General features: G+C 34.6%; 1 protein-coding gene across 3 annotated transcripts; it reads right to left on the bottom strand.

Moving 5' to 3' along the window:
* Window positions 1-17037: 17037 nt before the first annotated feature.
* Window positions 17038-71768, bottom strand: LOC143237566 (uncharacterized). Of its 3 annotated transcripts, none has more exons than XM_076476967.1 (21): window positions 70950-71768; window positions 65497-65698; window positions 63007-63807; window positions 61877-62285; window positions 58081-59735; window positions 55468-56540; window positions 53061-53383; window positions 39501-39753; window positions 37496-37836; window positions 35452-35564; window positions 33301-33391; window positions 32453-32578; window positions 31232-31340; window positions 29023-29312; window positions 25195-25412; window positions 24804-24842; window positions 20197-20330; window positions 19516-19700; window positions 18560-18774; window positions 17995-18067; window positions 17038-17174 (listed from the first exon to the last, which is right to left on the bottom strand). In XM_076476967.1, the coding sequence occupies exons 1-21, from the start codon at window positions 71219-71221 to the stop codon at window positions 17065-17067; spliced, it is 7032 nt and encodes a 2343-aa protein (XP_076333082.1). In that variant the 5' UTR covers window positions 71222-71768; the 3' UTR covers window positions 17038-17064. The 3 variants fall into 3 exon arrangements, 2 of the variants coding, with proteins under 2 accessions (XP_076333082.1, XP_076333083.1); XM_076476968.1 differs by having other exon boundaries at window positions 17046-17178; XR_013020138.1 differs by lacking the exons at window positions 17038-17174; window positions 17995-18067; window positions 18560-18774; window positions 25195-25412 and having other exon boundaries at window positions 19562-19700.
* Between the last annotated feature and the right edge of the window lie 321 nt (window positions 71769-72089).

Raw genomic sequence — 72089 nt, 5'->3', positions numbered from 1 at the left:
TAATAATAATAATAGTGAAACTGCTTTTACAGAGCAATTAGCAAAGAATTGAGCAAAGTAGAAAAATTATATGTTGGAGTTGGGAAGAAAGTCGTGTAATCTTGTCCTACGTTTACATGCAAATTAATGTGATGTTTTAGAAAGGCTGATATAGATGGTGTAAGACAATGTTAACCCATGGTTATATTACCGAAACACACTGTGAACAGTCTTGCAGATGCTACGTATGATAATTGATCTCGGACGAGTCTCCGAATGATCATGTTACATATTGCAATTTAAAATAGTCTGAAATTAATTTAAATGAATCCCCGTCGCGTCAAACATGCTCGCCCTTTCAGTCGTGGGGGCGTTATAATGTGATGGTCAATACCACTATTCGTTGGCAAAAGAGTAGCCCAAGAGTTGACGGTGGGTGGTGATGACTAGCTGCCTTCCCTCTAGTCTTATACTGCTAAATTAGGGACGGCTAGCACAGATAGCCCTCGAGTAGCTTTGTGCGAAATTCAAAAACAAACAAACGAGTTAAATGGTAATTTAAGTTTAGAAGTTAATTAAATGTTGATATGTATCCGATTTATGATACTGGCCAATAAGATTGGTACACGTAGTTTACTTTCTTAATGCAAATATATTTTAATATACAAACAAACAACAATACAATTTATTTAAAAAAAAACGGTTATTACTAATTTATACAAAAAAAAGTTTTACAAACAGTATTAAGTCTTTTATCTGATCCGGAACTTCCTTGATATCCTGACAAGAGTACACGATGAGTGAATTAATTTTAAGTTGATATCGGTAGAATTCACTCAACGGGGAGCTAGCTAGCTCTTCGCTGATCATATATGAGTTTTTCACAGCTAAAGTCATATAATGTCTTCGTAAAAATACTAATCTCTAATGTTAATTTGCTGAAGTTAATGTTCGAATTCTATAAACGTTCCAAATATCTGAAGTTTCTGGACTGATAAGCGTTTATCTACATTGATTCTTTATACCAACTGTAGCAAGCAAACCATATATACCGTCTCTTCGCGTGTTGCGATGACATACTTTACAGGCCGTTATAAACTAAATAAATACGAAATTAGTTTGGTTTGTCTGTTTTGAATTTCGCGCAAAGTTACATGAGGGCTATCTGCGCTAGCCATCCCTAATTTAGTAGTGTAAGACTAGAGGGAAGGCAGCTAGTCATCACCACTCACAGCAAACTCTTGGGCTACTCTTTTACAAACGAATAGTGGGATTGACTGACACATTATAACGGCTAAAAGGGCGAGCATGTTTGGTGCGACCAGGATTCGAACCCGCCGATTATGAGTCGAACGCCTTAACCCACCTGGCTATGCTGGGTCTGTTTGTTAGTTTATATCCTTTACGTTTTGTTGAATCATTCTACTGTATTTGAGCTTCTTCAGGGAAGACGACACCAGATACTTAAAACGGTTATGCGGCAACAACTGTTAACTTCGTATTTTGACACGTTCAAGGCCAAATAATGAACTTGGAATCATGATGTGAAATAATAATATACATGAAAGTAACATCACCACCATAGTTTTCTTATTAATTTTATATATATCATGGTTGTATTTGTTGAAAAAATAATAATCATCTCGCACATGGCTAGTTGCAAAAGAAAAAAAAAAAACAAATTATGTCGAACTATAATTTTTAAATTACAAAAAATACAGCAGTTTCCGAGACTTATACTTGATTGGAGTTGAGTGGCTAAGTTATAAATGGTTATTTTTTCTTTCACTTTGAATAGCGCCCTATAGTGACTAAAATGTAATGTGTATTATTTCCAGACAACCAATAAAATAATGTAACATGCTTCATAACAGCAACAGATCCTAATTTTACGTTGTGTTTCGATTGAAGTAAAATATATTTTACTTATTTCCAGTATGAAATGTTTCTGATCATCCTACCAACAACATATTGGTTAGTTTCTGACGAATCTATCTTATATTCAGCTGTATCATTATTTAGTAGTAGTGTAAATCATTTAACCTGAAGAAAAAAGATGGTATTTTAGGCTTAACAACAAATCCTATTACTTACACTATTACATAGATTTTGAAGCAAAGGCACTGTACATCACTATATTAGACTTCTGGCCCTGTGTTTAGTTAAGAACAATTGGGTGTTAATAAAACACGTCTTTCTTTCTAGCGTTGTAAATGTGAAGAGTTGTCGTTGTGTCATTGGGGCGCTTTCTGAGTATAGATAGCTTTTTTAACTAGCCTTCGACTTCAGAAATACTATGGATAAATTGGTACATCTAGGAGAGTTCTGGTATTTCTTTGTGACATAGAAAGATAGATCTAAAATGTTATTTTTAAAGAACTTTAACACAAAATCCATAATGCAATCCACTGACTTTTAAAGTGTGTTTGTAAATTTCGCGCAAAGCTACAGGAAGGCTATCTGTGCTAGCCGTCCCTAATTTAGGAGTGTAAGACTAGAGGGAAGGAAATGAGTTACTCTTTTACAAACGAATAATAAGATTGACCGTTACATAATAACGTTTCCACGGCTGAAAGGATGTGTTTGGTGTGACGTGGGATTCGAACCTGCGACTCTCAGAGTAGGGAGCGAGCGCCCTAGCTACTGGAGATGTCAGGCTAGGATTTTCAATACGTTTTATTAAATATATATATATAAATATTCTGATGGATTTAGTATAACATATTTATTTTAATATCGACGTTTGTTTCAATTAAATATATATTTGGAAATGCGTGTAACTTACACTGTTAAATATTTGCAAAATTCCTGTATATTCACTAAAATTGTAGGGTATTTAGAAAATAAGAATAAAAAATAATGTGTGTACGACAGCACTAAAGTATCGTCAGTATTGTTGTGTAGATTAAAATCTCTAGTAACTTTCCTCACGCCTATAAAATATAACCAATGCGAGGCGCCAAAAGACATTTTATATTTGCTACAGTTCGTATACTATAAACCTCGGAAACTATAACTGTAATTAACGTTCATTAATCGAGAACTTCACAAATTGACTAGGAACGTTTATAGACTTCCAACATTAAAAATCGTTAAACTTTAGCAAATTGACATCAAACATTGGTATTTTTACGAAGACATTATATAACTTCTACTGTGAAAAACTCACCTATAGTCAGCGACGAGCTAGCTAGCTCCCTGTTAAGTGAATTGTACCGATATCAACTCAGAATTAATTCACTCCTCGTGAATCCCACATAGGATATCAACGAAATTGCAGTTCGAATAGAAGACTCAATAATGTTTGTAAGTTTGTGAAACTTTTGTATATAAATTATTATTTGTAATAAACCGTTATTATAAAGTGTGTGTGTGTGTTTTCTTATAGCAAAGCCACATCGGGCTATCTGCTCAGCCCCCCGAGGGGAATCGACCCGCTGGTTTTAGCGTTGTAAATCGGAGACATACCGCTGTACTAGCGGGGGGCGTTATAAATTGTATTATTGTTTATATATTAAAACTTGTTTGCATTGAGGAAGAAAATTGTGTATCAATCTTGTTAGCAAATATCATAAGGTTGATACATATTAACATTTAATTAACTTTTAAATTTAAATCATCATTTACCCAGATTCAGACTATTTCAAACTGTAATACGTAACAATATATATGTATATATATACATACACACACATATATATATAGAGTCCATTTTAAAATAAACAAATCAGTAAGCTATTATTTCCTAGTACTTTTTATACTTCTTTCTTAATATAGACTATTCTATATTATGGTCTAATACGCCAGTTAATGACTTTAGAAGTTGAACCATTAAAAATTATATGAACTTTCCATGTCTTTGTTTTCAACTGTGAAAGTTGTACTCTGATTAATGTTATAAGGAAACACTAACGTCTTTGAATATCTCTGCTTCTTTGCACTTGCGAGTATAATTTCTATTGAGTTAAAATTTTCTATTCGTGCTCTGAAACTAATTTTTGTGGAAGTTAAAAAACGTTTAACACGTCCTCTGTTAACACTTCTTTTATTTAACAACAATGATAAACGTTGAAACATTCAGAGCCAACATTTTAGACGCCATCGATTGGCCGAATTATAAAATGTTTTTAAGTTTGTATGTATTTTAACGTCGTGTGTGTATTTATTATATTATTATTCAACTCTATTTTTATTTGGTCATCCAGTTAGAAGAGGATTCGTTGGACGTCAGTTGTGTTCTAGAGCAACATTTATCCAACACCGAATGGTCACCCCCAACCTACCGATCCCTGGGATTTCATGAAATCAAACCCACAAAAACTGATAGAATATTCACGTGTTAATCATAATGGAGTTTCGTTGTACTTGCGTGTTGTCTGCGAAGGCTTGGAGAGGCAGTGAGCCAGTCCCTGACGTAGAAAAGGTTTAAAAGCGTATTTTAGAGGAAAAACAACAACAAAAAAAACACACAACAATAACAGCTGATTAGATACTGCTCGTTAACTTGTTTAAGATGTTGTATCAGAGCAGAACAACAGAAGAAACATTTAATGTCAGGTACGGATAATTTATGATAAGACATAGGAGTTTATAAGTTTATTAAAGCTTTCCAAGATTTAAGTCTTTTTCGTTTTCTGACAACACGATTGTTGAGTATATTAGAAATGTGGGCACGTGTTTTACTAAAAGATGAGATATTGTTTAATGAAAAGGTTGGTAGAGTTTAAACAATATACAATGAATATAATGTGCAACAAAATGAGGACATAATTTGAAGGAGAAGAGGTTATTAAGGGACTGACTCATATATAACTGGATTACCTGTGTAATAGTTTATAAACAGTTTCTTTAATTTAAGTTGAGCACAAAGCTACACAATGGGTTATCTGTGCTCGGTTACTGAAATCCGATTTCTAGCATTGTTAGTCCACAGTAATACCGCTGTGCCACCGGGAAGCTTTATAAATAGTTATTAGAGAATAACAGTTAAGTTACTTTTAACGATCAAGAAAATAACTCGAATAACAAGATTCCAGGTTCCTTGAAATCCTCAAATTAAATTAAACTACCGGAAAAAGGTAGGGCGTTTTATTAAATAAACAGAAAGACAGGAATGTTATAAAAATGGTGGCGAATATTCGTAAATTTAAGCAATGTCCAATTCTTATCTGTTTACCTAACACGTACCAGTGAGATTCAACAATATTTTATATAGGCGTAACACTTTAACTGCTAATAAAATACGTGCGACATTGCGAATTTGATGCCATAAAAGATACAAATCGAAGAACACGGCTTCAAATTACAAGGAATATGGGATATAATTTCGCTAGAATTGTTAAATTTGAAAATGAGCAATTGCTGGGATCGAACGTCGTAAGTGTAATTCGCAGAATCTGACGTTATATTATTTAATCATATCTTTCATATATCAATTAAGTTGTTGTTTTTTACTTTTCGATTCTTTGTTATTCAGGTAACTTTATTTTAAGCGTCACGTTTTAATCGAATTTACTTGTTTTAAGTCATTTTAATTAACATATAAAAGATGGACCTTTTACTTGGTTTTATTTACAGTGAGTACCTTACAATTTCTGAATTGGTGCGCCGTAGTTAATGAAGGTTTCGTGAATGTTTTAATCAGATGCTATACTGTATTATAAAAACTAAAACACTTCCACTGTGAATGCCAGTCGATAAACCTTTATAGAAAACAAGAATAATAAATTACAAGTTGCATAAAAAAGATATCAGCATCAAAGGTACCAATAATTGTACTGGAATGTTGGAAACCTTAAAATGATCCTTAACTAAAAATATTCATAACCTCAGACTGTTTGGCACGGTATTAATACAAACACAATTCGGTCTGGTTTTAAACATTTACAATAGAACTTTTAGCAGTTTAGAGGTATAAAATGAAGAGAGCCAAGATTCCAAATGAAAAGAATCAATAAAAATAACTATAATCGGAAAAGCAAACATATTTCGACAGATGTTTCAATCCAGTAGTTTCTGCCAAATATACATCCTAGTTTTGATAAAGCACCAGTAGGTTTAGAGAACTCCAACTATTTCAATCTTCATGTGTATTTTATATTTACCAAATAATACATCCAACAGCAAACAAAGACACTTACAATCATATAACGAAGAAAGAGCTTTTCTCAAACGCCTATAAAAACGGTAGTTACAACATGAGAAAAACTTTAATCGTAGTCGACTACCTGGTTATCTGGGTTGTTGTTAACACTAAATTTTCGCATATTTTGCATTTAGCACTACAGTCCACGCCTATTTCTAAATTCAATCTGTTCAACTTTAACCCTAACACGAAGCAATCCAGCACAATAGAAATGAAGAAAAAAATATTTTTTTGAAATTCCACTCAACCTGGTAGTAGACTATTGATCAATAATTTTTCTCCTTATCACAAGTTACATCGAAAGACATTCAGATATGAATCTCGAAGGGCACATTGGATGTCTAATATATAATTTCTGCAGAGAAATGACCTCCCAAAACGTGATCGTGGCAAATGAAAAAAAAATCTTAGTATTATACATCATAGTTAGGATGGTAATCAGATTGTAATAATCAACGTTTTTGGTTGTTTTTTTAGAACTTTTTTCAAAACTCTCATAATCACGTGATAGTATTGATGCTTATCGAAATACACACGAAAAACCTGTTAAATAAATTGTTATATTTAACCATTTTTTTTCCCTTATCACTGTTTATATAATACGATTGTACACCAACTGTTAAAAATTTTATTTCTTTTTATAACAATAACTTATTTTTAACAGACTTTCTGACAAGACACAGCAGATAATTGTATGGCTTTATTTACATTTCATTTAAAAACAAACTTTTCTTCCATCAAAACAAGTACTGTGTAAAAAAAAGAGAATAATAAATTGTAAAGTTAAGAGTTTTGGTTTAACTTCATGTAGTTGTTTTGTTTTTCCTCAGGAAGAAAATTAATACTGTTATACCACATAGCATCAATATTTATCTTTCCCTTTTAAATATACGTGGGATTTTAAAATTATACCTTCGAATAAGCATTGCACTGTGTGATAAACTAGTTACCTTGAACAATGTTAAATGAACCTCGTGGGATAAATATCTAGCTTGGATGACATAAGTAAACCGCTTCAACTGACAGTTGAGCTTAAATTAATATAAATCATTTTAGTCTTAGCAGTATAAATAAATATATTTATATATATACAAATTTGCAGTACAGTGAATGTCACAAGTGCGTTTAAAGGTAGCTTAAAATGAATGTTAATAAACGTAATGGCGGTTTGAAAGCTCTATCCTAACTCTTTTATCTGATGTCATACATTAAAAATAGTTAGAGTATTTAGTTATAATCCGTATAATAAACAAGAAATGTTGTGGAAACACAATCATCACCACCGCATAAAAACTTATTAATAATGTATTGAAAAGTGAATCACGTGACAGCAGCAGATTGTACGTTACGTGTTAATCACACATACATTCATGTATATATATATGAACAGTAAACATATACTAAATGTTACTACGGGTCACACTGAGAAAATTAAACAGAACTCCGAAATTAACCTGGGATGAAACAGATAGTGACCTTAAGGCTCGACTATAATCTGTTCCAACCATGATGCCTTCAAGATATTTTCTTAGTTCTTACTGGTGGCACGTTTCCTATGGCAACAGACTAATTTTACACATTTAATATCAAGTGGAATGCTGAGAGCGAGTTAATTACCGTTGTTTACACGGAGAAAGTTAAACAGTATTGTTAACACGAAGCTAATTAAACAGTGTCGTATAAATGGAACACGTTAAACAGCGTTGTTTACATAGTACGAGTTGCACAGCCTTGTTTAGACGGAACAGGTTAAACAACGTTGTTCACATAGAGCTAGTTAAACAACACTGTTTACGTAGAGCAAGTTAAACAGCGTTTTTCACAAGAAGCTAACTAAACAGAGCTGTTTATACGAGACAGGTTCAACAACATTGTTTACACGGAGCAAATTAAACAATGATCTTCACATTAAGCTAATTAAACAGTGTTGCTTAGACGGAGCAGGATAAACAGCGTTGTTTACAGGGCGTAAATTAAATTGCGTTGTTTATGTGGTGCAAGTTAAACAGTTGTTTGCATGGAGTTAGTTTAACAGCATTGTTTATATGGTGCAAGTTAAACAGCGTTATTCACGAGAAGCGAGTTAAACAGAGCTGTTTACATGGAGCGTGTTAAACAGCTTTGTTCACATGGAGCACAAAATCTCGACTTAGTTTAAAGAATGTACTAATGTGTGAACCAAATCTTTACAAGCCGAATACTTAGATCTCAGATTGTATAAAAACTAAGTCCTTTACTAAGATATCTAATATTCATTAAAAATGAACAGTTATTTGATAGATGGGTATAATATTTAATTTACTTTATGTTAAAGCTGTTGCCGTAAGCATAATAACAGCAAAGTCATTAATATTGTAATACTCAGTATCTTAAAGTTGAAAGATCTTTATGGATTAAGATTTCTTGTACTTGTGTAGGAAAGAGATGTATCTCGAGTGATATAAAATTGGTGACACTTTTTTGTACTTGTGGATATATATATATATATATATATATATATTAATATTTTCAACTATTAACTATTTGATAGAAATATTTATTATATGAAAAATAATTTCTTAACCAAGACATCATTGCATGTATATATATATATATATATATATATTTTCCAACAAATAAAAAACAAACTTAAGCCTTTCCACTTCAACAGAAAATATTAAAGCAATATTTCAAACACAAAGTGGATAATAATTTATTTTAGATTATTTAAGAAATTATTATTACTGGTTAGCATTATTTCGTATAGGAAAACACACAATAAGCTACAAATATAGGCCTGATGTATGAATTCAGGTTTATAATCTACAAGAATTTCTAAATATCAGTACATCACTTGTAGATTAGAGTTATTTCAGTTTATAAACATAAAGACGATAGGGCGGGACAACAGTGGCTGTTTAACCGTGCATTTTATGTGTTGGAAATGTGGCAGTTATGGAACTTTTTTTTTTTGTAGACCGACGACGAGCGAGTGACATGACCTCCTCTATATAATATAAATTATTGTTTTTATATAATTTCAGAGGAACCACATAAACTGGCGTTTCTCTGAAAAATGAAACAATTTTTAAACATAAAGAGCAAAATATAAACTGGACACTTCAAAAATTATTAAGAGCAGTTCTTTTTGATTCCTACTTCACCGGACACGATGACGTGAAACAGTTAAGTCTTTGGTTGAAAGTACGGATATAAAACGAAGAGTTGAAACGGTTGGGAGTTTCGTTAAAGTAAGGATATAAGAAAAAGAGTTCAAATGATTAAGTCTTTGGTTGAAAGTATGGATATAAAACGAAGAGTTGAAACGATTAAGTCTTGAACTGAAAGTAGGGCTATGAAACAAAAATGTAAACGTTTGTTTTTTAGTTGAAACTACAGCTAGAAAACAAAGAGTCGAAACAGTCACATTGCGTTTCTCTCTCTCTCTCTTTTCTGCTTGTTCCCTTTGGAAAGGCACGATATCATACCCCTGACGATAACGTCACAAATATTCATATGAAAACAATAATATTAATGAAGTTTATTTTAAAGACTTGTATTTCTTCGGCAGGTCAGTTCTAGCACCATAGCAAATACAAAGTACTTGTCACACAATATTCATCAAAATAGATTTTAATATTTCCTTTTAAGTTTTATTTTTATTTTCTAACGGCCTGGATATTATACGGTAAGAACCTTGATATAAAAAATTCTAGGATTTACCAGTTAACACAGTAGTTAACACCCAGAAGATAGCATGTTTTATATTCTCGTGACTTTTGTCTGAATTGAATTCAAATTCAAAAAAAAATTCCACCGAGCAAACTTTCCATCTCTGCAACTTACAAATATTTCAACGATGCTAATAACAATAAAAATGTTAGTCAAATCAGACAATGTAATTGTTAGTAAAGATAGCTTTAGATTATTTCAACTTAAGATTAAAGTTTATAAATTTAGAATAAAATACTTTTTTTCATTCGCGTCAAATGTTTGTTAAAGTATTAGCCTGTTTAAACATTAGAATTACTTTGAAATTTAATTAGGGAGACAATTAATTGATTAACAATAAAAATGGCAAGTTTGTTTTTTATAACTGAAGTATATAATTTTACTGATACAGGTATATAAAAGAAAGAGTGTGTTATATGTCGGTTATGATACAACAGTTACATTGTTAACACCACAAAAAAAGCAGATACTTTAAGTACGCACACTCCAGTTATTTATGCAGTTCATTTTTGTTAATTTAAAAACTGCATCTAGTTGTTTAAGAAACAGTGACTATATCATAAGAATCCTTTTCTAAGTTCATTCGAGTTTATATATATATATATACACTCGAATTCTTCAAAATACAACTTTGTTGGCCTAATCTGCCAACTTTTTTCATTTGGCGGTCTCTTTAGGTCTTACCCACAATTTTGTTAATTTACATATAATCATGTTTTATCACTGGAAATAGGAATCTGTTAGAAGTAGCTTCATTGTTTTCTTTTTAAGCTTTGATACACATCCAAACGACATATCTTGGACTTCAGTTTTATCAAAATGCTAAATAAGTAAAACGACGTAATTACTGGTTGGTTCTGTAAATTTAATAAAAATTTCTCTCGGATTAACAAAGGAAGGGGGCGCTTTAGGCTGTAAATGTAACGTAATAAGTTTAAAGAAAGTTTATTTACCCAAAATACTCACTTAATGTGCAGGTACGTTAGGAAACAGAGTCGAAGAGAGAGATGGATACATAAGTTGTGTCCAAGTTTCACAGATATTTACAAACACTCGCAAAAAAGAAAGAAAAAAGAAAGCATGAGAAAATCTGTTTTACTAAAGCCAAGTGCTTCTATGAATCAAACAAGATATTTTTCATTCATCAATCGTGGAATAATAAATTAACAACTATTTCCACTATTTGTGTTGACATTGGCTTGATACAAATATCTGCTGCCTTTTAAGGGCGAGTTAAATACATTAAAACATATTAGGTAGGATACTCTCGAGAAATATGATTAGTTGGGATTCAAGTGTCAATGTTTAGGGTTCCAAAGTGATATTTAAAGATATTAGTATTGATATAAGATTGGAATATTAGTTGATTTCATGAACTTAGAGTTAAGAAAATTATTTTTTTAAAATAATTATCTCAATCTTTTCGGATTAATCACAAACCAAACAAACGAATAACCTTAAAAAACAATAAGAATACTCTTAAATAATCAGAATAAGATAGTGAAAAATTAGAAATAATCATATGATTGTTGTAATTAAAGAAAATCATATAGAGCGTTTCATGAACTTCTATAAACAACTGTTGCAATCGAGAAAAATCATACAGTGTTTCATCTACTTCTGTAAACGATTGTTGAGATCAAAACCAATCATATAGAGCGTTTCACCAGCTTCTATAAATCAATTTCTTACCACAATGATCATTTATATAGTACGCTAATTGAGCTTGCCTTCTGAGGATATTATACTGTAGTTTTCGTTTTAAATTTTAATAGCGTGGGACACTTGTTTTGAAAAAACTATAATATAATAGTTAAACGTTATCACGGTACCTCGTGTAATAAAAAATACACACACAAACACATGTATATAAATATATGTATACATATTTATCTAAGAACCATTTTAATCGATGCTTTCCTTCTGAAAACTAAACAACCAGTTGTTAATTTTTCTCACATAATCCTTCCATAAGGAAAAGTTTTAACAAGCTGTGTGACGTTATAACTTCTATATCTTATCTTTTCAATTAAGGGTTGGACGCTCTTACGTTGCCCGAAAACTGTTTTAAAAAATACGTTCTGATGTGTCTGATTCTAACATGCTCTAAATAACAGTTACACATAAATTCCTGTACAGACCTTGAAGATAAGAGAACAAAGTGTCGTCTGAGAGGAAGTACAGTTAAACTGTGTCTTTAGGTAGCGGAGAGGATTATGTTTACATTTCTTTCATCGGTTCTGATAGAGGGAGTGATTACAGCAGTTTTTAAAAGTTGTGTTTGTAGTTAAGCACAAAGCTACACAATGAGCTATCTGTGCTCTGCTCACCACGGGTATCGAAACCTGCTTTTCCGCGTTGCACGTCCGCAGACATACCGCTGGAGGGCTGCGTAAAAGTAAAACTGTTTAACTAAAGTCTAATTTAGCAGCACACAAACCACGTCAACTGACGTATTTCCAGAAAGCAAAAAATCTAGTCGCGAAAATGCCCTATTAAATGAAACAAGTTTTTGAATCAAATTTTAATATTTTGAAGGAGATAGGACATAATCATACAATAACACAGTACAAACTAGAAGAAATACATAAAAGTAAAGTTAATATGAATGCATATTGCCTTGAAACAGCCCAGAAAAATACTTCCTAAAAACACCAGCAAAATCAACGGCTATATGAAACCAACAGAAAACTAACAAGAGAACGGTTAGATGAAATGAAATCATATTGTTCGAACGACAAAAACAGTGTTCATATGAAACCATTCTACCCACGAAACAAAACAACGTTTATTTTAATTATATTGTCCAAAACAACAACAAAAACAATCAAATTAGAAGGTGAAATGAAACCATATTGACAAAAAAAAAACTTTATACGAAAAGATATTATTTAAAAACAAAACAATGTTTTATATGAAACTATACTGTAAGATGAAATGAACCCATACTGACCAAAAAACAAAACAATGTTATAAAATCCTAATTTATAATATGCATATATACTTCCTTAGACGCCATGTTTCTTCTTAACATTGCTCAATGAACGTCAGATATGGTTGTGTATTTTCATTTTAATTACATTCAATATGCTGTGTTTTCAACCATTACACGGAAAACCTGGTGTATTGCATCTGGCTTAATGAAAGGCCGTTTTCTTTAACGAAAATGTACATTTGCGTCTATACTTTAGAAATTAAACGAATACAAACAACATCCACATTCATGGTGTGATTTTGAAATAATTAATATTACAACTATTTCTGCGGTATAAAACTTCCATCATTTACGTTTTGTGTATACATACAGAGTTATGCGTTACATAAAAATAATATTAATGGCATCCTTTCCTGTCAGTGCATCGTGATATGTCACCAGCAATAGCCTCGTTCTTGTTCCCGAGGAAAAAAGTAAATCAATATATATATCTAAGACACCTTCTTACGTTTTCAGAAATCTTAGAGAAGAAAATCAGGCATGTCACAGTTCTCTCTCTGAAATTACATCGGTATTTACCCGATTCTCGTGTCTAGAAATGGAACGATAGCAGTTGTTCTGTTTAAAATAGCTATTTTCTAACTATATTACAAGCTTCCTGCATCGATCTGTTCAAACATGCTGTGTAGAAGAGACTGGTGGAGTGAAGTCTGTAAAGTTTGATAACATTCTTTAATTATATTTAACAAAATAAAAATTAAAGTTAATACACTTGCATTAATAATTCTGAAGATAAAGAAGTCTCGTGAAGTATACTAATAAGTATACTAATTAACAGTAATAACAGTAATTAACTGCTATCAACAATAATTAAAACATTTTCATAGTCTTTCTAGTACCTATTAGAAAATTAAGATGCAATTTGACTCGTAATGCAATTATTATTTGCCACGATTTGATATTCAGTTATTATGTGCCATCATTAACGTAGAATTACGCGAAACGAATATAACTTACTTTCTAAAATATATATATATATACATGTTTTCTCCAAAAGAACATTATGTCATATATAATATGGCTGATGACCTATAAAACTACATACTTCTTACTATTACTGTCTTACACAAAGTTATTTAAACATATAATCTTTATAAATGTTCGGTACTTATTCATAAATAATTGGAAAATTCATGACAATCTGTAACTTAAGGCGGCGCACGTTAAAGAAAAGTATTACACGGTTGTCATCTTCCCGAGACAGTACTGAACGTAGTTTTGTGACTTCTTACGTATGTTATAGTTAAGTATTCCCTGCAATATTTTAATTAAACTTTATATATTTTTCGTACTAGTTTTATTTAAAAAGTAAAGTGTACAAAGGCGATTGAAAAGCCGATTCTTAACCCGTGTAATGAACTTGTGCCAGTAACGTCAATTCTTTTACAACTGAATATTCAGTACGAGTATTTCAAAGATTACAAGGGGGACAAAGTGAACACTTAGAATTTTGTTTTTACGACATATTTTTTCCCCTTAGAGCTCTATAATTACACAAACGTCATCGGAATCCTAAAATCAGTTATTGAACAAACGTAGCATGGCGTTTATAAATATTTCGCTATGTAGGCTTAGGATGAAAGAAATAGTCGCAACGACATCTATTCACTTGCTGTTGTACAGAAATGACGTTTCCGGTTGCTAGGTTCGCTTCTCATCACCATGACTAGTTTGTTTACTATGTGTGTAGTATAATCCTGCCGTAACGATGAAGATGTAGGACAGTTAAAGACTTACCACAGCTGGTAGTGTGTACAAGTTATATTCCAAAATTACTATAGCTGCTTGTGTCTACCAATTATGTGCCAAACTTGCAATAGCTGGTAGCGTATACAAATTATGTACAAGGTTTACTTAGCTGGTTTTTAGGTCATGGAAGATTTTAAAACGTTATACTTTTCTGTAGGTGCTGAAAGATTTTAAAAGCATTACAGTTCTCTCTAGGTGGTGTGAGCATATTTAAGGAGAGTTACGCTATTCTTTAAGTGCTTATAAATTTTACAAACGTTAGTTTTTTTCTCTACATTCTGGCTGATTTTAGGAGTGTTATACTCTAGGGGCTGGCAGATTTTAGAACCTTTATGGTGTTCTTTAAGTGCTGGCACATTTCAGATGCATTGCATTAACTTCCAGGTGTTGGAAGAGGTTACAAGGATTTTGCTGTTCTTGAGGTGGTAGAAGATATTAGAAGCATTATAATCTTTTATACGTTTAACTACTTTTAACTCCACCAATGAGTTTTGAAGTCATTGGAGTCACAATTTTGATGAGAAGCTAGAATTCATGACACAATAAAGTATTTGAAAATTTTCTATATATTAATTACTGTTAAAAAACAAGTATCACAAAAAATTACTTTTGGGTCAGCTTTGGATTTCTCTGAAATATTATCAGCATTTTATAAAATAATTAAACTTTGGTTTTATACTGTCAGAAAACAAAAGGACTAAATTATATTTAATAAATAAATATACTTTCGAACAAGCCAGCTGCCTTCGGAAATTAAGCATAATTTGTTACAGAATTCTATTATAAATAGTGTAAAGATTAACACGAAACATTGCACTGAAATACATTATAGCTACTTCGATATAAAGGCAGGCAGTTCTGTATAAAGCATTCAGTCACACATCAACTGATAACTGATATGTTTGTGTGCGTACATCACAATTCAGAAAAAGAAAAGCGCACCATATCTATGTGTGTACATTAATTTTTAGTGATATATCAGTTTCTGGAGAACTGCATGACATTCTCCAGTTACTTAAGGAAGAACAAACAAACAAGAAATTAAAGTATTTTTCTCCAATAGTGTAATAATGTGGATGTAGCAGTAAGTTACCAAAGCAGTTCATGGTGGAAACAGTTGCAAAATCCCCACCTGTGCAGGTACTCTATTTACCACTAGATGTAGCAGACCAAGGAAACTGACTGTCTTAAACAACCCATGTCCTCTGAAATTGCATAACCCTGATAAGTCAGTGGTACTTAAATGTTAACATCATTTAAGTCACAAAGTCACACAATATCCGCTGTATTTGTTTCTGGCTTAGCAGCAGGAGGCACAGGTTTTGGGTGAACATTTTGATGCAAATAGTAATATTACATTTCTGGAGACTCCTCAATGCCTCTGGATGTATGATCTACAAAAATACACAGGAGAGTTTCTCCTAAGTAGATGATGTTACACACTGTCTGTAGAACTTGAAAGAGAGGAGTGTTCTTTAGAAATCAAAAACAATACAACAGGGTGGTTGACAACTCAGTCTCACAAAGAATTCAGCACCATTGGTCATTTTCTCTGTAAAAATAAGATTAATTGGCTTTTTCGTTGAATCTTGTTTGTAAATGAAACTCAGACACATTTAAAACCTAGAGAAAAATTCATATCTCAAAACACTTGAAAGTATATCATGCATTATACATATATCTGGTAAATGTTCAAAATATGAAGTGTATCAAAACATTAATTTTTACATTTTTCAGTATGTTGTTTGGACACTTGTCATGTTAGAAAGGAAAAAAATAAACTTTAATTTTCTCTTAAAATGTTTATGTTAGTACCTAATTAAGTTATTAGGTACTGAGTATTGTTTAAGTATAGGATGTATTTTTTGGAATTTTTTACTGTTTATTAGGTACTGAATATTGTTAAATTATAGGATGTATTTTTTGGAAGTTTTCATTGTTTATTAGGTTTTGAATATTGTTAAATTATAGGATGTATTTTTGGGAAGTGTTCACTGTTCATTACCTACTGAATATTTTTAGAGTAAAGGATGAATTTTTCAATGTTTATAATAGCATGACTACTGACAAATGTTTTGTTCATATTTAGTGTTGTTGAAGAAAACATATAAAAGTGACATTACTTACTAATTAACGATTTAGGTATGCAGTATAACACAGTTTTTAAACATCCTTTACTATGTAAGGATTTTCCTGAATAAAACTCAGGCTTCAAAGCCTGTTTATCAAGTAATTTTTAAGGTATAATCATTTCAAATAAAGTGAGAGTTAATGCGTATATGTTGTAGTTAACCATATGCAGAAAAAAAGAATGATTTCATAGTTGTTTTTTGAATATAATACAAATAACCCAAACGGTGTTAATCCTGAAAAGTGTTTTCAATTGTTTCTAGGTATGGCCCTTTACCACTAACTGAAGAATGTAAAACATTCAATAAAAAATTGGAACTCACTTGTTTGAGGAAGGGCGCATCCATACCAAGGGTCAGAAAATACTACATACAGCACCGTGGCAGCCTTGTGGAATCAGTGGATGGGCAGAGAGATTGCTAGTAGGGAACAGCGGGACCCGATTGTGACGTTGCTGGTTGCTCCCTGCCTGGGCAAGAGCACAGAAATGAAAATAACTTTAGGCAACTTTACATTCACATCTAAGCAGTAAAGTAACTGGGCAGAAGGCAACGTTAGTTAATTAGTAAAGAAAGTTGATTACAGCATAGTAAATGTAGTTGTCAGACATATCTGATTGCAGCTGACTGTCTTTTTTTGTCCAAGAATATTTCTATTCAAAAATTTAGAATGTAGCAAGAAAAACGAGCTTCCTACGTTAAGGAAAACTATTGGCAATGTACTGGAATCGACCGTTTAATATCAAAATAAAGAAATATTTAGTGAGTTTTTCAAGTCTTAAAAAATATCTCCACTGACACACAATAAATGGTTAAACAAGTAAAGTGTTTCTCGCAGAAGACAGTTAAGGAGATAGCGAAGAATGATACCACCATAGAGAAGACGGGCAAGGCGCAGAATACACAAACTGCAACCGCGAAAAGTTGAGAAACAGAAATCACCCGATATAAAAATGTTTCTTGTGACTTCGTGTGCCATTTATCATAACTTTTACAACGAAATGGAATGGAAGGTTCCTACGTGAATTTAAGGCGGGATTCCATTACATTGCTAAACTATACTTGTTTTTAAAGATTTAGTCTCTTTGCACGTGTTAGCTTTGTGAGTATTGCAGTTTCTTTATATACACTTACAACAATTACAACTTTCAAAACAACAACAATAAAAAGCAAACAAACAACAAAAAAACACACATTTCAAACACGGGCAATAAAAACGTCTATAGACGTCTTCCATTTTAGAATATTCTAAGAATTGACTTCGAGACTATGAATCATGATCATACCCTTAGCAGGATCTGTTGAACCGATCGATTTCCTTCGAAAAGGTTTGATGAGTTTCTTCTCGTGACCAAGGTGCTGTCAAATATTAAAACAAAACAAAACACGTTAACTGGTTCTTCTTCTGACCGTGGTTCTGTTAAATATTAAAAAACGTAATTTAACTAGTTCCTCTACCAAGGTTCTATTAATAGAACAAAATATATTACCTGCTCCTTGTCCTCACCAAGGTGCTGTCAAATGTACACGTTAACTTAACTGGTTGCTCTATTGACCAAAGTACTGTGAATTATAACAAGACACGTTAACTGGTCATTATACTGACCAAGTTTAGTTAATTATAGCTAAGTTTTACGATACTATACTAGTATATAGATTTATAATGTTATTCTACAACGTAACGTTAGACCTTTTTAAAAACTTTGATAAGGTTTTTAATGTGTTGTTGGACAAGATATCTGTTAAAGTTTATCTTCCTTCGCCTTTTGTTCACATTTGTTGATATGCGTACAGATGCGCATTTTTAGGATGGACAAGTACTGAGTATCATTATAACAGATTTCCACATACTCGTTTGATTTCATCAGCGCTGCTGGAGAAGGGAAACTTGAAACCCAGGTTGTTAAGTCGCGCCATCTTTCGGCCACTATCTCCTGACGTTACACTACCAAGACTACCATGGCTGAATGACGCTCGTGGGCCTCCTACTGGATCACGTGGGTAGCGACTCTCGTCGTGTTCCTGAAGTTTATACCATCGGGGTTGCTCGTCCAATACAGTTTCATCTAGAATATTTCTTAATATTTAAAACTTTTAAGTAATGAAATCAATTAATAACAATATAACTGATAAATTTATCAAATGACTCATCTCAAAGCACCATACACGAAACGTTATACAAAGCAGTGGATGTTAATTGTAATGGACTAAAAAACAATAATGGTAAATAATTGCTATAGAAACTAATCCACTGTTGTCGTTTTTAACGGAAGGAATATTAAATACGTGTATAACACGATGCGATCCGAATTCCTCGATTAAGCCTGTTCAAGATAAATTTACATGAATGTAAGTACATATTCATATGGTTTAAACGCCAAAAACCAGCGACATATTCAAAAACCAATAGGCCTAAAATGCTTTTATAAAAACAAATGCATTGCAGAACTTTTCCTGAACTTTTAAATGGCGATTAGAAAACTGAGACATATAAACATAGCACTCCATGTTATCTTTTGTCCCTCCTCTTCTCAAAAATAAAAAAAAGCACTTGGCAATTTATTTATATGGCAGACTATAGAAACCAAATAAATCATCTTATTTTAATGCTAGCCATTTTTCTTGGCATTTATTCATTAAACTAGTGTTTCGATTTCAGTAAATAATATAAGGAAAATACGCTGATTTTATCCTTTTACTCTGTATATAAAATAACAACACATTCTAACAAGCAGAAGTAAGAAAAACAACAAAACATAACTAAAATACAAGCTATAAAACATATAAGAAAGCTCCCTAGGACTAACCCGATAAGTCCAAGATGATTTCTCCAAGAAACTCGTTTGGCCGGTAGATGTCGTAATTCCAAACGCTGATTTCCAAAAACTTGTTAGGCAGATCTTCTGGCGGAATATTAGGGTATACCAATGTCTGTTTCCATTCTGGACTGCTGCATCTAGAGAAGTAACGAGTTCGCCTCTGGTTTTCCATGCTACAAAGGTCAACAACTTGATCGTTATTATGGTAAACACAACATGATTTTATCGAATAACGAAGTTTTGTTTACGGATTTTTTTTATAAAACCATTTCTTTCCGTTTTGAAAATACTTATTGTTCCTGTTTTTTGATTCATGCACATTCATTTGCCTAAATAAGTTATGAAAATTTTCATTGTTCACACGCATACATTCATAACGAACTAATATATTGAAGAAATCAATCAGTTACTTAATCAAAACGAGGCTTAGTTAAATATAGAAGAAAATTAACTATACTTCATAAAAACTTAAATTTCTAGACATTGTGAAAACAAAAACACTCATTAGCGACAAGCATATTGTCCTATTTTATCAGGATTTCATTTTCCAAATTTCACTAGCTAATCTAATACGATCATAGTATCAAATAAAGTTGAAAAAACAACAACAACACTAACTCTAATAATCTTAGTGTAATTCTTATTTCAGGCTACGTTATAACAACTTACCACCTGACGGGGAGGAGATAACACTTAACGAAAGGGTCGGGTAGGCCGCTGTTGTCTCTAGCTGTCACCAGGTTGCGTGCTCGGACTATTGTTATGTATAGAATGCCTGCTTTGGAGTCGTAGCATATTTGAAGCTGAAAATAACACATGGAGTATGTATTCCTACGTTTCCTAAGGTAAAACAAACATGGTGATTATGTGTGAAAGACTTGCTGATCTAAGTAATGGTTCCACGTAATCGTACTATTCCTAAGATGAAAGAAACATGGTGATCATGTGTGAAAGACTTGCTGATCTGAGTAATGGTTTAATGTAATTACGTTTCCTAAGATAAAACATATATATATCAGGTCATCCCATAAGTAATGCCCGAAAATTTAATACACAAAGTGCATCATCATTTCTGTCTTTGTAGAAGGCTTTAATGACTAAAATATGTAGTAGGACGTGTATAAAAATGGTAAGACAAATAAAAGAAACTAACTCAACTCCATTTTCTCAAATCATTAGTCAAATAAACCCTTACGAAGATGAATGTGTCTGAGAAACATATTAGGCAAATAATGCTTTATGAGTTTACAAAAGGCAATAGTGCAGCAGGAACTACACGAAACATTCAAGGTGTTTATGGTGTGGAGTCTCTCAATGAAAGAAAATGTCAAAGTTGGTTTCAGAAGTTCAGGTCAGGTGACTACAACTTAAGTGATGCACCATGTTCAGGTCGTCCTGTTGAGTTTAATGATGGCTTGCTGCTGGCTGCACTTGATGAAGATTGTGCAGTAATAGTTGAAAAACTAGCACAGAAACTTAACTGAACCAATTCAACAGTTCACCATCATCTGCAACAGCTTGAAAAGGTGTCAAAACTTGGAAAATGGATCCTCCATGATTTGACAAAAGTCAACCTTAGAGCAAGAGTGGACATTTGCACTTCTCTGCATCTCGTGAACGTAACTCACCTTTCTTGGACAGGTTAGTAACTGGAGATGAAAAATGGATATCTTTTAAAAATGTTAAGCGCAGCAGACAATGGCTCAGTGCAGATAAATTGGCTAAAGCACAGCCCAAAATGGACATCCGTCCTGGGAAAGTCTTGTTAAGCGTTTGGTGGAATATTGTTGGTGTGATCAACTTTGAGTTGCTGACATTCAACGTAACGATTATATCAGAGTTATATTGTCAACAGTTAGAGCTCTTAAATGTTGCACTGAAAGAAAAGAGGCTTGTTTTGATCAGTTATAAAGGTGTTGTGTTACACCAGGATGATGCATGGCCCCATATAGCAAGGATCATATCTGTAAAGACTGAAAAGCTAGACTGTGAAAAACTTCCACATCCTCCTTATTCTCCAGACCTTGCCACATCTGATTATCATCTATTCCGAAGTGTGAAGAACTATCTTGATGGAAAAGAGCTTGGAACACATAAATTCAGAAGTTTCTGAATCGTTGGGAGAAAGTAATTAATAATAATGAACATATATTATTGATTAAAAACATTAAGAGCGTTTGAAATCCTTTCTCTTTTTCTAAACCTAAAATCTGTTTGTTTGTTTTTGTTTTTGAATTTCGCGCAAAACCACACGAGAGCTATCTGCGCTAGCCGTCCCTAATATAACAGTGTAAGACTAGAGGGAAGGCAGCTAGTCATCACCACCCACCGCCAACTCATGGGCTATTCTTTTACCAACGAATAGTGGGACTGACCGTCACATATAACGCCCCCGCAGCTGAAAAGGCGAGAATGTTTGGTGGGATGGGGATTCGAACCCGCGACCCTCAGATTACGAGTCGAATGCCCTAACCACCTGGCCATGCCGGGCCCTGAAATCGGACATTACTGATAGCTTGGTGATATGAGTAATAAATAGTTTGAGTCCAACCTTTCTAGAGTTTTCTATAGTACAGGTTTTTGTACACCACCACACTTGTAGAAAACACGCCTTTTAGTGTTGTCTGTAAAGACTGAATGAGAGAAGAGAAAACTAAACGTTTCCAACTAACAAGTGACAACAATCAGGTTCTTAATATAGCAGTCCTTGACCCTCTTTGTTTGAATTCAGCCTTTTCTTCTTTCCCAATCCAACTCAATTTTATTTATATTATATATAATACAATAGGTTAAAAATATGTTAATTTTTTTAACTACGATCAATCTGGTATATAAAAATGTGACAGGAAGCGCATCCCCTGTAGTAGGAAGAAGTATTAATAATTTAAAAATGAAGGTAAAGGCATTCATAAATAAACAAAAGCTTACAACAACTGACATAACTCTTTATTAATAACTAACTGACATAAATATCGTATCATTTTTATTGTTTAATTAACTATAAAATAGCTAAGTACATCATATAATTAATAAATAGTTTTGGAACGAACATTAGACGTTTTTAAAAGAGTTCTTTCATCTTATATTATTTGGTCCTGTGTTCCAAAGATTCACCTCCTAGACACATTACTGAACATTAACATATTGATTGTTTTAGAAAGTGGTATGTGTAAATTAGCATCAATTCTAATATTTGGTCAATGGATGTCATGGTTATTTTTCTTTAAAAAAGGGTTTGCAAACTTTGTAATATAAATAATTTAAATTTTATCACAAGCATAAACCTACGCACTACACAATTATTTGTATAAATATTTAAAAATTGAGTGTTTATGAAATATTCTTAATCTAATGACCAACAAATTAACAATAACGTACAACAGTTAGGTCGTAGGCCCTGTATCAGTTTCAAGTTTCTCATGACGACTGTTTTGATCAAAAATCAACTATGTCAAAACTTGAAGTAACGCCAGAGGCTAAATTGTAATTAAATTAATGTCCTTAGTTCTTGTTCTTATAGTACAACTTAAATCATCATATCAATTTTTATTATGTTTTCTAATACAATTCCACATTTTTGTGATTTAAAATCTAGTAAGGTCACAGTATTATATAGAAATGCTTCATAATTGATGGTTTTAGAAGTTCGTATTTAATGGTGTGACTTTCTTTGAGAATGATAAAGCCATTAACTTTTTTGGTATGTGTACAGAAAGATGAAAATTAATATGTGAATCAGAATCTTTTCCTCAACTAGAGACGTCTTTCAGATAAGGATTATGCGTAAAAAATCCAGAATTTATCAGATATTAGTGAGACTTATAACGAAAGTAGCATGCAATGAGTTGTGCCGATTATATTTTACAGTTTCCATATCAGACAAGAATTAACCGAGTTATGACTTGCCACATCACAAACAGACACCCATAGTTAATAACAGTATTTCTTGTTGCCAAATATGTCTCCATCAGATAACTTCAAGTCCAGCTGCAACTTTGCTACTCTTCGGCATGTGTAAGGTTCCGAAATATTGGACTTGCGATCTGTGTAGCTGCTGTGGACGTTATGATAGTCTTTTTGACTGTTAAAGATGCTGTGGCTGCACTCAAAAATAGGCTTAATGGTAACAAGAACAGTAATGATAGTAATAGTAGTCTTTCGCTAGATCAAGAACAGATGCTCGAACCCCAAAAGGACCGAAGAAAGGTCATATAATTTGATTTACAAATTACAGAAAGGAGATAATCAAATAGTGTGTGTGACCATTTCTTGTAATTGATGCGACCATTTCAAACTCTATGTCTCTTAATTTCTCGTGCCTGCAGACTGAAACAAGTTACCATAATATGGATTGTATGTTTAAATATGTTATATTATGATCGTTCCAATGATGTATGCATCATTCCCAAGAAGCAATTACCGATATTTCTTGTTCTTTGGCCTTCTATCCCTCTATCCCTGGTTGAGGAAGAGATCCTGTGTAGCCTCCAGTGCCTCAGTGGTTACTCTGGAAGCTTATAACGTTAAAAACCGATTTCAATACTCGTGGTTAGTCCATAACAGATAACCCACTGTGTAGAGTTGCACTTAACAAACAAACTAAAAACTCCGTGTTTGTAACAAAGAACTTACCTAGAGATGAAACTTACAGTTTGCTATTTTCTAAGGGACACTTTGACATGCACCTTCTAAGGGACAATTGGATGTGTGAACTTTTAAGGGATACTTAGATCTATAAATTTTCAAAGCATATGTTTTGGTCTGTGACTGATCTACTAAGGAATGCTCTGTCCTGTGACTCTACACAATATACTTTGACTTTTGACCTGCTAAGGAATACTTTGATCTTCAACCTGGGAGAAATATTTTAATATTTGAACTTCTATGCGATAAAAGTCGATAAATTAAATGGACAAAAAACGTTTGGTTACAATAAACATAAAACAAAATTTCATTTCAGTAACATTTAGATTTCTGCCTCCCTCTGGCACAGCGACAAGTCTACGGATTTACTACGCTAAAATCAAGGGTTCGATTCCCTCCGGTGGGCTCAGCAGATAGCTCAATGTGGTTTTGCTATAAGACAAACACCTTACACCTATAGATTGCTCCTAATCCGTTTAAATTCCTTTAACTAAATGACTGAGAACATAGATTTGTGAATGTGGCTAAAACACATTAAATATGTTTGCACAAAATTATTATACGTATAACTGATACCAACAAACAAAATTCAAAAAGAGGTATTTTAGTATTAACAATGAGTGCTCACTTACCTGGATTTCTCCGGTGATGTGATCTGTTCGAAACTTGTACTATAATGAAAAAGTTATGTGTGTCAGTAATTATATTCCCGGCAATTTTGTCGTATTTGATAAATTCGCCAAGTAATTCGCACATTTTAACTGGAGGTATAAAACATAAATAAACCAACAGAAACACTAACAAAACAGACCAACAAGGTAAGAATCTCTTTTATGGTTAATAACAGACTGAATAAATAGCTTTTTTTTAAGACTGTGACACTGGTACCGTGGGCAGAAGGTACAACGTAATGGCACAGTTGTATAAGATATCTAATTTAAGCAAAATAGTTTGTATCCTTTGTATATTGCCATTATTCCAACATTTGATTCTGCCCACAGTAATTACCAAAGTCTTTCTTACCTTGTTGCTCTCACTAAGGCTGGTGGACTTAGGATTGGGATATTGGGAACTGGTCCAGATGGGAGAGGGATGATGATTACAAGCAGAGTTGGTTGAATTTCCAAGTCGTGGATTAGAGGGTGGCGTTCTTTCTGGGGCACACTGTAGTTGGGAAGTTAACAGGCATGGTTCATAGCTCTCTGATCCGGGACGGATGCTACAGTTGGAGCTAGCGACGTCTACAGGGGAGGAGGGGAACGACCATAAGATCAATTTGTATACCTCGATGTGTAATGAGAGGAAACATCTATTTTGAGTTGTCTCTTTCTTTCTAATATTTATTTTACGCAAAATAATTAAGTTAGCCTTGCAGGCCATAATAAATTAGCTTTCTCGTGTAATAGTTAAGTTTCACAGGTGGCGAAATTAATAGCATTTATTTGGAGGTGGCGAAATTAGAAAAGAATAAAAAAACATTTAACCATTTTATTTTCAGTTATCAGTTTATGATTAAGTCGTTTTATACTGAACATTTAAAAAAATTCCAGGTACTGTCACGAGTTCTTTCATTTCAATATATACAGCTAGTCCTCTTATGAAAGAATACTGTATAAATATTCAATTATTCGCTGCGGTTTTGTAAAACAATAAACTTGGTTCAGCACAGAACACCAAATTAATGACACATTTTAGTCTCTGATTCAGTTAAGAACACTAATATTCAATTGTACTCCTTCAGCACTCCAAACCCACAAGACACTTTCACCAGCCTCATTAATGAACTCTGAACGGAAGTATCGCGGTGAAAAGAGTTAATATTCCTACTAACAAGATACTGAACAACAAATATGTAGCCAACACGATTTAAGTACGTGTTTCTTGGTTATTTTAAGTAATGTATTTCTAATATGTGAAGGAAAAGTCCCATTATTAATTTTTAATCAGTTATGACAGTTTGTTAATGAAAGAGTTAATCACGCTACTAGTACTGTGAAGTAAAACAGGTTTCAAACACTTGTTTGAACTAATAATCACAACACAGACTTTTCATTCATTAAATCCTACATTCAAAACAGAATAATTTTATGTTGTATGTTTACGTTTTTTGACTGTGACAGAGTATTAAATTATTACACAAGATACTTTTTCACACCAGCTATACCACAATATTGTATGCCATAAGACTACTACAAAGTTATATTCAGAATATTGTATACCATAAGACATGTTATCACACCAGCTAAGTTCAGAATTTTGTATACCATAAGACACATTACCACACCACCAGCTATATCAGAGTACTGTATGCCACAGGACACGTTGCCACACCAGCTATATCAGAGCACTGTATGCCACAGGACACGTTGCCACACCAGCTATATCAGAGCACTGTATGCCACAGGACACGTTGCCACACCAGCTATATCAGAGCACTGTATGCCACAGGACACGTTGCCACACCAACTATATCAGAGCACTGTATGCCACAGGACACGTTGCCACACCAGCTATATCAGAGCACTGTATGCCACAGAACACGTTGCCACACCAGCTATATCAGAGTATTGTATGCCACAGGACACGTTGCCACACCAGCTACATCAGAGCACTGTATGCCACAGGACACGTTGCCACACCAGCTATATCAGAGTACTGTATTCCACAGGACACGTTGCCACACAAGCTATATCAGAGTACTGTATGCCACAGGACACTTTGCCACACCAGCTACATCAGAGTGCTGTATGCCACAGGACACTTTGCCACACCAGCTACATCAGAGTGCTGTATGCCACAGAACACGTTGCCACACCAGCTATATCAGAGTACTGTATGCCACAGGACACGTTGCCACACCAGCTACATCAGAGCACTGTATGCCACAGGACACGTTGCCCCACCAGCTATATCAGAGTACTGTATGCCACAGGACACGTTGCCACACCAGCTATATCAGAGTACTGTATGCCACAGGACACGTTGCCACACAAGCTATATCAGAGTACTGTATGCCACAGGACACTTTGCCACACCAGCTACATCAGAGTGCTGTATGCCACAAGACAAGTTGCCACACTAGCTATAACACACTTTTCCTTCCGCATAGCATTGTCTCAAAAGAATAGAAATGTCGCCATCCGAGAAAACATATAACACTTTGTACAACGGACAAACATCGTGGTTCTCTCCATCGTCCCAGCATTTTAACTCAATATAAGCTCAAGAAAGATATCTTTATGTTCAAAAGGTTACATTAGAGAAAGAAGAGTCTATTAAATAATGTTAAAAATCCGTAAGAATTAACCCGAAGGGACATGGATTCCACTGTTATTTATTGCGTTTACTTTACTGACAGCAAAACATTAAAAAAAGAAAAAAAGAAAAATGAAAAGCACTAGATGGTTACATGTGACTTAGCCACTTCAAACACTAAAGAAATTTAGTGCAGCCTTCCACTATAAAAATACCCCAGTGATGCTTAAAGTGTACTACTACACGTATTCGCTACACAAGTAATAACAAATCTTACGGAAAGCTTCATCTTCACTACACCAGTAAAAACACACCTTACAGAAAGTTTCATGTTCACTACAACAGTCATGACACATCTTATAGAAAGCTTGATCTTCACTACACCAATAACACAGCTTACAGAAAGCTTCTTCACTACACCAGTAATAACACAGCTTACAGAAAGCTTCATATTCACTACACTAATAATAACACACCTTACCGAAAGCTTCTTCACTTCACCAGTAATAACACACCTTACAGAAAGCTTCACATTCACTACACCAGTAATAACACACCTTACAGAAAGATTCATATTCACTGCACCAGTAATAAAACACCTTACAGAAAGATTCGTCTTCACTACACCAGTCGTAACATATCTTACAGAAAGCTTGATCTTCACTGCACCAGTAATAATACACCTTACACAAAGCTTCATATTCACTATACCAGTAATAATACACCTTACACTAAGCTTCATCGCGTCATAATAGCTACAGCCATGATTAACTGCTATGTAGTTTGATGTAAAACAGTTTGGAAATCGAATCCAATTTCAACAAATGTGGGTTTCAGAAGACTGATTAATAAACACTTTGATTAATTTTGATTTAGGTTGCTAAGCTGTTAACCTGAAGATGACCTAAGAAGGTCGAAACGTTTTTTTCTACTTTATTTTAATAAAAGTTTTAACATCCGTACCAGACGTCTTGAGATACATTTCTACTTCAAATGGGTTTCTTGCCATTACGAATTTAAGTGAGTACTTCTTGTTCCCTATGTCTACTCACATAATTCCCTTGTAATTTCAGAAGAGACCATTAAATAGTTATTTAAAAAAATACTTCCTAGATGACTCATTGTGAGCAGGTTCTTAAAATCTATAAATGATGTGGCTGCCAACACTCCAAGAAGCGGACAACCGTTAGCTGGATTATAAATATATCCATTGAAAAATATACATGTAAAAACGGCTGGTATGAGTTGAGAAAATTCTATTTAGAGGAGCGAACAACGTTTTGACCTTCTTCGGTCATCGTCAGGTTCACAAAGAAAGAAAGACGTAACTGACCGATAGCTGACCAGCCGTTTTTACATATATATATTTTTCTCTTCAAATGGGTTTTCTTGTCATCACAGATAAATACATCCATTGACTGAAAAACAAGCATTGTGGTAAATAACAGTCAGTTGTTCTGTCTTAATAGTTTATTATTTTTATATGAAAAACAATAAATACTATAAATGACCAAGATTAACGTATCAGTAATTTTCTAACATTAATTCTGTTATTAATAAAAGTTTGTTACGATCACGTTATCGCTTTCGTATTACCTTTATTTCCCTGTTCAGAAGATTTAAGGCCATCCACATTGTCGTAGGAAGAACTGTTACTGATGATGGGATCTTTGGATTCCTCAATGTTCGAAGATTCTCTGGGTGCACAACCATTCTCGTTGTTACCTCCAGGGTTGTGACCAGTGCCAGAGTTAGAGTCGCCCTCGTCTCCGTGGTTATTACCTGTTTTACCACTTTCCGGACCATTTCTAAGATCCTGTGGTCCCATCCTTGGGTAACGACGTTGATGAGTCCGACCAAGGTGAGAATCGTGAACGTTAACATCGCTAAAAATGGGAAATCATCAAAGTTGTTACCGTTCCTGATGGCACCATCACAAAACGTCATCTGCACACTCCTTTCCTCCTGACAGTATAAGTTCTACGGGCTTAGCCTTGACGGGAGGACAGATTTACAGTCCAAGACATTCTAATAAAGTTATTTTTACCATGGCAGTAGCCGTCACGCCAAACATTCTCGCCCTTTTAGCCATGCAGTCGTTATTATGTATCGCTCAGACTCACTATTCGTTGGTAAAAAAGTAGCCATGAGTTGGCGATGAGTGGTGATGACTAGTTGCCTTCCCTCTAGTCTTACACTGTAAATTAGGGTCGGCTAGCGCAGATAGCCCTCGTGCAGCTTTGCGCGAAAATTCTAAAAACAATGAAATTAACAATAGTAGTCTTGAAAAGAATATTCTATACAAACCTGCTTCTGTTAACATCATTTTATAACTTAGTTTTTAAAAATAACTGGTTATACAGTCTCGGTTCTCCTGTATGTATTACATCAGCCGTACTGCCAATGTCTGTTTACAACCTCATTTCCACAAATAGTACTATTTTTATAACATCATTTGTACTTTTAATATCTTTTTTACTACTTCATTCTATTGATAGTAATGTTTTTATAACATCGGTCGTGCTGTCAATATCTTTTTTACTACTTCATTCTATTGATAGTAATGTTTTTATAACATCGGTCGTGCTGTCAATGTCTTTTTTACTACTTCATTCTATTGATAGTAATGTTTTTATAACATCAGTCGTACTTTCAATATCTTTTTTACTACTTCATTTTATTGACAGTAATGTTTTTATAACATCGGTCGTGCTGTCAATATCTTTTTTACTACTTCATTCTATTGATAGTAATGTTTTTATAACATCAGTCGTACTGTCAATATCTTTTTTACTACTTTATTCTATTGATAGTAATGTTTTTATAACATCGGTGGTGCTGTCAATATCTTTTTTACTACTTCATTCTATTGATAGTAATGTTTTTATAACATCGGTCGTGCTGTCAATATCTCTTTTACTACTTCATTGTATTGATAGTAATGTTTTTATAACATCGGTCGTGCTGTCAATATCATTTTCATTGTCTCATTTCCACTCATAACATTTTTTATAACATCAGTCATGCTATAAATTTCTTTTGTTTTTACAACAATGGTTTTATTATCTTAGTCCAAGTGTTTCTACATTAGTCTTTTTACTAACATCTTGTTCAGCCATTTCTACAAACATTTCTATTTCCATGTTCACCTACTGCATTTTACAGTATTATGCATCCATGAAACGAGTAATTAGACTTAAACGTTTGGTTGCTGAGATATGAAAACTATAGATATCTTCATATTGACCACAGACATATGACTAAATAAGAAGGCGTAACGCTAAAACTTACGAGTGGATTGTTTGCTTGTATTTTGAATTTCGCGCAAAACTATACAAGGGGTATTTGCGCTTGCCGTCCCCAAGTTAGCAGTATAAGACTAGAGGGAAGGCAGGTAGTCATCATCACCCATCGCCAATTCTTGAATTTTTCTTGTACCAACGATTTAAATTGCAAAGCCCGTTTTGGAGATAATGGAACTCGAACAATAAACCCTAGGAAACTCTTAATTCGGGCACGTTAACAATTCGGCCACACAGGGCCTGTATATATTTTTTCCCAAGCAAGCTTCCGTTCATTTTCTGAACATCAGATGTTACAAGGTAAAATTCTGCTACGACGAAAAGCAATATAAAATGCACGCGAGGCTCAACACGCAACTTTTTAGTTTTGCCAGAAATAAAACAACAAAAAACAACCAAGATGCATTACGATTTCTAGGATGTTTCAAATACAAATGGCTCTTACTTTAGTTCTTACAAAAATTGACAAAATATGCGCAGAATAGAAAGATGGTTATGCTTACCTTCGAATAACAATTTCCACTTCATCGCCAGAGGACGCTACAACACGTTGAACATCCTCATAGGTTTTGCCTGTGAGAGGAATGCCGTTCCACTCTAGAACCAGATCACCTGTAAGACCAACCCATCTAGGTTCATCCCACGTTCATGCCTAACTTCATTAAAAGAATAACTTACATACGTGAATTGTTCTCCAAATATAGTAGCAAATGAAGCTTCAAAGGTGAGTTTATTTTCACGAATCGTCATAACTATTTTGTCAGATATTCTTCTATCAATTTAAGCTAACTGTGAAGCATTAGTATGACTATATATAAACGTAAACGTCAAAAGTAGATACATGTGCACAATGTATAACGTTTATAATACTAATCTTCTTGGAACGCCCAACATCTAAGATTGAAAAGAAAACTATAATTAAGCTATGTGTGTACATCGTTAAAATGATTATAGAATGAATAATTTATCAAAAACGGGTATCAGCGCCTTAAATGACCAAAAATGCCTCGGTATTCTTACAGCGCCATCTTCAGGAGTAATAATGTTAGTTTGATCAAGACTTATAACTAACCAATTATTTTTCATTCCTTTAGCGCCATATAGATTGTAAAACACCCACAGTTTATAAAACAGATGTTTTTTACATTTGTTTCTTTAGAACTCTGGATGTTTAAGTCTGGATGATGCCAAACGAATGCAAGCGATTGTGTGGTTGTACATCTTGATCAAACTTTCCCATCTACTCCTGAAGAAAATGGCATAAGAACACAGAAACATAGATTCGTTTTAGGGATGATACCCGTTTTAAATAAATTATTTATTGAGCAATTATTTTAAAATTTTATTCCTTTTATTTTACTATTTTACTATTCATCATTAGGCCAGAGAATACCGAAGCCTCTCAGTTACTTCAAACAAACAAACGTTTGTTATAAGCCTTAATTATTCAAATACAAGCGACGCTTGTTAAGTTATTCGCAATATAAATCTATCTTACAAGATATACTTTCTCTACAAAAGTGATAAACGTTGCTCCTCGTGACTGAATTTCTTTCGAGAAGTGTTCGTGAAAGGAAATGAAAGAACTTGTTGCTGTTCATCAGAAATTTCAATAATTGTGTAAATCCACTGTATTTAATGTTTGAATATGCTAGTTGATACATATTACTTTTAAATTACATGCTTTTAATACACAGTACATTCAAAGTTATTCATTTTTTCACCTTCTTGAACTTCTCCTAGAGTTTCTACAACGCCTCCTGGGTAGATTTTGGCTACGTATGCTCCAATCATGCCGTTGTTTCCAGGGATTTCTTTCCCTCCCACAACTTTCATTCCCAGACCATTTCCTGCACATTAATAATAAGGGGTGATTACACCTGGTTGTGGCTACTTTAATATCTGTAAGATTAGAGTCAGGAGTTGAACAATACACGAAACAAGTTAAAAAATGAATACGACAACAGCATATCTTCTTACTATATATGAAACTACCAAAACATTGCACAGGGATTATAAAAAGATAATCCAATACATTTTTATTGTTTACATCATCATTTACGTTGATTTCGAAATTTGCCAAACGACTAGTTTTTTTTATTTGGTTTCAGTACAATTTAACAGACATATTAATTGACTAAATATCGTTAATACATTTATTTTGGCGTAATTAGGGTTCTATTGAGAAATTAGTTAACTTACCGACGTTATAAATATTTTTTACTCATCATCAGAAGTTCTCTAAAAATCATGAGTAACGGCGTTCAAACTTGTGCTATACCACAGGATGTTTATTATGCTTGAAATAATACAGACGTTACCTAGCCAGACAGAAAGTTAAGACTGCGTAAGATGCAGTGGCGGATTTAAGGTTATGCAGGCCCAGGGGCTAATAATTTTTGTGGGCCCTACATCCCATGTAATTTTACATAGAATAGAATTATCAATGGGCCCTGAAGCTGAGCTCCCTCTAGCCTCTACCTAAATATGCCATTGGTAAGATAATAAAATAACACAATTCAAATATAAAACAATATTGTTATTGAAAATAAATAGCTTTTATCGTTCTTACCGCTAACTGAACGGTCTTTTGGATCTCTTGTTAACAGAATCCGCTTCACTGGAAAATCATACTTCTGTGAAGTTTTGGGTGCGATGGAGCTCTACATGTACACGTTGAAGTATGTAGCAGTTCTCAAAATGTGGTGGATTGTCTTAAAAACACATCTAGGAATAGCTTACCAAAAAAAAACTAAAACCTGGGTATTCTCGATAGCTTACCAGAAACAGTAAAACCTGGGTATTCTAGATAGTTTACAAGAAATACTAAAACCTAGGCATTCTAGATGACTTACAAGAAATACTAAAACCTAGGCATTATAGACAACTTACCAGAAATACTAAAACCTAGGTATTCTAGATAGCTTACCAAAAACAATAAAATCTAGGTATTCTAGATAGTTTACCAGAAACACTAAAACCTAGGTATCCTGGAGAGTTTAGCAAAAACACTAAAACATGGGTATTCTAGATAGTTTACCAGAAACACTAAAACCTAGGTATCCTGGAGAGTTTAGCAAAAACACTAAAACATGGGTATTCTAGATAGCTTACCAGAAACACTAAAACTTAAATATTCTGATTATCTTACCAGAAACACAAAACCTGAGTATCCTGAAGAGTTTAGCAAAAACACTAAAACATGGGTATTCTAGATAGCGTACCATAAATGCTAAAACTTGAATATTCTGATTAGCTTACCATAAATACTAAAACCTAAGTATTCTAGGTAGTTTACTAGAAATACTAAAACCTAGATATTCTTGATAGCTTACTAGAAATACTAAAACCTGGGTATTCTAGTTAGCTCACCAGGAATACTAAAATCTAGGTATTCTAGACAGCTTACCAGAAACACTAAAACACACTAAATAAGATCTATGTATCCTAGATAGCATTATAAAAACAAGAAATAAAACCTAGGTATCCTAGATTGTTTAGAAGACCTCCCCCAAAAAACAAACAAACACTAAATAAACCTAGGTCTCCCAGACAGTTTACCATAAAACATTAGAAACTGGGTATCGTAGATAGTTTATCAAAAAACCCCAATACTTTAGTATCCTAGATGACCTATCAAAAACAGTACTAGAATCTATATATCCTAGAATGACCTGTAAAAAAACACACACTGAAATTTAAGTATTTCAGATAATCTGTCAAAAGCTTAGCCTTCTAGAAAACCTGTCAAAAACAATCAAATAAGCAATAACATCTATGCATCCTAGGTGACCTATAAAAATCACTAAAATATGAGGAGGTCTCTGGTGGTCACTATGAAAATTCTCGCATCAGCAATTTTGCAATGTTGAAAACAATATACATGTGTATATACATATACCAACCAGAGAATCTTCTGTCAGCGTATGTCCAATAGTAATTTTATGGTTAAATTAAAGATTCTAGCACGTGAACGAAACACATTAAATGAAAGTAAACATAAATCCAATTTCTGAAGTCTATAACTGTTTTAGTTTTAAGAAAAAGCTTCCCCGCAAAGACTTAGCAGGGGGGGGGGCATAATGTCTGAAGACTCATAATGATATAAACTGGATCTGGATACTTGTGATAGGAACAACGCTAGTAGCCCGTTGAGTATCTTTGCGCTTAACAACAAGCAGACAAAAAAGTAAAAACAACATCAACATAACTTTTGTTGAATGGGTATCACTAGAAACCATTCTTTTCCCCCGTTTAATATAATCTTAGTGATTGAAATATATATACATGCATTTCCTAGGTATTGAATTTTGAATTTTAACAACGTGTTAGATAGGAGTTACTCAATAAACCAGTTGAGAGAAAAATTAGTTTCCAAACAGACATAATCGAAGTAGCAGTATTATTTTCTTGTTTCTCCTGTAATTGTCTTAGTTTGATTGATGTTCATTTTCAGACCACGTACTTCATACAAATTAAAATGAAATAAATTTATAGTTGGTTACTCATATTTAGGGATAACTAATTATAATTTTGCCCTATACATGCACGTATACACTCTAGTCCATTTTAAACAATGACCGTTTATAAAGTTCATTTATTTGGTTTTAAATTTCTTCACTGTGTTTAACATACATTTCAGTCTTAATTTTTAACCAGTACGTGATTATTTAAGGCAGTGTTAATAAAGTTAATAAATAATTTTAAGTTCGTACGTTCTTACTTGCGCTTTCCTCACTCGACGGGCGTTGCCAGTTTCCCCAGTAGGATCTGATATAGTTTCATCGGTGTATCCCGGACACTCGCTGTCAAGCCTATCGTGATAAACACCTTGTGCTGTAATAAACAGATTTTTTCTCTTTTATTCAATCTTCGAGCTTGCAAAGCCTATTGGTGTAAAATACTACAACCTATAACTAGGGTTCCGAAAGTGTTTCATGGTTACGCTTGGTATAACACTTCATAAACTAACAGAGTAGGGTTACTCTCCTCTCATGCTATGCGGCTGGTGAGGAAGTGCACATAGTTATGTGTTGCTTTTAAGATTTACCGTTAAATCTAATTGTTATAATATCATAGCGTTAATAAAAATACTTCATTCTGAATTACCGCTATAATCAGGACTAGTGCTGCTAATTTTAACACTAAAATTAATTAATAAAAATGATATCTCTCCCTTACCTCCACATACTCCAAATTAGTGCGATAACTAAAACTACAGGTAGAACATGAGTACAAAACTCACGTCTCCTGTTATTTTCGCTCCCCCCTTCAATGGTAAACTTGAAGGCATATAAAGCTAAAACCCGGGTTTCGATATGCATGGTGGACACAGTACAGACAGCCAATTGTGTAATTTTGTACTTAACAACAAACCATTGTATCCCCCCAACTGTTGTCTGGTTTCTTTTCCTTGAAATCGACATTTGTAATTTCTATTTAAGGATATATATAAATATTCTCTCCAAAATGACTGATTTCTGTAGATTCTACGATTCCCCTGAAACTATATAACGAAATTCTATGCCTCTCAGTTTAAGACCTCATGGAGTAAATCGCTTGTTGATTTTAGAGGCAAAATGTTTTTTTATTTTTGTCCCATGATGGGTCAGCGGTATGACTGGAGACTCACAGCGCTAAAAGACGTTCTTCTCAGTGGACAGATCATGGTGTAGCTTCTGGTTAAAATCCAACAAATAAACTTATTTAAAAAAATCAAACAGAGACTAGTTCAACTCCTTGTCGATCACCGAATGATTTGGCAAATAGAACTTTTTTAAAGGAAACAATACAACTGTTTGACACAGTTAGAATCTTTATATAAACGCCAAAAATGTTTTGTTTGCTAGGGAGTTTATATATACGAGTATATATATATTACGACGCCTACGAGTTTCCTTAATGTTTAGATCAGACATGATGATTCGAATATTTGGGAGATTTTGGGAAAAATACTGTACAAGAACATTCTAGCGAGTGTAACACCAGCTTTTAAGAATTACACAAGCCATAAACATCAGTCCCCAGTTCAACGTAAGTTTGAGGGCTGATAACGCTAAAATGTGATTCAATCCCTCCAGTAGGCATAACACAAGTAGTTCATTATGCATCTACGCGCTTAACAACAAACTTAAATGAAAAAAAAAAAACCTCTAATATATATAGCCTAAAATTAAGTTATACGTTCACTTGGAGTGTCGGACTTTCAAAATAGTCGAGTATAATTCCTAGAAGCAAAAACAACGAAGAGAAATGCATGTTAGGCAGCACCCTGATAGGTAAGAGATTATCTTTCATTTTTTTGTTCTCAGGCAGAAAGCTACAAAAGGGAATATCTGTACTGTACCCACCAGGAGTACCGAAACCCGGTTTTTAATGTTATAAGCTTATCGTAGAGCCACTGGGAGGAGTTAGCTGTAACTCTCAAACATTATCCCCACCACGTGGATAAAGAGCAGATAGCACATTTTGTATCAAAGTTTAAACTAAATATTTTTCCTGATTTGTACTTTTAAGATATTTTCACTTATAAAATATTTTATTCTATTAATTTGTTACTTTACGATATTTTTATTTAGTAAATATCGTAAAAGCAACATAAATTACACATATTCAATTTTTTAAACTATTTATCACGTGACTGAAAAAAAAACTAACAAGCATAATTATTTAACTACTAAGAAACTAGTAAGTGTTTAATTTCAATTTAGACTGTTAATTTCATTCTGTATTTTTCAAAAATGGATTATGAATTAGCACTGTCTTACCAAGTTGGTTAACAATGGGTGAGCTTCCCAAGTCTTCTAGAAGTTTCCGAGAACGTGTAGGCATGTCAGGTAGTAGAGGCATAGCGGGGGTGGGTTCGGTGTCAGTTGGAGTTTCAGTGTCCGTAGCCATGGGCGAAAAGTCCTGTACTGGATCAAAGCGAGGTCGTGGTTGAGGTCGCATTCTAACCTTACCACGCGCCGGATGTTCAGCAGGAAATGTAGCAGCTATTTTTGCGATGCTTTCGTCCTCGGCAGTGTTTTCTGGAAATCTTGCTGATGGACTAGGTGGTTCGTTGGCATGCCTCTTAGGACCAGCACCAGTATATGTGAGATAGTCATATCTGTAAAATTTGTCAAAGTTTGTTATTTTTCTCTCTCTTTTTTAACTAAAAATTATATCACGCGAAACTCGTTAGTTTAGATATTACTTCTGTAAAGTAAAAAAAAAAATAAAAAAATTACAATGTGCGAAATAAGTTAAGAATCAACAAGTGAATTACGCCACTACCCTTTCCTGATGTACCACACTCTCTCGTTTGGAATATTTGCACCAACATCTTGCCTTGATAATTTACAGAATTTGAGTTGCTGGAGTGTACCGTCTGCATGTAATAACAAGTGTAGAACTCCACGATATCTTGTACAGATATAAAGTCAATATAAAGTTGAAGTGGAACGACATGTACCAGAACTACATTTTGATACTGTTTGGCAATATGTAGGTAGTGTGATGCCACCGAATATTTTTTATTTATTACGGAAGGATATAATGCACTCCTTTTTGACCCAAGGTAATCGTACATTCAGGTCTTATAGATCTGCTGAAGCCGGAATTTAGAACTTTCAAAATGAGGATATTCCTTGTACTTAATAGCAGTGGAATATAAATCAAATATGGATTATCAGGGGTTGCAGTAACATATAGAAGGAGACTTGTAACAGGTCGTATCTGAATTGTGATGAATAAAGTGTGGCATTTTGTAACAGGTGAAAATCCACTAACTCGAATGTTAACGGCAAAAGCCGGCGCCATGTCCAGAAAAACAGGACCCAACATAATTAAGATGACTCTTCGTCTGAAAAAGCAACACAAGTCATGTGTATACAGTTGATTCCATATGACATATCCACTCAACCGTCACATTTCTCAAGCAGATAGATAATGATATGGGTATTTATCCTATTCTATAGGAAGAAGTACAGAACAGGTCACTGGCCGCAACATCAATGGATTTTTATAATTTTGGCCTCTTATTTCCTTATCTACTGGACGTATCATTGATAACATTTAAGGAGTAGTGGTAAAGACGTGTAGTCGTCGTTTAGAAGATGATCATATGTGAGAGGCTCCAAAATCGACTTAATGTAATGTACTCAAGGCCAGACGGTAGTTGCTAGGATTTTCCCCATGAAAACCTTTCGTAATGATGTACTTGTCAATACACTCCTCGTAGGAGATGACTGGCCAACATCACCAAACATTTACCTCGACACCGTGCATGAAAGTGTGTTTTATTATTTTATCTTGACAAGATAATAAAGTGTGCTTTCATTAATAGTTTGCAAAACATATTATAAATTATTGCAACTCGAAATTTCCAGTAATTTGTTTTTAATTAGATGATTCAAAAGATATAGTAAAGACTCGTGGTTGTTCGTTTTTTTTTCTACAGAGTGTGTGTGGGTTTTTCTTATAGCAAAACCACATCGAACTATCTGCTGAGCCCACCGTGGGGAATCGAATCCCTGATTTTAGCATTGTAAATCCCTAGACTTACCGCTGTACTAGCAGGGGGCTTTTTCATAGAATAACGCATTTCTTATAGATGAAAAAAACTTCAAGAAAATCTCAATATCCAGTCTATAAGAAATACTGACATTTTAATAATTTCATTAACAATGATATATATTTTTTTCTTATAGCAATACTGAACGTTCGGAAACAGTAGACGTTTTTTGTTTTACATTTTAGCTATTTTATATACGTATAAAAATTCTAACTTACACAGATGCAGAAGATGTTGAAAAAGTAGATGGCGCTGTTGTGTAATGGGCCCTAGAATGTTTACTACTTTCGGTTGACCAGCTGGGAATACTGCTGTAGGCATCCTTCTTCAGTATTTCATCTATAGCCTGAAGAACAGTACTAGTACTTGTGGGATCTGACGTAACAACATGGTCAGACTGGTTAAGTCTGTACGTATCACTTACACTACTTGTACTGTAAACATGGCCGATTGACTGGTTCGGTTGGTAAGCTGGATAGGAAAGAGAGAGAATAAAATACACCGTATGATGGAAATCTTTAATACTTCTAGTTTTATTATTTTCTTTTCTTCACACATTAATATGCATTAACTTCTATAAAATAATTATAACAATCAGCAATTATGGAAACCGCTAGGTTCAGTAGCTTTTACTAGCTCCATTTCAACAAAATATGGATATTAGTATACGGTCCGCTAATCCCTTTAGACTTGCGAAATTTAATAACGATTTACACACATATTTAAAAAAAAAACAATAACAAACAAGCATAATTCCCGTTAAAGCAGGATTTTATTTCTTAAAAGTAACATTAATGGCGTAGTGGTAAAATATTTTTACCGGAACACCAAGTAAATTATAATAAACATCTGGCTTACAAGCTATGTTTATATTGTCAACGTGCATATCTGAGTCATGAAAATAGAATCGATGAATTATCTGTAGCTTCTACAGTGTTTACATTTTGCAGGTATAGGTACTTATTTTAATCACACACATATATATACGAGCAGCGTTCTCTCCCGCCCTTGTATTACTACACCATTGAGTAATACAAAAAAAAACAACAACAAACAACTGATATAATTTAAAGATAGTTTTGTAAAGTAAAACTTGAAACTGCATTGAAAGATCAAAATGTAAAAATATAAACGCTTCTAAAGAATTGCGTGTTACTTAGACTGCCAGTCAACGTATTTACACAAATCAATAAGAATTGTTTGTTTGTTTGTTTTTGAATTTCGCACAAAGCTACTCGAGAGTTATCTGTGCTAGCCGTCCCTAATTTAGCAGTGTAAGACTAAAGGGAAGGCAGCTAGTCATCACCAAACACAGCCAACTCTTGGGCTACTATGTTACCAACGAATAGTGGGATTGACCGTAACATTATAACGCCCCCACGGCTGAAAGGGCGAGCATGTTTGGCGCGACGGGGATGCAAACCCGCGACCCTCGGATTACGAGCCGCACGCCTCAACGCGCTTGGCCATGCCGGGTCCATCAATAAGAAATAGATCAGAGCGAATACATCTATAACAAAATAGATTTGTCAAAACCTTTAAAGTTTATATCCAATTAAATTATTGACAGATGTTTGGACAGTAAATATTTCAGAGGAATGCTGTCGGGCCTGCGGCCTTTTCTAGAATTGTCTGAAAGGTCAACAACGTGCTGATGCTTGATATTCAATAATTACACTGTGTAACACAAATTTTATTCCTGAATAATATGCGTTATTTCTTAATTTCTTGTGTTGTAAAAGTACAGAAAATGGCCATTATTCCCTTCAAACTTTGCTTTTGTGCCCTGGATAATGAAATTTAGAAATTAACCTATTTTCTTTGTAAAAAGGGTAAATTTGCACATTTTCATTTACATAAGGTCTGAATAAAACAACATATGAATCAAGATTTACAGGTATTTATACTAAAGTTATACAAAAATGTTTAGAAGTGAGTAATTTTTCGAGATTTGCGACTGTAATGTAAATCACTTTCACGTATCAGCCCCCTTTCAAGTATTGTCTCCTATCATGTTTTCGTTATACGCACCCGGTCACAAAAGCAAAGTTTGGAGGAAAAAATGGTCTTTGCATTTACTTTAGGCATAAGCAATTAAGAAATAACACTTTCCGCCCAGGAACAAGAAAAAGTAAAATTTTTTTAATATAGTGTAATGTTCACCATCCATGAGTTAAAAATTATTTAACTGAAATTTCAATTTTAAAATGAGCTATCGTCACAGTATTACATTCCCGGGTAGATTTTATTGAAATATTTCTATGTAGACACAGTTATCAAAGAAAGTGTTTTGCCTGTCTGTTGCCACATTCATGAGATTTACATTAAAGAAAAACAAACAATTTGTTTAAGTTTGTTTTTTCTAAATGTTTTATAATTGTGACTTGCTCCTTTTCGTTCCTAATTTTTATTGGTTTAAGCGAAAATACATAATTTTTGTAGAAATTTCAAATGTTTCATTTAATGTTCACTTATAAAAATACTGTCTGGTAAAATATTATTACTTAGTTATGACTGATAATGATCGGTGCGGTAGTTTCCGATATCCGAAATTTGGACGTATACACTAGTGGCCAAAATCTTAAGGCTAATGAACATAAAGAAAAAAATATGCATTTTGCGTTGTTAGACTCAACCATTTATTTGAGTGGAGCTTCGAAAGATGAAAATAAAAAAAAGGGAAAATAAAAAAATAGTATTTAATAGGGAAAATGTGAAAACTAAGAAATTAGCCTAAATACTATCTGGTAAAAAAGTTTAAGACCTTACCAAAAAGAAGTCCTAAACAGGGTAGGAAGTGCCCAACAAGAGGTCTCAGTAGTGAGTTGCACGGCCGCCATTGCGAATAACTGCAAACATTCGCTTTGGCATGATCGATATCACCGTTCGTAGAAGGCTGGCTGGAATGTTATTCCAAGTGGTGAAGATGGCTTCACGAAGATCATGCACTGTTTGGAACTGACGTCAATTTCTACAGATCTCCCTTACCATCTACCCCCAAACATTTTCAATGGGGTTCAGTTCGGGCGAACACGCTAGATGGTCCAAAAGAATCACGTTATTCGCCATGAAAAAGTCCTTTGTCCTGCGGGCATTGTGAATGTAGCATTGTCTTGCTGAATGATCCAGTCATATCCACACAAGCGAGGGCCTTTAGTCAATAAGGATGCTCTCCACAACATGCCAATGTAGCCAGCTGCTGTTTGACGCCCCTGTATAACCTGACGCTCCATTGTTCCATGAAAGGAGAAAGCACACCAGATCATGATGGAACCTCCTCCACTGTGTCGTGTATAAAATGTCTCCGGTGGGATATCCTTATCGTGCCAGTAACATTATAAGCCACCTGGACGATCCAGATTAATTTTTTTCTCATCAGAGAAGAAAACCTTCGACCACTTTTCTTCGTCCCATGTTTGGTGCTTCTCAGTAAAGTTTAACCGAGCTTTTTCGTGGTGTGGAAGAAGGCGTGACCTTTGAAGACGTTTACAGTTTTTAAAGCCTTTCTCTCGTATATGCCGTCTTATTGTTCTTGAGCTGCATTCTGCGTTCGTAAGGGCCTTAATCTGGTTCGATGATCGACTGGTGTCTTGCCGGACAACCCGTCGAATCCTTCTGCTCAACGCCGGCGAAAATTTCTTGGGCCGACCACTTGAAATTCTCGTTCCATATCTCTCAGGGTCTTTTAAGAAATTTGCAACAGCAGTTTTCCTACGCCCAATCTCACCAGCTAGTATTTAGGCTGATTCCATAGTGTTCACATTTTTCTTATTAAATGCTAAAACGTTTTTTATTTCATTTTCCCTTTTTGTATTTTCATCTTTCGAAGCTCTACTCAAATAAGTGGTTGAGTCTAACAACGCAAAATGCATATTTTTTTCTTTACGTTCATTGGCCTTAAGATTTTGGCCAGCAGTGTACATTCGAAGTTCCATTATAATAGGATGATAGTGAATTGCGATTTAACGGCTGAGTCGTTGAGTAGCTAGGTTAGACTTTACTAGTAGGGTGGGAAGGTTGTTAAGTGACTAAAGCTATGAGTCTCAGAGTTGAAAACAGGAAGTTGCTATGTGGAAGAAGAATGTTTGAGGTGTTTATTTGTTTGTTTTGAAATTCGCGCAAAGCTACACGAGAGCTAACTGCGCTAGCCATCCCTTATTTAGTAGTGTAAGACTAGAAGGATAGCAGCTAGTCATCACCACCCACCGCCAACTCTTGGTCTACTCTTTTACCAACGAATAGTGGGATTACTCGTCACATTATTACGCCCTCGCGGCTGAAAGGGAGAGAATGTTTGGTGTGACAGGGATTCGAACCCACGACCCTCAGAGTCGAGTGCCTTCACCACCTAGCCATACCGAACCTCGAGTTGTTGGTAAAATATGTGGCGTAGATGAAAGTTTATATCAAAATGGCTTAATATATTTATTATATATATATATTACATATGTATAATACCACACCATTTACCCCCACATTTAAACCAGTTATAGTTCAAGCTTTATAAGTAAACATCAACTACATAGAAGGCGTCAGTACGACCAAAGTTAAACTCTTCTCTTTCTAGAAGAATCTTATCGCAGCACATTTCTCAGTACGGTTTTCCAGGTAGCGTTGCATCATCTCCAGTTACGAACTATTGACCACAGGGAGACAACCAGTCGACAGTATGAGCTTTACTTCATTAGATTTTTTTATTATCTATCATTTTATTTTATTTCCAACACCAACTACCTAATATATAAGAAAGGATTGTGCATCACATTAACTGAACAAGCTAAGTAAATCAATACGCCATTTTTATATGGACCGGCATGGCCAAGTGTGTTAAGACGTTTGACTCGTAATCCGAGGGTTGGAGGTTCAAATCCCAGTCGCACCAAACATGCTCACCCATTCAGCTGTGGGGCGTTATAATGTGACGGTCAATCTCACTATTCGTTGGTAAAAGATTAGTCCAAGAGTTGGCGGTGGGTGGTGATGACAAGCTGCCTTACACTAGTCTTACACTGCTAAATTAGGGACGGCAAGCGCAGATAACCCTCGAGTAGCTTTGTGCGAAATTCAAAAAACAAACAAACAGGTCATAGAGAACCTGACCCTCCAGGGTATGAAATTTTCTTACCCAAACACCGACAGAGATTCGATTCGAACACTGATATCACACATGTAACCCGATATCAGTAGCATTTCGTGAATAGAACCCTTAGTTTTGGTTCTTCAGATTTTATAACCGCTAATGCACGTCTAATCCCATCTATTTTCTGTGGGGGGAAGGAAAGGGGGAGAAGTCTTAAGTGTCTGAAAAGTTTTTATTATGTCGTGTTTTCTAGACACATGGTTCGGAAATAATCCTTTCTACCTAATTAGCGACATCTACAATACATAATGAATAAACATATTTTTAACATTATTTGATGCTGTGTTAATTACCAGAAAGTTAAGGGTTTAAAACGTAATCCGTACATTAAGAGGGACGATACTGCCCCTAACAACAAGAAATTACTCATTATAAAGAATCTAAAGTATTTGTTTCTTGTTAAGCGCTAAGTTACACTATGATCTATATGCTATCCATGGATATCGAAACCCGGTTTTTTTTGCGTTATAAGCCTCCAAACCGCTAAGATAGCAGTGTTTTGCTAAAAAAGTTATTTATTTGAATCACTTTGCTTGTTTAGCTTAAAATTATTTCCTTTCTTATGTGTGGTTTTCTACGTTTTACACTCAAAAGAAATTAGTGTTTTTCGATAACTCGAACATAAATTATTTTTATCTTTTCATTTTCACCTATATTGGTTACTGAAATGAAATAACTTTACTATTTATTAAATAATATTGTTTAAACAGGCACTTAAGGGATTTGATTTTTTTGTTTATTTATTGTTTCTTTAAAAAAAAATCGTTTCAACCTATACTTATAAATGTAAAATCAAAGGGTAGATTTCGTATGACATTAAGCATTTTTCATTTCACCAGAGGGCCTTAAGATACAAGTTTCATGATTCAGCAAAGTATTTTCTACTTAATAATTAAATTAATTTTACAATTCTTTAGATGGTGAGTCTAAAACTTATTACGTGAACGTAACACTAAAAATCAACAACAAAGAACAGAGTTATGAATGTCGTTCATTTACTCGCTCCAATGAGAGTTAGTAAGATAATAAAATGTCCAGAATTGTTCAGACATATAAGCCTTTTCAGGAATTTTTGTTTTCCAGTGGGCAAGTTCACATAATTGCCACCTTCTTCTTTTGTCGGGATTTAAGTATACATGTTTTCATCATGTATGAGGTACCTGTCTAGTTCGCATAATAATTCGTTTTTCATCCAATTCTTATTAAAGTACATTATTGTAATATGTAGGAGTCTATCTGGTATGGTTGGTGTGGTCGAATATTTGTGAATGAACTGAGATGATATAGTTCTTGAAACTCCGTATGCAGTTGTGAGGAGTGTGTTTTGGATTGTTTGTAGTTTGGTTTTAATTATTTTATTACTTACAGTTATCCAAGCTGGAGCTGCATAATCTATTACAGGTCTAATATATGTTTTATAGATTTTTAGTATGTTATCTGCAGACGCTCCACTGTTTTTACCAGTTAGACTCCAAGCATAGCGAGTTCTTCGCCAAACTTTATTTTTAATTTCGTTCACATGATTGATCCAAGTTAGTTTTGAATCATAGGTCAGACCTAAAAATTTTGCCGATGGGGCAGTCTGGAGTAGTGTGCCATTCATATATAATTCTGGCTGTTGTTTTTCGTATTTTGTCAATTTCGTAAAGACTACGAGTTGTGTTTTTGCTGTGTTTATTTTTATTCTATATTTTTGACAGTATTCACTTATTCTATTTAGTTGCGGTTGTATGTTAGTGGCTGCTATCATGGGTGTTGCGGCAGACTGCTACATCATCTGCGAACTGTGAAGAGAATCCATGATTCGGATCCCTCAGTGGCATATTGTTTACATACATGATGAAGAGTATAGGGCTAACCACCCCTCCCTGAGGGACACCAGCTTCAGGAGTAAAGTATTCAGAAAAAGTTCCTTCAACATTTACTCTGCACTTTCTATTTTCCAAAAAGTTAGATAACCAGCAAATAATTCCACGCTGTAGTTCCATTTCATTCATTCGGAACCTTAGACCATCGTGCCATACAGTGTCGAATGCTTTCTCGATATCATGGAAGCAAGCGACTGTACATTCTTTTTTATTGAAGCTATCTATTATGGTTTCGGTTAATCTAATTAGGTGGTCTGTCGTTTGTCTAAATTTCCTGAATCCATTTTGTTCTTTTGGTAATTTTGATGTTATCTCCAAGAATGTGGAGAGTCTATTACTGATTATTCTTTCAAGAATTTTGCCTACACAGCTGGTCAGGCTGATTGGTCGGTAGCTATTAGGTTTATTTGCTGGCTTTCCTTCCTTATGGAACATTAATACATTTGCAAGCTTCCAAAAAACTGGGATGTATCCTGAGGCTAGAGATAGGTTAAAAAGTGAATTTAGGTGGTCAAACAATTTCATAGTGTCCTTTTTTAGAAGGATAGCTTGTATTTCATCTTCACCTGGTGCTTTGTTTTTTGTGTTTTTTATTGCTTCGAGTAGTTCTTGAAGGTATATTTTATTTGTTAGTAATGTGTTTGCATAATCTGTGTTGGAACTTGTATTTGTATCAATTATGCTTGTTGGAAAAATTGGTTCAAATTGATGTTTATTGTTTAATTTGTGATTAGTGACTTTATTGTAGAAATATGCATCCATATCTGGATCAGTGTGAGTTTTAAAAGTATTTTGAAGTTGATCTTTGAAAGCTTCGGCTATTTCTTTATGTGTGTGTGCTATAGTATTATTATGTTCGAGTGCAGGATATTTCTTTATGACTGTATTTTCATTGGTGAGTCTTTTAAGATGTGACCAGAATTTTTCGGGTCAGTTTTATCATTTAGTTTTGAGCAGTAGTTGTCCTATTTATCTTGTTTTTGTTGTTTTATTTGTGTTCTGATGTGATTTCTAATGTTGTTTATTTGCGTTTTGGTTTCTCTGTCTCTTGTTATCATGTACTGTCTTCTTAACTGTCTTCGTTTTTTGATTAGATTGATTATTTTTGTAGTGGGTTTTCATGTGTTGTTTGTTGTTTTATGGTGTTGTTTTGGTATTGTTAACTTGGCTGCTTTCTGAAGGCACTCTGTAATTGTTTGACAGTAGTTATCCATTTCAATATGGGTTTTAACTTCTTTTATAACTTTATTAGGTAATAGGTTGTCTAATTCATGTTTGCAATTTTGTCAGTTTGCTTTTCTGTAATTAAATTTTTCTTTCCTAAGTGTTATATTTTTATGGGGGGCGAGATCGAAGACACAATATATTGGAAGGTGATCACTGTCAACATCTTTTCCCACTTGAAATTTTATTATTTTTTGGTTCAGATTATATGTACACATACACAGGTCTGGTATGTCACTGGAGTTAGTGGCATACGCTGTATGTGTAGGGGTGGTATCATTTAATAAGACTATATTGTTATCATCTATGAATTGTAATGGACTTCTACCATTGTTGTTTGAGCTCCGGCATCCAAAGGTAACATTTTTACTATTTAAGTCACCCATAACTATGGAGTTTTGGATGTGGGAAAAGATGTTGCTGAGTAATGTTATATCCAGTTGTTTATTAGGTGAGCAGTAAATTCCTGCTACAGTTATTTTTGTTTTATTTTTTGCAGGATATCGACAGAAACATGTTCGTTGTTACTGCTCAATTTAATTTCTATTACTGATAGCTCCACTTTGTAGAGCAGCATAATGCCAATGTTTTCATCATTTTTATTTATTCTGTCTTTCCTTATTGTTGAATAATTTGGTATTTTAAATCTATTGTTATTGTATATCAGATTTTCGCTTACTATTATAATGTGGGGGTTAGTTTCTTGTATTAGGTCTTCGATCTCATGTTTCTTGGAAGCTATTGCACCTTGGAAGTTGATATATACTACTGTGAACATTATGCTGTGAGCATGTAACCAGTAAGTGTTGATATTATGTGTGGTGTGATGTGTTTTTTGGAGATATTAATCAGTAATTCGAGGCAGTTGGTTGTTTGGTTCGGTTTTGTGTATTCTGTTACAAATTCTGTATATGTTTTTTATTATTGTTGTGAAAAGGCTTGTTTTATCTGGTGTGTTAGTATTCGTTTCTTGGAAGGTGGTGCTGTTTTCTTGTGGCTTTTGGGTTTGTGTTAAGGTGTTCTTTTCCTGAGTAATAATGTTCTGTTCTTGCTGTTTGTGGAGTTCTTTTCCTTCTAACATTTCTGCGTATGGTGATATCACTGTGAATCATTTCTGCTGTTCAACTAACTGTAGCCGCGTGAACAGTGAGTATTACTGATTGGTTACCCTCCTTTTGGTCAGCAGTTTTCATAAATGGATGAACGTTTACCACATATGCCATAAAGGTACTCTTCTAATTAAAAACACCAAAAAGATAGGTTGGTAAAATCGGGTACAAGGTATAATGTGGGAACTTTAAAATGCACTTTAGCAAGAAAATTATAACGAAACAGCAGCAGGAATATACCATCTGTCAGACCTAACCGCTATTATCAAGAATGATGTATGAAATAAAACACAGATATAAACACAATTTACCAATACGTAAACAGACACCCCCGAGAACGAAAATTGACCATCTGAATGTCGTCATACGAAAATAACCACGACGTATAAATACAAATATATCTTACTAAAGATCAAAAATAAAAGTAGCTACACAACGAAAAAAAAAGAAGACTCCTAGGAATGAAATGACTTTTGACGAAGTTGTATAGGTTGTTGTTGTTTTGAATTAAGCACAAAATTACACAATGAACTATCTGTGCTCTACCCACCACGGGTATCGAAACCCGGTTTTTAGCCTTGTAAGTCCGCAAACATACCGCTGAGCTACTGGGGGGCATGTATAGGTGGACAATGTGAATGCCACAAGACATTACCAGTTCACTTGCATTACTGCTGTCCAAAATGAATAGTTAGGAAATACAATCCTAGTCTTGTTGGAAAACAAATGTTTATGAATAGCCTGAGTGTCCAAAATCAGCAGAATGGACTCTTCGTGCTGTGAGAAGTGTAGAAAACGATAAACTTGTAACAACAGCTAACGCCTCTCAGCGGTACGATAACAGTGGTGGACAGAGAGCAGATAGTCTTCTGTGTAGCTTCGCGCTTAACTACAAACAAACAACAGCTAATGATACAGGATGGGTGAAACGGTGTTTCAACACTGTATCCATCGTAATCTACTCTTTATTCCAGGCAATAACAATGGGAATCACAGATCCTCATGCCTTATGGAATACTATACCAGTTTTTTGACCAAAAGTTTTCATTGAACCATCTACAAGCCACGAAACAAATATACAGTGTTATTTCTGTGGAGATTACATTGGTAATACACACAAAAGGCAATCGCTGCTACATCATAATTCTGGAGCAAGACCTTCTACCTGTCTAGGATAATGATCAACTTACCAAGCAAGGCAGTGTTCGTTCAGCACGGAACAAAAAACCGTGGCGTGATGGTCAAGTGCCCCAGTCCAGTTGCTGGCTATGGGTCCTATCGAGTTTTTGTGATCCACCCATGATCGTTTCCTTTCAAAGCGTGTCAAACAAGCCACCTACAGGTACAGTATCACCCAAGGTTTTGCCAGAAATGGGTTATAATCTAATAGAATTCAGAGCTTGTAATACGATGTTTTCAGTTTCTCCCTTAAATACTGTAAAGGATGGATCCTTAATGCTAATGGTGATATTGTACCGTTTATTTCATGTTTGTTTACTTAGTAGCATGAAGAAGTGTAACGTATTTAATATTACATATTTACTTTAATATATACGTTTGTTTCAGTTTAATATAAATATATTTATAAATGCATGTAACTTATATTCTTAAATGTGTATTGTGAAAGTCCCGCCCGTTCTTTAAATTTGTAGAAGATTCTCGAGCGTAAGAATTAATAATGTACTGTGTGCATACGTAAAATACCAATGACTGCTACTATTGTTGCGAACTGACATTTCGAGAACCTCGCCTTAAAGCTTATAAATAAGAGCCTCGGAAGGTATAATTATGATTAACGCTTATTGATCGGGAAAGTGTAGATGCTTGATGAGAAACTTTTATAGATTTCGAACATTACAAACCATTTAACTTCAGTGAATTAACTTCGGACGTTAATATTTCTACGAGGATATTACATATCTTCGTCTGCGAAAAACTCGCGTGTTAGAAGCGAGAGATAGCTTACCCATTAAGTGAGCTGTACCGATATCAACACAGTATTAATTCGTTTATCGTAAACCGTTAATAAAATAATCAGTTCCACACCAGATAGAAGACTTAACTTTGTTTGTAAGTTTATAAAACTTTTGTATAAATAACTCATTATTTGTAATAACGATTATTATAAATTGTATTGTTTGTATATTAAAATATATTTGTATTAAGAAAGAAAATTGTGTGTATGAATCTTGTTAGAAAACATGATATATATCGATATTCGATTAACTTTTAAAATAAAACTTCCAGCTATATGAAATTGTAATACGTTACATAATAAATCGAAGGCTTATCCGAGATAAATTATAATACCTAACTGTAGGTGTCTAATTACAGGTTGGCTGCATTGTATCTCTCTCTCTCTCTAAGTAGGTTAAAGTTTGTATAAAAGAGAAAAATAAATACATGAATAAATGCAGCCATAAAAGAAACATCATAGGAGGCCGGTTTTTTGAGTTTCTAATTAAGATAAGCTATAACAATTTTAAACTGATTACATAAAAAGGAAAGATAACACGAATTTTAAACAGCATATCCGAACCTTGGATAAGATATAATTAGATCTAAACTTGTAATTTCTTTTCCTTCCAATTTTTCCTAACACATGAAAAGAACTATTATATAGATAACAGGGGGTCAAGCCTACAACATATTCTTTCTAAAATTACAATTCACCTTTTGCAGATAGTTGTATAAAGGTAGCTGCTTCTAATGAAACAGAAAAGCAAGGAGATAAAATAGAAAAATAAAAGACGTTATTTCGACTGGATTATTGGGAATGTAAAGCTTTTAACGTGAACGTGGTATTCCATGTAATCACCAGTTACTTGTAAGTGGTTTATTTCACTTCAGTGTTTTCCGCTTTCAGTTCCAATTTGATAAATTTACCTTATCTGTCATGTTCTCGCACTGTAGCTTTTACTTGGTTCTTATGATTGATAGCAAGGACAATAATGGGCAGGAGACATTTTGTTACAGATTCAATAACAACTTCTAGATGACCACATAATCTAACATTTTAAGTGTAAATTTAAGAAAATTATCGAAAATACTCTATTAGTACCAATGAAATAGATTAAATCAAATTTATGTTTGTTTTTTACAGACTGACAGCATAGTACAGTGGAATTCATCTATAACCTCAAAAAGCGGGATAGCTAATCGTTCACAAAGAACATCTTTAGATCGAAAAGGAATAACTTTTACGTTTCACGTAAAATCAGTTTGGTTTGACCTAATTTACGCCGAAAGTCAAAATATAGAAAACATTTTCCCCCTTATTCAGTCCCTCGATGTGACAGCGATAAGGACTTACAATTCTAAAATCCGTGATTCTATTCCCCGCAATGTGCACAGCAGATAACTCAAATGGCTTTGATCTAAACAAATAAACAAATCTTTTGGTCGGGACATGGAAAAGAATTACCCCCCCCCTCATGGTAAGGTCTTTGTACATTATAAACAAAGGACTTTAATTGTACGAAAATGTTTTACAATAACTTTCACAATATGTGTATTTAATAATATTCAGTTATTTATTTATTTATTGACTAATCAATTTCTTAAGTTGTATATGTTTTGGTGTTTTTTACTCATTACACATAAAACTAACATTATTACACATTTTTATTCAATGGGCCCGGCATGGCCAGGTGGTTAGAGCGTTCGACTCGTAATCTGGGGGTCGCGGGTTCGAATGCCCGTCACATCAAAAATGTTCGCCCTTTCAGCTGTAGGGACTTTATAATGTGGCGGTCAATCCCCCTATTCGTTGGTAAAGGAATAGCCCAAGCGTTGGCAGTGGGTGGTGATGCCTTCCCTCTAGTCTTACACTGCTAAATTATGGAAGGATAGCGCAGATAGCCCTTGAGTATCTTTGCGCGAAATTTAAAAACAAACTTTATTTAGTTATTTTTGGCGACTGACAACGCAGGCCTCAGGGACTGTTGTTGGTGTTTGTTATTAAACACAAAGTTACACAAAGGGCTATATGTACTGTGCCCGGTTTCTAAAAATCTTAAAAAATATTTTTTCTTATCTTTTCTAAATAAATCTTCCTTGTAGTGACTGTGGTACCGAGTAAAAAATTTACTCTCACATATGCCCCCCCCCCGCTAGTACAGCGGTATGTCTATGGATTTACAACGCTAAAATCATGGGTTCGATTCCCCTCGGTAGGCTCAGCGGATAGCACGTTGTGGCTTTGCTATAAGAAGAACGCACACACACACACACTCCTCTCACGTATGCACAATTATGTTTCTAATTAATAGTACACTACTGCCCTTGGTGTTTGTTGACTATGTAAGTTATAATTGACAAAATATTAGAACAATCATAACAAACAACAATTTGGAGGTACACTGTACGTACCTAGTCCGTCACCATGTGTGTTATGGTATAAATAACGGTAGAAATGTTTTGTGGATTGAAACCAACCTCTCTGTTCACTTGCTTCTCTCGTTTTAGCTAACTTGTGAAGTTCATCGTATAACCTGCTGTTCTGCTCAATCTGTAGCCGCCTTCGTGCAATCTCTTCTTTTACTTTGGCTTTCTTTTCTTCTCTTGTCATCTGGTCATCTTCATCTTCAGACACGTAGGGCGATGGATGCCACGACCTTGGTTTTCGAGACTTCTTTTCTTTCCGTGTTTTTCTGTCACTTGTAAGGAACTGAGCAGGTATATTTCTCTCCCATTGGTCAATTTCTCGGTTGAATGTTGCAGGCAAGGTGCGAGATGATCCCTCGCTTGGTCTACGGCCTCTAAACAAGTAAAATGTGAAAATAAAAAAAATATTTCTACATTTATGACTACGTCGGAACTTTTCGGTCAAAGCCAAACAAATATTTTTTATACAACCAGCTGACATACTTTGCAAGCACAACAGTTAAGTATGTTGGGCGATTCATTAGCCATTGGATACGTTAATCAAGGGTTTCTGTACATTTATATTTTTGGTTGTACAATGATACGCATTTTAGTATGTATTCGATAATCGTAACCTGTTGTTTTTTCTTCATAACAGAATCTAACGATGAAAAAATATGAAACCACCATTAACACAAATGGAATCCTCAATTGATACAACATTTCATGCTCCTGTACATCCTAGGGTCCCCACTGGTAAATTCAGGGGTTCGATTCCCCTTAGTGAACTCAGGAGATAGCCCGATGTGGCTTTGCTATAAGAAGACATACATCTTAGGGTTGGTAACAAATAACAGTATTTCTTGAAAGTTATCTAATCTAACAGAGAGCTCTGAAACATTGAAATGCGTTAAAAATTCTACCATAATTAAAAGCTCGAGTCATTGATATACATATCTAAACAACCACAAAAAATACACCAATAAACATGTGGACTTTAATAAGTTTACAAATTATTTTCTAACATTTTAAAGTAATATAAACAGACGAACTGTGAACATTATCTTCGGTTGCACAACAATGAAAAATGTTCTCATAAAACTAAAAGTTAAAAAAATCATATAAGCACTTTAAAGGATGTGTGACGACTTTCATTTTGTTGTTTCTTTAACCAGAAATCTCAAAATGTATTTGTCATGTATGAAACAGTTCCTGGAGAAATAATTTAAAATGATGAAACATGTAAGGGCATTTGCCTTGCTATTATATTCACTAATATTGAAGATTAGCTATCAAACTCTCTTCGTAACTTATTCTTCAAATATTTGATATTTGTGTGACTATTTTACAATTTATTCTACGATTATAAACTGTAGCTCGTATGTTTATTTATTTTTACTTGATTTATTTCGAAACCACTTGCGAAATACATAAGAAAAAATATATTAATGCACGCAAGCTTTCTCAGCTATAAAACAAGTAGCGTCAAGTTGAAAATATTCTCGAAAATAACTGTCATGGCAACCTCCCGTTAAAACCCCTCCCAGGTTTATTTTTAACATTCGTACTAATACAACTGTAAAAAGTTGTGTACTTCATAATGATCGCACTAGTGATCGAAACGTCGCATATGTTCTAAAAACTAATATTACTTACTATAAAAGCTGTAAATTGAAAGGAAAATAACTATATCAGTAAGTAAACGTAAAACAAAACGTTTGTTTGTGCTGTAAAGCAAAGCTACAATGGGTTATCTACTGTGTCCACCGCGAGAAATCGAACCCCGAATTCTAGCGTTGTAAGTCTGTAAACTTATTACTGACACACATAGACAATTGACAGTGAATGGCTTAATAAGTTTAATCCAACCTCTCCCTCCATGAACGATAACGTAACCTTCTTTCCTATTAATTTGACGGAGACATTTATATATATACGAGATGTACAAAACAATATAGATCCGTTATGGCCAGGCGGTTAAGGTACTCGACTCGTAATCTGAGGGTGGGTCGCAGGTTTGAATCTCCGTCACACCAAACATGCTCGCCCCTTCAGCCGTGGGAGTGTTAAAATGTGACGGTCAATCCCACTATTCGTTGGTAAAAGAGTGGCTCAAACGTTGGCGGTCGGTGGTGATAATTAGCTGCCTTCCCTCTAGTCTTACACTGTGAAATTAGGGAAGGCTAGCACAGATAGCCCTCGTGTAGCTTTCCGAGAAGTTAAAAAACAAACAAACAAAACCAAACAGTACTGATTTGCTAGTAAATTTACAAACATTGTTGCGACGTTTCTAAACTTATTTTAGGATATTTTTAGGTACAAGATATAATCATTCGTCATTATGCTCATTTATTATGAAATATCTCATACGTACAAATGGAAAGCAAACACACATCTCCTTACTCACCACGACCATTAAAATGTAAAGTGAAACTGAATGTCAGACATTAACGGTACTGTGAAACAAACAACACTATACCTTGCCAACTCTTGAGAAAACTTCTGCGGATAGTCGAAGTTCCTGTCATCCACGATGCTGCTTATAGCGGTTTCCCGTAGCTGAGGTCTGCTGCTGTCCAAAAGCTGACCTTCAGAAATAGTATAGTTCCCTTCCTGTTCGTCATGATGGTGCCATCCAGGTCGGCCTTCTCCGTAGTTGAGCTGTTCGTCTATTGACTCAAATTCAAAAGACTTGAAAGCTCCAGTGTTAATGTTCTGGTTTTTCACTGCTGAAAACGTCGCCATCTCGGATTCAGTGTCATGGACCTCTTTAATTGGTGAAAAAGGAGGAAGTTTAGGGTCAGAGGCATGCCTTCGGTGTCTAGATTTCCTCGGGGACCCCTGTGGCGAGGTTCGAGCTGAGGTGGATCTTTTAGTTGTAAGGGGGGTTGAAGATGAATGCGAAGCTATACGGTGTGTAGCCAGAGTGTCTAGTTGAGACACTGGATCACCTGACCACACAGAAGGAAGCAGTGAAGCTAAATCAGTCTCACTTCGTCGGTAGAGGCTTCGACTTTTTTCTCTTATCTCCAGGAGTCGTTTTCTTTCTTCAGTCACAGTTCTTAGTTCCTCACGCAACTGTTGCTTTAGATTTTGCATATATGTTGGTAACTTCGAACCTGCTAGACTAAAGTCAGCTAACCCCAAACGTTGAGAAACCGCCTCGGGTGTCATCAGCGGAGACTTGAGGTATGACGGAGTGGGTTTCTGGGAAACATCTTTCTTTGGCATAGCAGTCGAAGGCGGTTCCGATGGTTGACTGTTTAAACTTCCCAGTTGTTTGATGTAATGATCACTCAGATTCACACGAGTCAAATCTCCGGTAGACGTCGTTAGTGGTGCACTGTCTAGTGAGGATGTCCGCTGAGCCCACTGTCTGTCTACCAAGTGAAGGGGAGAACTACCAATTGACAGGTTGCGAGCTCGATCTTTACCCCTTCTTGTAGGAATAGGAGAAGGTTCTTGATCCTGAGGAAGAGGGGGGAGCTTTCGACGAACTTTTCCAGATTTTGAACTGTCCGCTTCGCTCTGAGTATCAGAAGACTCCACAGTCTGAAATATTCCAACGTTAACGGAAAGGTTTTTACACATCTGGAAAGAACTTACCATTAGTAATTTAAGTTTATTTTTCTGTACGTTATATTTATTTTCTACAAACTGAAATGCCGTCAGTTGACAGGAAATGTTTGAAATTAATTGAAAGTGTCAGTTGAATGGTGATCAAAGGTTTCAAAGTAATAATTTAAACGTTTTTATCTCAAAATTTTAAAATTATAACAAAGCTTCTATATAAACAACATTTACAGTTTGTTTTCCATGTACCAACAAATAAAGATTTTGTGGTGATCCCACCCTTGAACACCCTACTTAACATTAAACATGATGAAAATGTTTTTTTTAGAAATGATTCAGTAATTTTCATACTTTAACCTTGAATCCCTTTAAAATATTCAACATTGTCTAAAGCGTCAACCTGACAAGATTGTTTGAGATTGACTTACAATGTTGAGAGTAATTAATCTACAGGCTTTATAAAATACAAATGAGGTTAAGTTTAATTTTGATAACTTTAGGATATTTCCCATAGGTCATAGTGCTTAAACACAAATTTTGTTTGCGATTGGACCAACAGGTTTGGAAGAGTTAGGGTACAAACAAACAGTTCATCTTTATACAAATACATATAAAACGCTAGCTATTTTATAAGATACTTCCAAAATATTGAAATATTTTAGAAGTACTGCAGGGAATATTTTTAAAATTTAACGCAAAAGTTAAAACAGTAACAGTTTGTTTGTCTCGAAAACTAGGAATGAGCAAATTACTTTATAGCCTTTTTGTGGGTCATTGTCCCCCGCTAGTACAGCTGTATGTCTATGGATTTACAACGCTAAAATCAGGGATTTGATTCCCCTCGGTGGGCTGAGCAGATAGCCCGATGTGGCTTTGCTATAAGAAAAAAACACATTCTGGGTCATCAGATATAAAACTGTGTTTAAACGGTGCTTGTATATCATTCGATTTTTTACAGGAATAAAACAATAACACTATATAGTGTTTCTATCATACTTTAAACATGTTTAGTCCAAGTGCAGCCTTAAGCAAGGACTTCGAGGTAGTGTGCAAGAAACTCAAATATAAAATAACTTTTGTTGCTATATATGGTATGGAATTTTAGGATTAAATATTTTAGTTTATTACGTAAACAAAAACAAACCAGTGTAAATGAAACCTGTTATTCAGTGAAGTATTCTGTAGTTGGTACGTTTTTAATATCTTTCTCAAAATACTGTGTGATTTGTCTCAACTTATCTAACATCTACTAACAGGCTAACATATTTTACCATTCTTAATTATATTAAATAAAGTAAATTTTAAAGTCCTTTTTATATATGTTTGGTAGGTGAGAAAAAATATTAGCTTACTTAGTCCTACTGATTTAACTAAACAGTAATTTTGAAATAAACCTGATGAATGAAGACTTTAACCCAAAAATCTTAAACAACAACAAAAAAGTTTCTAAAGTTAATCATTGCATTTTAAATTCTACCTACAAGCCTATCTATGTGTAACATTTAAGAATGCTGCTCACTTTGTCTCTCGGAGTTCCGGGAGACTGTGGTGTTCCATTTCCAGTTCGCAAAAGTAAAGAGAGAGGAGGGGATTCGGTGCTCAGGAAATCCCCTTTCCCTGATAAAGCTGAAACATCTCTCTCTAGCCCTATAGTAGGGGATGTTCTTTCCAAAGATGCTGCCCGAGGAGAAACGTAAGTTGGCATATGATCAAGGGGTGTTGGGGATGAACCAGCAACGACATGGCGTGACGTCACAGTGGCCATTGTGGTAGTTGATGATGTGACTAAAGATGTTACTCCACAAGTTAATACGACGGACGAAACCAACGAATGTGCACCAATAGAAGAAGTAAACACCTTCTGGTTTGCCAGCTGTTGGTCTGTCTGTTTAGATAGAGGATCTACTTGATGTATTTGAGCAGTCACCTTCATGGTGTGGCCTCCCTGATCACTAAAGGAATCCGTAACCGGTACTTGTTGATCAGACTGTTTTTTATCATTTACTTTATTTGACAAAACAGATGGCGAAACCGGGCGGGTTGTGCTTACTGAAGTCGTAGGAATATTCATTTGTGGACCGAAAGATGTAGTTACTGGTACCTTGACTTGCGATGATACCTTTCCTCTTGGTGTCTGAGCAGCCATAGCAACAGCAGCCTGCATCTGTTCCATTGTGGGCTGAGGGAGTCGTCTGTGGATTCGTCTTGGTGTACTGGGCTGTGCTGCATGCTGTTGTTGAACGACAGGAGTAACTACTTCGGATTCGGATATGGCAGGTGTTTGTCGCTGTTCTTTAGTGTTATGAGGAATGCAAGAAACAACATTTTGATTCTGGTCTTTAGAGGTATCTATTTCACGTCCAGAAACAACGGAAGGGCGAGGTGGGGAAATAGTGGTGAAATTTACTTTACTTTGTTGGTCTTCTATTGGAGAGCTACCAGAAAGACCAAGAGCCTTGTTAAAATCGGCTATCATACCAGAAATTGTACCGCTTGTGGCTCTTGGAATAGATGCCTGAACTACTGGTTTACTCTGTTCTTCTTCCTCGGCTTTTTCTCGAAACTTTTCCATGAGTTCTTGCTCAGCGGCCTCGACCGAGGGAGACACATCCATAATTGGAGACAAATCGGACACTGGTGACCAGTCTTGTGGTTCAGGTTTAGGTTTTTGTTTCTTTTGTCCCTGCAAGTCGATGCTTTTAGGTTTCTGTTTGTTGGACGCTTGAGAAACAATGATTTGCTGATGGTCATCAGCCTGAGAGGACTGGATTGTTTGTTGTTGCTGAGGGGCACTCTGGGATACTGACGTCAACGGGACTGTTCTTGGAAGAGAAGCTGAAACACTCCTGCCTTCTTCCATGTCTTGTTGGTTCTCTTCTGTTGTCGAAGTTGCGAATCCTAAAGAGCCACAGACGGGGATTTCTCTGGATATATCTTCATATTGGTGATACTTTTGTTCAGTGGAAGACATTGCCGTTATCTGGTGGGGCACTGACTGACTACGTATCTGATCCACTTCGTCCTTCCGTTGTTGTTGTTGCTGAGAAAGGGTGTTTCCATTAGCACCGTTGACGCGTTTTTCGTTTGTTTCCTCTGGCTTCTTAAGGTGGTTATCTTTCAATGAAGAATCTTTCGTTTCAGTTCCAGAAGCGTTACGATATGTCTGTCCAACACCTGAAACACCGTTTGATGTACCTCATTAGAACAAGCAACAAACATTGAATATTGACCTTGAAAAACCTATCGGTTGTATATCTAAATCAACTTCTACATATAGAAAGGAAAATTGAATAATAAACAAGAGGGCATGTTAAAAATTTGTGTTACCAAATTTTCTTTTGCATGTGATTACGTAAAAAACTAAGAAACATTCCAAAAGAGAATCTCTATTTCAATAACTTTTCAATTTAATTTTTTTTTGCCAACCAGATAAACAACTAGGTTTAAGTGTCTGCAAGTGCAGCACATAAAACTGTTGTTTGCCAGAGAGTAAAAGTTGTATAACGATCATCTTATTTTTGATAAAATACTTTTATCATTAAGCTAGAAAATAATAGTTTACTCGCCCCTAATGATTCATATTCCTTCATTAAAATTTGATACTTTTGCTGTCACGTGCAAAATAATGAATTTAGCAGAATAATAAGATCAAACATATAATATTTAACATTAACCAATTACATTCAGTATTTCTCCTACAAGTATCAAGGATCTTAATCCTAAAAATTGGGTTTCGATACTCGTGCTATGTACAGGACAGATAGCCTGTTGAGTAGCTTTGTTCTTAACAACAAACAAACAAATTCAGCGAAACAAGAATTTCTATGATACTGCCGTTAACATGAATATTTGTAATTATTTAAAGTTTGTTCCCCCTCTTGAGACAGGTAAGTCTTCAGATTTACAACGCTAAAATCACGAGTTCGATTCAGGAGTGGACACAGAAGATAGCCTAATGTGGCTTTGCTATAATAAAAACACACACATTTAAAATTTACTCAAAAAAGTAACAAACGTATTGCCCCCTCCTCTTCAGTAGCACAGTGGCATATAACACTAGAAACCGGGTTTCGATACCCATGATGGCAAAGCACAAATAACTCATTGTGTAGATTTGTACTAACTTTAAACAAACAAACAAGTAAACGTACTTAACGCACGGTGATAAGATAAAAGGTTGCAAGATTAAATTTTGCACTCTTTTGAATTATTTGTTGTTTCTCTTATGTCCTCAAAATTTTCTAAAGTGACTAAAAAGATGTGGTATATATCGTACTACAGACGTGACTGAACACTGCTAATCAATGCTGCATACCCTAATTAAACATTAAGTACCAGAGTGATGTAACACCTATGTTAGTTAACGATAGTTGATGTGCAATGAGTACTTGCTAAAAAAAAAAAGACAACAACTGAAGGGGCGGTAAATAACAGTAAAAATTCAGATAACGTTGCACGTTCATATTAGCAACACTTGAATGACTGGACCGCCAACTTACCATAAAGCTAAAGTAATATTATTTTAGTGAGCTTTTAAATGACTTTCCTTATATTTTTGTAGATAGCGTTTACTTGTTGTTAAGCCTAAAATTGTACAATGGGTTATTTGCACCGTGCTAAATATAGGGATCGAATTCTGAATCTTTGCATTTTAAGGCCTAACATTCATCGTTGAGCCACGTGGTGGCTTTTCGATAGCGAAATGTAATGAAGTAATAAGTATTGTTTATTAATGATATTACTTGTGAAAACGGCAACAGTTTTCTTCCTGGGCATGAATCTACAAGGTGTCAGACCAGGTGACGACAACACTAAAACTCCTTCTAGTAAGTATTACTTTTCTATATTGCTGGTTAAAGAGTTGAAATTTTTGTCAATCTTACATTTAGCATAACCTAGACCAGTGGTTCTCAGCAGGGTTAATGGGAATGATGTTGTGAATCTTAGGGTTAATGAGTATTATCAACTATACAACAAATTCAAGATAAAAAGTAATTAGTTATTGTTATTTATTCTAGTTGTAGTTTAGTAAATACAATATCATGTGTTTATCTTGTATTTATTCTAGTTGTAATTTGATGTATATTTGTGTTTATCTTGTATTCATTCTAGTTATAATTTTAAATATAAAGTTAAGTCATAATAAATAATTTTACATTTTAATTTAATAATTTTCGTCTTTTTTTCTAACTGGTGAGAGTGAGCTGTTGTGAAAGACTTTTCGGGATGAATGACATTGGAAAAGGTTGTGAAGCACTGGACTAGATAATCAGTTTCGCGTTGGAACGTTCCATCAACACATTTAATTATGTTACCTCTCCAGCGAATCAAAGAAGAAGCAGTGTCTGAATTAAGATCTGATCCGGCTATCCGAGACTGTGTAGGAGAAGAAGGTTCGTCTTCTTCTTCAGGGATAGTGTATACTTCTCCTGGGCTGCGGTCAAAAAATGCTAGAGGTTGTAAGATTGTAGGGGCATCAAGTTCTTCATCACTGTCCTCTTCTTCCTCTTCTTCCCCCTCCTTCTCGTACTCTTCGTCAATTTCGTCAGACTCCAAAGATGAAAACTTCAACCTCTCAAAGTAATCTTCTTTCAGTTCTTCTCCAGCCAAATACCCATTCCCATTCTGGTCGGTATCCTCTTCAACGATGTTTTCGCAATGTTCAGAAATGACTTTGGGTTCGTGGCTTTCGACAGAATCCACAACATCCAATGTTGCAGAAGTCTGAAAAAAAAACACAAGAAAAATAACAATAAAAAGTCATATTTAACAGAAGGATGGGTCTCAACAGGATCCACTTTAATGACTTTTTATTAGATAAACATTTTATGTTCTATACGGATATTTGATCGTTTGTCTCTAAAGGCTTAACGTTTCCAAGAAAACTTTAGCTTTACGTCTTTAAGCAGTATTTATTAATTTTTTTGCCGATATACGTTGTGTTATGCAATACACATACAATGTATATCAAAATTATCTTAAAATATTAAGTATTTTCAGCAGTAGTCTTGCTCTATATGAGAAACTGGTATTGATGCTTTAATTATGAAAGTTTAAAAGTTTCTTTGTTTTTAATTTAAAATTCATACACGGTAAAAGATATAAAATTACACACTTTTCGTCCGTAAGAAATCTCTGGGAAATAACGTTATCGCGATTTACGAGAACGAAGTCCACAACGACGTCGTTTTAGGATACCCGATTATTTCAAAATGACAGTATGTCGAGACATAAAAAATGTTATGTACATATGTGTAGATTATATTCGTATTCAAGAGCATAATCTTGTTTAAGTGACCTAAAAGTTAAATAGATCAAACTTGAACTCACTTCCTGTATGAAAACGTAATTGTTAGGAATTTTGATAAAGAATGTTTTTATAAAGCAGAGTTAGTAATCCAATAATAAAACTGTACACTAAGGTTTAACGAATCTAATTATTTACCCTTTCTAACGCTGTAGTCGCACCGGCCACAAAATCTCTATTTGTAAATGATTCTAGGCCTTGAGCTGAAGTTGTTACACCATTTGTTTCTTTAGACCCTGAACGGTCGTACGAAAAGGATTGTTCATCAAAAACGTGAACGTTATGTTTGGACTTGTCTGTAGAAGTTACCAGTTCCGGTTTTGATGGGTGATGAACATTTTGTAGCGAAGATGTCGACGTTTGTAGCTGAGTGGTTGTATTAACACATGTTGTAGGAATGATCTGACGAGTCTTAGCCACGGTACCTAATACAGGTTGTTGGACCTTGGAAGTTTCTGTGATTGCACTAGAGGAAACATACTGATCTTTGGAAGGTTCTGAAACAGATGCCACAAGTGGTTCTACTGATGCACCCTGCAGAGGCTGCTGTACTTTGGAAAGCAGTGTGTCTGGTTTAGATGACTGTTGAACTCTAGCAAGCTCTGTGTCTGGTTTAGATGACTGTTGAACTCTAGCAAGCTCTGTGACTGGTTTAGAAGGCTGCTGAACTCTAACAGGCTCTGTGACTGGTTTAGATTGCTGCTGAACTCTAACAGGCTCTGTAACTGGTTTAGAGGGCTGCTGAACTCTAACATGCTCGGTGACTGGTTTAGATGATTGCTGAGGTCTGGATGGTTCTTGAATTAGTTTAGGTTGTTGTTGAGAATATTTTATTTTCTCGTCCTCCGAAAGTTTTTGAAGCTGGCTGGAACTCTCTTGACGTTTGGTTGTGGACTGAGATCGACGACGAATACATTCCACGCACACTCGTACTGGACCCTGTAGTTTGGAAGTATGCATTTAATCGATTCGACTAATAGAGCAAGTAACTAAATTAATCTATACAAATCAAATAACTGTTACTTAAGCAGTTAGTAATTTTCAATAGCTCTTAAATGCTTTTCATTTTGCCTATGCTTGGTTTTCACAATTCACGAGCAATAATTAATAAAAGATGTCAGGGTAAGTAATGTAATTGTATATCACACCTAAACATAATTACATACGTTGTTGTTATACAACCAAAATATTGAGTAACATTTGTTTATTGCTAAAGGCCTAGATGTCTTTGTCTACGGACTTTTTCTTTTATCAAAGTCGGTATTTTTCAATAACAAACTCCAAGGAACCAAATGGACGCGGAAGTAATTAGTATGCCATCCTACGTCTAATGAGATAACCTCTTTATGACAAGTAACATATATAAAACCTGCATCAAACAAGCGACAGGAAGTCATTAAGACCCAGGCCCTGATAATCTTTAGCTCGGTTAGCGTTGTGCCCGGATAAAATTGTATAAATAAGTGGTTGCTATTATATAGACGACAGTTACTAACCAGTTTAACAAACCAGTCATAGAGTTAACTTAAACGAAAAAACCGTGAGAAGTTTTACTTAAAATGTTAATAAGCAACAGCAATATGAAGAACAACAAAACATTGCACGATTACCGTGTAAATTAGATCTCTTTTTTTTTTTTATAGCTAAAATGCATAACTCAAACAAAAGTACAATATAATTCTGAATTTGTCTTATCGGGGCCTCTTATTTTAATTAACGAAATAATATTTTCTTATGGAGTTACATGAAAGAGACAAATTCAATTCTCATGTGGGCCTGGCATGGCCAAGCGCGTAAGGCGTGCGACTCGTAATCCGAGAGTCGCGGGTTCGCGCCCGCGTCGCGCCAAACATGCTCGCCCTCCCAGCCGTGGGGGCGTTATAATGTGACGGTCAATCCCACTATTCCTTGGTAAAAGAGTAGTCCAAGAGTTGACGGTGGGTGGTGATGACTAGCTGCTTTCCCTCTAGTCTTACACTGCGAAATTCCAAACAAAAAAAAAAAACAATTCTGATAAAAGATTTAGCACGCAGGATTACACACAAAAGGTAAAATCTGTTACACCCTTAAATTCATTTATAATTTTGATTGTACTTACTATAACAATAACATAACTGGACATACGGAAATAAAGCAAAGTAATAGTAATGATCAAACAAAATTTATATAAATATGCACATTCAAAAGCATGCATGCAGTCAGCCATTATGAAATTTATAATACGTCTACAAAACTAAAGTGGAATGTCCACGACAGTTTAATAAACCAGTTTTAATAATTAGAAGTGAGGTTATGTTTTTGAATGAAAATACTATTTTATTTCACACGTATCTTTCCACACTGTATATTTAAATATATAACAAAGTGAAAAATGAAAAGCCTCCTTCAAGCTGAATTTCTTATAAATGAACTTCAATTTATTAAACAATTTGTGTCGTTAAATAAAAATTCATTAATTAATTTAACAACAACAATAACAAAAACTACTGAATTTTTGCTACTTTAGAATCATAACGTAATTTTTGGAGACCAAACGAAAATGCTGAAAAGGATGATTTGTGGTACAAGTGACGTCAAGTGGAAAACAAATCACCTTCTTAACAATAAATGTATTCGAATTGAACGAACCTTGCTATCTCCTTTTTGTAGCGACGTTCTACATTTTCCACAGGTGTATTTACCACAGTATGCACACTGCACAGCTGTTTGTGAGGTAAGTTCGGTCATGTGACACAAAGGGCATAACTGTTCTGGTTTCGGAGTAGCTCCTGATGGACCTCCTGAGGGTCTTCTGGAGGTTGCTTCTGTTCGAACGAGTTCTTCTGATGCACTATCGAAAGAGACACCTAACTGTATAGATAGAAATTACAGTTTATGATGTTCAGACCTACAAACGCTACTCCTCCTCGTTAAACATTCCAACGGAAAACAAAAATCAAAATATTAACTGAAAGAAATAGAGTAAAAACATTTTTTATTATTACAAGGTTTTTATCCTTATGTTATAGACAATGGAACACACATGAGATGTCACAATTTCTTATAAAGTTAATATTCACAAAACTACGAGAACCTACGCTGTTTGAATAAACTACAACGTCTAGGGAACTGTACGTATCTAAACTGTTTACGAAATGATAAACAATTCATAACATTTGAAACTCTACGCAAAAAAAGCCGCCGTATTCACATACATATAACGAACGTACTATGCTTAAAACTACAATGAATCTACCATAGTTTCAAAACTACAACGAAACTAAATTGTTTGCAAAACTTTGAGAAAACTAAAACGTCTACAGAACTACACAAATTCCGTAGTTTAAAAATCTTCAATCAGAAATGCATAATTTTAGTAAGTTTACGAACTACAGAATGGACGTTACGTTTTTCTAATACCTTCAAAAAATATCTTTTACTTTTAGAAGTCCATCCTCAAAATAATTACATGTTGATCAGATTAAAGCAATTAATTTAATCAAAACGTTTTATAAGTTTGTTTCCAGTTACAGAAATTACTGATGTGATAACCAAGCCAGTGTGCTGTTTCCGTCCCATCACCTTTTTCAAGTATCACCCACAGTCGTAGAGTATTCATCAGTTGTAACTACAAAGTCACATACAAGTTCTTTGCACCACCCCAACCCTTCACTTTCCTTTTTAAAAGCCTACAAGAATCAGAGACAAAATTAAACACAGTGTTATGTTTTCCCTGCGTATTGTCCAGTGGTGGAAGAGTGGTAAGCCTACGAACGCACAATGATAAAATTCGATGTTAAAATCCGTTGTGTGTTTGTCTTACACCAACAACGTGTGATGTAGTAGGAGCTGGAGTCATAAAATATGAATATAGAAGGTGCAGATAACGGTGTGCTACGAAGGGTATGTGTTGTTCTTCCGCGTGGTGGGGCTCTAATGGAAATTTGTGATAAATTAAAAACACTTCACGAGAGTTTGCATTAGAAACATTGGCACACGGTGATATTCGATAAAGAAATTACAAGGAGGTTCTAGATTGATTACCGGTTGTAAATCCTTGTCGCAATAAACAAATTGCACATTTTGTTACATATATATACCCACATACTAGGAGAGCTTAAATAAATACACACATAATATAAATCAAGAACATTACAAAATGACCCAAAAAATCAATATTAATTCCTCTGTTGTGAATCCCTGTTGTCATAATTAAAACTCATGACGGATAATGTCTGTGGCTATATTGTCCAATGTCGTTGAGAATATTCCATTTGTCAGGCAATATCCAAAAGCAGATGTCAAACTAGCTAGCAACTAAAGAAAACCATACAATGCTTCTTGTAGAAGAATGCTGGCCCGATTCACACATCCTAATTGCCTGGATTGTTAATCTTTCTTACATTGCTTTTGCTAGATGCTGTTGATCCACATCACATAAGATGACTGCCTGGAGTATTTATGTTCAATAGAAGGTTTCAGCAAAATTGTGCTGGCTCCTTCCATGCCCGAAGAATTATATCAACTTTATAAAGTGTAGCCATGCTTCTTCTGGTCTTCTTCACTGTGTAATATCTTTTTTCCTTTGCACAATGTGTTATCAAAGTAAATTTGTACCCTTCTTCAAAGAAGATAGGATTATTTTTAACACGTGTAATCGTTCATATCGCAGACATCAGTGTATGAGGTTCATCAAAACCCTTTAGGCTTAGAACAGTCTTATTGAAGTATTTTATTTGAAACAACAGTTCAGGATATTGTAATTAACTGCCCAAAGTTCTTTTGTTGGTTCAAGTAAAGCAAACAGAAAATCAAAAACAAAAAAGGATTAGTTTACAATGTTATTCAACAAGACAACTATACTCTGCACAAAAGCTCAAAGCAGAACGTCTGCTCCCATAAAGTCCCTCGTTCACAAACTAAACACCATATTTTTTTCTCTTTTTCGTTTACAGTTTTTATAACGTGTGTTGTGATTGTTTAAGTTCAATAAAAGTTTATTAGAATCATTAAGTTTCCCTTATGTTCCCATGGGATTTGAAATATGTTTTTCATCGTTGTGGCAGCTCCATCAACTACGTATATTTGATAACGAATATTTTTGTAAGTCATATAATAATTTCTTTTAGGAGTGACACCTTGATCTTTTATCTCTATATATTAAAGATATAAGTAGATGATATTATTTGCTATTTCAGTTAACCTTGCCTGCTATATGAGAACTAACATATCTTATTTTGCTCAGATAGAGTAACTTTAGCTGTATATTTGTATATGCTTTTAAACTAATAGTAAACGACCATTTGCTATACTAGAAATGTTTAATAAATATATATATATATATATATAAAGTATAGCGACACGTATATAAATACCAAAATGCTGCTAACTGATAAATGTCTATTTGTAATACAGTTATAACTACAAACAGTAAAGTAGGTACAATGTACTAAGGATGACTAATGAGGACAAACAAAACTTGAATATTTAGAAAGTTTCCTTAACGCACAATATAAATAAAACTCTTCCTGCAATGCACCTCTGTACAACTTGCGCAATCTGCTGAGTTAGGTACCAACTGCGCATGAGCATCATTCTTCGATAGTACTACGCTTGAAACTGAAAGCCAACAATAGATTTTCCAGTTCATTCTGAATATTAATAAAAAATAAAATAATCTGATGATTTCTTTTGTATTGTTTTCCGACTATAAAATCAAAGTCTTGCTACTTAAACTTGGGTATTTAACCTTCAACGATGGGAAAATATTATGTACTAACTCTTAATAATTGTAATGTATTATGTAAACTGTACAAAGGAAACTAAAGCTGACAGTAGATAATAATTCAAATCTCACTTAATATCGGAAATAAATATTTTTCTTTAGTTTTCGTACTTAAGGAAGATACAAATTATTCTTTACTGTTAGCTTTAGTTTCCGTTGTCCAGTTTACATAATACATTACAATTATTAAGAGTTAGTACATAATATTTTCCCATCGTTGAAGGTTAAATACCCAAGTTTAAGTAGCAAGACTTTGATTTTATAGTCGGAAAACAATACAAAAGAAGTAATCAGATTTTTCTTTTTTTTATTAGTATTTAGAAAAGCAAATCCAGATAAATCTGTAATAGATTTGTCATAACACATACCTGTTATATTCTCAGGGCTCTTCCAGTTTGTATATGGGTAAATATAATGAATCAAAATCACTCGAACTTTATTTAGTTGGCATGATTTTAATTGTCTACATTGTAAACAATTTATCGCTTGAAATTATACAATAATTTGATGACTTTATGTTTTGTGTCTTTTGTCTCAACGAGCTACGTTAATTCCTAATCACTCTTGTATTAAAACCGTAAATACAAAAAACTGAATTTAATTTTTACCTTATTAATTGCAATTTTATTTTAGAAGGAAGAATGCTTCCACACTAGAAGTGTTTTATTTCAAGTCTCTTATGTAAAGTGTTAGAAAAACCTTAATTTTCTCACGCACATGCATTATCCTCAGAAGTATCACAATCTGTGAAATATTCAAATATTCAAAAGAAGATAAAAAACTAAGTAAAGAAAACATCTCTCTGGAGCCAAGAGGTATCGATTATGGTTTTAAAGTAACAGGAAGCCGTGGGGACGTTATAATGTGATGGTCAATCGCATTATTCGTTGGTAAAGAGCAGCCAAGAGTTGGCGTTAGGTGGTGATGACTAGTTGCCTTCCCTCTAGTCTTACGCTGCTAAATTAGGGATGGCTAGCGCAGATAGCACTCGTGTATCGTTGCGAGAACGAAATTCAAAAAAAAAAGAGAAAAACACAACAGAAAACAAACATTGTAATTTCTCCAGTCATTCTGTCCTTAGAAAGGGAGAATTTTCAGCCGTCAAGGAGCTTCCGCACAATTTGACCATAGTCGAAATGGCCCGGACAAAGGAAATGGAATTGCGTTATTAGACAAATCAGATTTACCTTGAAAAAATTAACGCTACTCTGAGTAGCACTACGAATTTCAAACTTATTACGTCAGATTCGCTCTCTTTAATCAGTGAAAAAGAATTGTCATAAGTGTGAACAAATCATACAAACAAGTAAACGCTGAAACAAATAACATTAAATACATTACTTTCAAAGACACGTAAATCTACGTATTTGCTTTCTCTTCCATCTCTGTTATTATTTCCGACGTTTAAATATCGTTCGTTTCATAAGTTCAACCTATTCTTGTTCTTGATTTACTTTATCAAAAGCTTTGGAATAACTCTTATGCGAACAACTCAAACTAAAAACAGAATAAATAGATCAGACTCAACGAATATAAATGACAGTGATTGGGTAGATGAGGCTGGATAAAAAAGGATAAAGTTCAGTGATTGAACAGCTGAGGCTGTAGGAAAAAGGATAAAGTTCAGTGATTGGACAGCTGAGGTTGTAGGAAAAAGAAAGGACAAAGTTCAGTGATTGGACAGCTGAGGCTGTAGGAAAAAGGACAAAGTTCAGTGATTGGACAGCTGAGGCTATAGGAAAAAGGACAACGTTCAGTGATTGGACAGACTGAGAAAAAGGAACACATCTTACTGGTCAGACAGATCACGTTTAAAACAGAAAGAAAAATGAAGAAATTGCAGTGAAAACAGAATAATCTTCTAAACTAATTTGTCATTTAAGTTTATTAAAACTTTTGGGAACGACGTAATTTTTATATCAAAGCGAATTGTAGTCATTATAGCTCATCATACTGAAGCCGTAAAGTTATAAAACACATATAACAAAGTCGTAAGCATATACAAAATACACAGTGTTTAGCGACATTGATGGGATTTGCGGAATAATGCCTTTGTCGAACTAACAAGGTAAAGCAGATGTTTATGGTTTTACATTTCATGTTTACAAATTGTTACTCTTCGTTTCTGCTTGTTTATTGTACTTACATTACATGAATAATAAATGCACTACTTGAACTATTTATTGTTCCTGAAACCACAAAAATAGGTGTTTTATCACCATAAGTGTTACAGGCGATGATAAACATAACTCCAAAGTGATAAGTTTGAAATACAGTTAAAAATTTAAATAAACTCTAGTCTATTCACTCTAGTTACCGTCTGTGTCTTGTCAAGTCTTTGTCCATATCTTCAGCCAGCGCCATCACCGACAAAATCTTAGCTCGTTCTTCTTCTGAAAGGTTACTCAGGTCAACCTGCGGTTGGACAGCAACTGGTCGTTGACCAGATCTTGGTGGGAGAGATCTAGCACTTTGTAGACCGCCACAACTTTCGGCAGACAGAACAGTTTTTGACTGTGGAGATGCCCTGCCCACTTCTTGATCTGGACGTGTTTCCTGTCCATCCTCCTGACTCAATTCATTTCCCATCTCGATTATATTAAAACTCCTTCAGTAACACGTACGGTTTAATAGGCGGCGAGGTATAATGTAATAGACGACTGATTTCTCTCAGGTGGCCAACCAAAATAAAGAACTCGATCGAGAAGGAAGAACTGGGAGAAATATTAAGTTTGACGCAGGCCTAGTGTAAGAAATAATTTGATAAGAATGGATTTCTTATATATATATATATATCATTTAGCTAAAAAAGGGCTAGACGTTCACCAGAAAGGCGTATGTACGGCCAAGAGAAAGCTCGATAACGTAATATTTCCTCATCGATTCTCCACGTTAACGGGCGGTGCCAGGTCATGAAAGAACTTTTGACGACAATATTTTGCACTAATTGTTCCATATATCTGCATATGTTTTAATTCTGCACGGTTAATACGCAAAATGTAACCATTGCTTATATTAAGAAACAAACAAACGGTTTAGTAAACCGCGAAACAAGTAAAAGTATCCTATTCTTGCTATAAACTAAGCACTTAGCAACTAAACAAGGCGAGCGCCCGAGCTGCCTACATCTCTGCAGTACTGCGCGCGCGTGCCGCAAAACATGGCGGCAGGGTGAGCGAGTGTAGAGACGCGGTATACGTCCATTTCGTTTAGTAGGGGTTGTCTGCATGTCACTTCAGAAATGAGGTGTTATACGCAATAAAGCGTATCGATCGTTACTACCCACTCAGTGACAGGAATATTAGGAAAGACCTTTCAAACTTGAGGTTTAGGGTACGAGGCGACCAACATTCATGCAAGCACTCACGTTATTAAACTGGACATGTAGATGAAATAAAATAGTCTTACACTATTTGTACCGGTAATTTTTTTTCGCGTGAATCAAGGCATAAAATAA

The sequence above is a fragment of the Tachypleus tridentatus genome, chromosome 13, assembly GCF_004210375.1.
Source record: "Tachypleus tridentatus isolate NWPU-2018 chromosome 13, ASM421037v1, whole genome shotgun sequence".
NCBI lineage: Eukaryota > Metazoa > Arthropoda > Merostomata > Xiphosura > Limulidae > Tachypleus > Tachypleus tridentatus.
Note: the sequence above shows the minus strand (reverse complement) of the source record. Positions and strands in the feature narration are given on the sequence as shown.

Coding starts and splice junctions, on each gene's coding strand:
- LOC143237566 (XM_076476967.1), bottom strand. CDS start 71,221: ATGGGAAATGAATTGAGTCAGGAGGATGGACAGGAAACACGTCCAGAT. Junction 59,736..61,876: donor TTCTTTGATTCGCTGGAGAG/GTAACATAATTA, acceptor ACGGTGTTTCAG/GTGTTGGACAGACATATCGT. Junction 32,579..33,300: donor AAAAGACCGTTCAGTTAGCG/GTAAGAACGATA, acceptor ATTAATGTGCAG/GAAATGGTCTGGGAATGAAA.